Below are 53836 nucleotides of genomic sequence, written 5' to 3'. Positions count from 1 at the left end.
TCCCGTCCATGTTGCTGCAAAAGGTGGGTATTCATCCTTTCTGATGGAGGCATAATACTCCATAGTGTATATGGACCACATCTTCCTTATCCATTCGTCCGTTGAAGGGCATCTTGGTTCTTTCCACAGTTTGGCAACCGTGGCCATTGCTGCTATAAACATTGGGGTACAGATGGCCCTTCTTTTCACTACATCTGTATCTTTGGTGTAAATAGCCAGGTGTGCAATGGCAGGGTCATAAGGAAGTTCTATTTTTTAATTTCTTGAGGAATCTCCACACTGTTTTCCAAAGTGGCTGCACCAACTTGCATTCCCACCAACAGTGGAAGAGGGTTCCCCTTTCTCTACACCCCCTCCTACATGTATTGTTTCCTGTCTTGTTAATTTTGGCCATTCTAACTGGTGTAAGGTGATATCTCAATGTGGTTTTAATTTGAATCTCCCTGATGGCTAGTGATGATGAACATTTTTTCATGTGTCTGATAGCCATTTGTATGTCTTCATTGGAGAAGGGTTTGTTCATATCTTGTGCCCATTTCTTTATATGATTGTCTCTTGTGTGTGTTGAGTTTCAGGAGTTCTTTATAGATCCTGGATACCAACTTTTTGTCTGTACTGTCATTTGCAAATATCTTCTCCCATTCTTTGGGTTGCCTCTTGTTTTTTTGACTGTTTCCTTTGCTGTGTGGAAGCTTTTGATTTTGATGAAGTCCCAAAAGTTTATTTTCACTTTTGTTTCCTGGGAAAGCTGGGCAGCTATAAGTAGAAGAATGAAACTCGACCATTCTCTTACACCGTACACAAAGATATACTCAAAATGGATAAAAGAACTCAACGTGAGACAGGAATCCATCAGAATCCTAGAGGAGAACATAGGCAGTAATCTCTTCGATATCAGCCACAGCAACTTTTTTTACGATATGTCTCATTGTAGTTTTTATTTGCATTTCCCTGATGATATATGATAACGAGCATCTTTTCAAATGTGTGTGTTGACCATCTGTAAGTCTTCTTTGGCAAAATGTCTGTGTCTTCTGCATATTTTAAAACTGATTATTCATTTTGTGTGTGTTCAGCTTAGTAAGTTCTTTATAGATTTTGGATTCTAACCCTTTATTAGGTATGTCAACCCTTTATCAGGTGTGTTATTTATAAATTTCTCCTATTCTATAGTTTGCCATTTAGTTTTGTTGATTGTTTCTGTCACTGCACAGATGCTCTTTATTTTGATGTAGTTCCCATAGTTTATTTTTGCTTTTGTTTCCTTTGTTTCAGGGACCTATCTAGAAAAAAAGTTGCTATAGCCAATGCCAAAGGAATTATTGTCTTTGTTCTTTTCTATGATTTTTGTGGTTTCAGATCTCACATTTAGGTTTAATCCATTTTGAATTTGAATTTATTTTTGTGTATGTTGAAAGAAAGTAGTCTAATTTCATTCTTTTGCATGTCGCTGTCTGGTTTTGGACACCATTTGTTGAAAGGACTTTTACCCGTTGGTATTCTTTCCTGATTTGTCAGAGATAATTTAATTGGCCATATAATTGTGGGTTTATTTCTGTGTTTTCTACTCTGTTCAGTTGATCTCTGTGTCTATTTTTGTGCGAGTACCATATTGTTTGGATTACTACAGCTTTGTAATAAAACTTGCATTTCAGAATTGTGATGCCCCCAGATTTGCTTTTCTTTTTCAAGATTGCTTTAGCTATTTGAGGTCTTTTGTGATCCCATACAGATTTTAAACCTGTTTGTTCTGGTTCTGTGAAAAATACTATTGTTTTTTTGATAGGATTGTGTTAAATGTGTAAATTGTTTTGGGTATCAAAGGCATTTTAACAATATTTGTTCTTCCAATCCATGAGTGTGGGATGTCTTTCCATTTCTTTGTGTCATCTTCAGTTTTTTTCATCAGTTTTTTATAGTTTTCAGAGTATAGACCTTTCATCTCTTTGGTTTATTTCTAGGTATCTTCTTATTTTCGTTACAGTTGTAAATGGGATTGTTTCTTAAATTTCTCTTTCTGTTGCTTCATTTTTGGTGTATAGAAATACAACAGATTTTTGTGCATTAATTTTGTATCCTGCAAATTTACTGTATTTGTTTATCAGTGCTAGCAGTTTTGTGGGGAGTCTTTTCAGTTTTCTACATATAGTATCATGTCATCTCCAAATAGTGAGTGTTTTGCCTCTCCCTTACCAATTTGGAAACCTCTTATATATTTTTGTTGTCTCATTGCTGTGGATAGAACTTCCAGTAATATGTGGGATAAAGGTGGTGAGTGGACATCCTTGTCTTGTTTCATAGCTTGCTTTTGCTTTTGTTGTGGTTTTCTCTGCTGCATGGAGCTTTTTCTTGTTTAATTTTTTAGAAAAGATTTTATTTTTAAGTAATCTCTGTACCCAAAATGGGGCTCAAACCTCCAACCCCAAGATCAAGAGTTGCATGCTCTACTGGCCAAGCCAGCAAGGCATCCTTGCACAGAGTTCTTTAGTGTAATGCAGTCCCATACATATATTTTTCATTTGTTGCCTTTGTTTTTGGTATTAAAAAAAAAGTAATTGCCAAGATATTAAAGAGCTTACCTCTTATATTTTCTTCCAAGAATTTTGTTGTTTCAGGTCTTAACTTCAAGTCCTCAATACATTTTGTGTTGATTTTTGTGTATGATAAAATGATTCTAGTTTTGTTCTTTTGCATATGGATATCCAATTTTCCCAGTATCATTTATTGAAGAGACCATTTTCCCCTATTATATATTCTTGATGTTTTGTCTAAGTTAGTTGACTCTAAGTGTATGGGTTTATATCTGGGATTTCTTTTCTGTTCCATTTAAATGCCCGTTTTTATGACAATACTACACTGTGTGACTACTATAGCTCTATTACCACATATAGTTTAAAATCAGAAAGTATGATGTCTCCAGCTTTTTTCTTTCTCAGGATTGCTTTGGCTATTCATAATCTTTTCACCTCCTTAGTTAAGTATATTTCAAAGTATTTTACTGTGCTTGATGTTATTGTAAATGGGATTTTTAATTTCTTTTTCAGATAATTTGTTTTTATTGTATAGAAACACTACTGATATCAGTATGTTGATATTGTAACCTGCAACTTTCCTGAATTTGTTAATTACATCTAACAGATTTTGGTGGCATGTTTAGGATTTTCTATATACAAAATAATGTCATCTGCAAATAGACAGAACTTGCTTTTTCCTTTCTGATTCAGAAAGCTTTGATAGCTTTTGTTTCTTTTCTGATAGCCCTGAGTCAGTGTGGTGAGAGTGGGCATCCTTGTCTCGTTCCTGAGCTTGGAAGAAAAGATGTCAAGCTTTCTTCATTGAGTATGATATATGGGTGCTTGTCCCATATGGCTTTTATTATTATGTTGAGGTATGTTTCTTTATCTTATTTGTTGAGGGTGTTTATCATGAATGGATGTTGAATTCTGTCAATTGCTTTTTATGCACCTACTGAGATTATCATATGATTTTTATCTTTTATTCTATTAAAGATGTTATTTATTACCTATTCTTATTATTATGTTTTTTTATTGATTTGTATGTATTGAACCATCCCTGTATCACAAGGATGAATCCTGCCTGATCATAGTGTATGGTACTTTTATTGTGATTTGAATTTGGTTTGCTAATATTTATTGAGAATTTTTCATCTATGTTCATAGAGGATATTGGTCTGTGGTTTTTTGGTTTCTTTGTTTTTGTTTTTTTTTTTTCCTTATAGTGTCTTTATCTGGCTTTGGTATCAGAGCAATGCTGGGCATGTAAAATGAATTTGGGAGTGTTCCTTCCTTTTCAATTTTTTGGAAGAGTTTGATAAGGATTGTTGTTAATGCTTCTTTAATGTTTAGTATAATTCAACCTATATAATTATCTGGTCCTGGTCTTCTTGTCATAGAGAGGTTTTTGATTAATAATTCAATGTCTTTACTCATTGTTGGTCTGTTCATATTTTCTCTTCATGATTCAGTCTTTATAGGTTATATGTTTCTACAAATTTATATATTTCTTTTTGGTTTCCAGTTATTGCATGTAATGGTTCATAGTAATCTTTTATGAGTTCTAGCCAGAAGGCTTGAGATGACTTCAGAATGTCTCAGACCTGGCAGGACTGACATGAGCCATCAGGTAGGCAATAGGGATGAAGAGGCCTTCCCTAGCCCAAAGGCCAACTGCAAGAAGGCCTCAGAGACTCCTTCTGAGGCCCATAGTATGAACTGTATCCCCTCAACTGACCTTTGCTATGTGAGATGTGGACAGAGTCACCTCTGGGCTCCTGGGTGGCTCAGTCGGTTAAGTGTCTGTCTTTGGCTCAGGTCATGATTTCAGGGTCCTGGGATCAAGTCCCATATCCAGCTCCTTGTTAAGCAGGAAGCTGGCTTCTACTTCTGCCTGCTGCTCCCACTGCTGTGCTCTTTCTCTCTGACAAATAAATAAATAAAATCTTAAAAAAAATAAAAGAGTCACTTCCCAGGTTGCATTTCAGGGAAGCTCAGGCTGAAAGTCCCTGAGCAGCCTGGTGCCAGTGGGATTTCTGGCTCTGATATTTATTAGCCCTGGGCAAGTCACTATTTTGGGGGGGGGGTAGAAGGAGAAAGAGAATCATTAGTAGGATCCCATGCCCAGCACAGAGCCTGATGTGGGATTTGATCTCACGACCTGAACCAAAGTCAAGAGTCAGATGCTCAACCAGCCGAGCCACCCAGGCGCCCTGCAAGTCATGACTTCTTTGTGCCCCTCTTCCCTCTCCTGTGAAATGAGATTAATAAAAATACTCCATGGGCATTTTGTGAGGACTAAATGAGATCATGTATCTGTGAAAGTACTTTATACGTAATACAGCAGTAACCACTCAGTAATAAAGCTGATTTTTACTGGACATGTGCTCTGTGCCAGACATTGTTCTAAGTCTAAGTCTGAAGCTTTACATGCTTTCTCTCATTTAATCACACATACAAGTACAAGGTCATTGCTGGTCAACACTCCCCCAAAATAATCCCTCTATGTTTTATGCCCTAATATGTGGTGCAAAGACAAAGGGGTACAGGCTTAGAATAGGAGACTTGGATTTCAGTCTTGGTTCTGGCTTGGCTGGCTGTGTAACTTTAAGAGAGCTACCTGTTGGGGCCGATTCCACGTTAAGACCTGTTAAACCCCTAGGGCCTGCCTGGGCCTACTTAGCCATAGTGACTCCATGTTGCCTAGGTAGACATTTTGTTGTTTAATAAATGCCTCAGCAGTTACTGATATCAGTTCCAGGTAATTGTTGCTAAAAACATACCTAAAACAAGGCCATTTTTGTTGTTTAATAAACACTTCAGCAGTTACTAGTATCATTTCCGGGTAACCATTACTAAAACACACAGGTAGGAGACATCCAATCAGCCAAACCCACATACATAGAGGTCTGCGGTTGTGCTCTATAAAACTAGCCTGTAAGACCAAAGGGGGGTTGGCTCTCTTTGGAGGCGGCCCAGCTGGTCAGTCTGACTTCTAATGCTTGGCATAGAATAAAGCTTTACATAACTTTCACTTTGTTTCAGTCTCATTCCCCTGGCTGGTCAGTCTAACTTCCAGTGCTTGGCATAGAATAAGGCTTTGCATAACTTTCAGTTTGTCTCAGTCTCGTTCCTTTGATAATGGACCCGACAGTACCCACCCTCTCTGAGCCTCATTTGACACATCTGAAAAATCTTGCTTACCACTCACTGAGAAGCAAATAAAATAAATACCTGTGATTGCACTTCACATGTCCTATTTATCCTTATAATAACCTATGATGTGGGTTTGGTTATTATCTCCAATTTATAGTTGAGGAAACCAAGGCCCAGAGATATTTAAGAGCATTAAGCGAAATACAAGTGCTGGCTAGGATTATCATCGCTATTGTCATACAACAATAAGTCAACAATAAGGCAAAGGAGAGGTCGTATTTGCTTTATTTCCCTATAGGCTGATAGCCTGATGTATTTCCAGTCCTGGCAACAGTATACATAAGAAATATGTGTGAGCCAGGAGAACTTCTGTTCGCCTATGGGGCTTTGTTGCTGTTCGGCCCAGAGACAGAGAGCTAGATGAAACGATCCTGAATGCCTGGTCCAGGGGTTTAGAAGCCATCACATCTGGGCAGAAGCAACTGCCACTATTCCCCCCTACCCTCCCCTGCCTGTCTGGTGAACTGTCCAATTAAAGTGAGGTGTGACATCTGTGGACCTTCTGTGCTGATGGGAGAGGATTTCCCACCAGGGTCATGCAGCCTGTGGGCAGTGATCCTCAGTTCTTGTCAAATAGGTGGGGAAGAAGAGAGGTACCGACCGAATCCATACCCTGAACCAGAAAACCAAATGCCTTTCTGCTATTCCTGCAGGGAGCCATTGGCCATCAAAGGCATCATTAATATCCCTTCTGCTTCCATAAAATTGCCCTACAATTATGACCTTACAGATGTATATGTCATAGTTAGGGGGAAATGTAGAAATGGCTTTGTTCTACAATCGTTTTTGAACATTACATAGATGCATGTAGAAAAGTACACACACACACACACACACAGTATAACCAAGGCACCACCACGTCATTTTAAAAGAGAGACATCTGAGGCCCAGAGGGGTAAAGTGCCATTTTCTATGGCTGAATTCTTCCCTACAACTAAGTATAATTGCTCATTAATCTCTCTCCCCACCACCACACTTCTTTTATTAAACATATATTCTTTGAACATCCATTGTGCCCAAGGCCCTGGGATTAGTGTAGGTAGGTACATGGGGTGGGTGCTCAGATTTATAAGGCACTAACTTTCTTTAAATTTTATTTTATCTAAATGTAATTAATTAACATATAGCATATTATTCATTTCAGAGGGATATTAACTCTTCCTCTTCAGAGACTTCAGTGTAGGAGGAGAAAACACCTATATGGTAACTATGTAACAAAGAGAGTAGCGAATTCCAGGGAAAGATACATAGATAAGGTGCTTTGAGAATTTAAAGAAAGAAGGACAAATGGGAGATACTCATGGAATAAGTGGCATTTTTACTGAGCCCTGGTGGGACAGGATTTGGACATGTAGGGACTCAGGGTGAGAAAGCCACTTTAGCTGGAGTAGAAAGTACAAGAAAGATAGAGGAGTTTTGTTGGATTTCAGAAGGAGTAAATAGTCCAGTCTGGCTGGGACCTAACATTTATTAGGAGAAATGATGGGACCTAATGCTGGAAGACAGGCTAGAACGCAGTGGCAGAGGAAGAACAGCCTGAGCACTGGAGAGCAAACAGACGGCATGGTTTAGGGAAAGGTAAGCCCAAGCTTACTCTTAGGCTTGTCTTTTCCAGGGCTTCTCTCTTCTCACAACGTATGGGAGACGAGTCTATGTGTTAGGTTCTGAGGAGTAGAATTCCAGCTCCAGCTGTCCTATATACCAACAGTGTTATGGAATCACAACATTTTTGGGCCTCAAATTTTGTACCCTAGGAAGGGAATTATAATCCCACCCTTTCCTTCTTCAGACAGTAGATGTGAGAATTAAATGATATTGCATAGGAAGGGGACTTGCAAGCTGGAAAATGCCACACAAAAGTAAGGCATTACTTTTATTTCCCTCTGCCAGTTCTCCACATTTAGAATATATCAGAATTACCTGGGTGCTTATTAAAAATGTAGTTTTTTTGTCTTCTGGCCAATTTTTAAGGCCAGAAGCCAAAATTGGGACTGCACTTGCCCTCCTATATCAACAACTAGAAAATTGTTATATTCTAATATAAACATCTATTTAAATACCAATTTCCAGGGCTGCTGGGGTGGCTCAGTTGGTTAAACATCTGCCTTCAGCTCAGGTCATGATCCCAGCATCCTGGGATTGAGCCTGCATCAGGCTCCTTGCTTGGCAGCGTGCCTGCTTCTCCCTCTCCCTTTGCCTGCCACTCCCCCTAATTGTACTTTCTCCCTCTCTGTCAAGTAAATTAAAATATCTTTAAAAACAATACAAAATAATTTCTGGAATTGGAAAACTATCAGCACAATATTATGATTCTTGAGACAAGGAAAACAGACTAGGGAGTTCTACAATCACCTTGGCTCACTGCCTCGAGAAAGCTTCAAGATTCCAGGGCAGGAAGAGGGAGCCAAAGCAGAACATAATGGTCTCTCTGAGTTAAGGACACAGCAATTGGAGGAGGCTGAGGTGGCTGGATTTATAGGACAGAATATCAGAAAAGAAAGAGTTATATAAAGAAGCTCTAGGAATCTGCAGATAACCCTCCTTGAGTCTGTTGCTGAACACTAAGCCATATTTATAGAGAGAGAGTGAAATTCTACATGACCGAGTAAATAATGACTGTGGGGCTTTAAGATGAATAAGTTCAGGGCTCACACAGGCTGGAAAAGATTAGAGTTCTGACCCATCAGACTGCAAAGATCTTGATGACGTTCAATCAGATGACAAAATGATCTCGCCATACTAGTAAGGATAGATTAGACAAGAGTGGTAACTATTCTAGACTTGCCCTATAAAAAGCTTAAAACAAACCTTAAAAGCATCGATGGATCCACAAGTAACTTAACTACCTGCAAAAATACAGTTCCACACTGTTGAAGGCAAAACAAAAGTCAGCACTCAACAGACAGCACTCAAACTGTCTAGTATAAAATGAAAAAATTATTAGACATGTGAAGAAGGTGGGGGGGGGGAGTAAGACCCCAAACTAGAAGAAAACGTAAACATAATGAGGTGAGAAATGGAATATATAAAAGGAACTAAATGGAACTTCTAGAAGTGAAGCTATCTAAACTGAAGCATGGAGAGAAAAAAGACTGGGAAAAAAATCCTGATGCTCAGGAACATGTGGATTGATATTAATCAGGTTAGAGTTTCTGTTGCTGTATTGCTAAGCTTACCGATTTTTAATTCTGCACTGTATATATGCTGTCAGTCCCACCGTGTAAAACTTTCATTTTGGTTATTATATTTTTATCTCTGGAAGTTCCATTTAGTTTTTCCATATTTCCATTTCTCTCCCCATTGTATTCTTATATTTCTGTAAATCCTTACACATATTTATGACAGTTGTTTTAAAATCCTTGCTAACTTCACCTTTAATTTCATATCTTGTTTTACTGAATATTTTTCTTCTCATTTTGGGTTATAATAATGAGAAGAATGATCACAGAGTTCTTTCCAGAAAATGCAAGCCAGAAGATACTGGAATGATATCTTTTAGTGCCTAAAAGAAAGCAAAGTAAAATATTCTATATTCGTGAAAAGGAAATTTTTAACAATTGAGGAGATAGATATGGAGGTGCCTGGGTGGCTCAATCAGTTGAGCATTTGCCTTTGGCTCGGGTCATGATTCAGGGGTGTTGGGATCAAGCCCTACATCAGGCTCCCTGCTCAGTGGGAAAACTACTTCTTCTCCCCCTGACAATCCCCCTGCTTGTGTTCTCTCTCTCTCTCAAATAAATAAAATCTTGAAAAAAAAAATTGGGAAGACATACTTTGTCAGACAAAAAGAAAAAACCTGACAGAATTTGTTACCAACAGACCTGACTATAACAAATGTTAAAGAAAATTCTTCAGGTGGGAGGACAATGATACCAAATGGAAACCTGGATTTATATAGAAATGCAAGTGGCCAAAATGGTTTGTGTGTGTGTGTGTGTGTGTATGAAAATAAAAAAGATAATAAAATTTTAAAAAATTAAAAAAGATAATTGACTTTTTAAGGCAAACTGATAATGATGTATTGTGAAATTTACAATAAATATAAAGGTAAATCTATGATGATAATAGCACAGACGATGGGAGGAATGGAAATAAACTGCTATAATGTTTTTATATTATATATGAAATACAACTTTTGGACATAGACAATGAGAATTTAACAACAAATATTGGAAACCCAAAGCAACTGCTAAATAGATAAACAGGTGGTGTCAACAAGACACTAGTGGATGTGAGATGGACCAGAAAAGCTAAAAAAGCTATTCAAGCAAAAAGAAGGCAGGAAAAGGTGAAAAAGAACAGAAAACAAATGAAACAAATAATAAAACAGCAAGATGGCAAATTTAAATCCAAACATATTTATAAATAAATTAAATGTAAATAATCTAAGCACTCCAATTAAAAGAATGTCAGGCTGGATTCTTTTTTGTTTGGTGGGGGGAGGATGAGGGAGGGGTTGAGAGAGGATCTTAAGCAGGTTCCATGCCCTCACAACTATGCGATCATGACCTGAACCTAAATCACGAGTCGGATGCTCAACATGGTTGGAACTGGAGGGGATTATGCTAAGTGAAGTAGGTCAAGCAGAGAAAGACAATTATTATATGATTCTACTCATATGTGTAACATAAGCAATAGCATGGAGGATCATAGGAAAGGGAGGGATATCTGAAAGGGGAGAAATCAGAGAGAGAGTTGAACCATGAGAGACTATGGACCCTGGGAAAAAAAACTGAGGCTCTCAGGAGAGGGAGTGGGGGGAGGGGGTAGCAGGATGATGAGTATTAAGGAGGGCACATGTTGTGATGAGCACTGGGTGTTATACATAACTAATGAATCACTGGACACTACATCAAAAATTAATGATGCACTTACTATATAGTGGCTAACTGAACATTAAAAAAAAAAAAAAAGAGTTGGATGGTTAACCAACCAAACCACCCAGTTGCCTCTCAAGCTAGATTTTTAAAAAGTTAGATCCAACTAAATGTATTCTATAGGAAAAAAAAAACAAACTTTAAATTTAAAGACATACATAGATTAAAAGGAAAAGAATTAGGAAAAACGTAACATGTTGTATTGGTTTTCTGTGGCTGCCATAATGGATGATTACAAATGTAATGGCTTAAGCCATTCAAATTTATTATCTTACAGTTATGTGAGTTAGAAACTTAACATGGGTGTCACTAGGCTAAAGCGATGTGTCAGTAAGGCTGCCTTCCTTTCTGAAAACTCTAGGCAGGAATTGGTTACCTTACTTTTTCCATCTTCTAGAGACCACTCACATTCCTTGGCTCATGGTTCCTTCCTCTATCTTCAAAGCAAGCAAAGCAGGTCTAGTCCTTCTCACATCACACTACCCTGACCATTCCTTTGTAGTCCTACCTCCCTGTGACCACAGCCACAAATAGTTCTCTGCTTTTAAGGAATCATGTGGTTAGAATGGGCACAGGTGTGCTGAGGACAAAATCCAGGACAATCTCCCCAATCTCACTGTTCTTAATTTTAATGGCATCTGCAAAGTTTCTTTTGCTGTGTAGGGTAATACAATCACAGTTTACTCAGACAGTATATGGATGTTTTGGGGAGCCATTGTTCTGCCTACCACAAAAGCAAATATTAATAATGGGAAAGCTGGAATAGCTATCAGACAAGTGCACATAGAACATTCATCAAAATAGACCATAAATTAGACCCTATAAAAGTTCCAAAAATTTCAATTAATCTTACAAGATTGAACTCATATAGATATGTTCTCTGACCACAAAGGAATTAAATTAGAAATGAATAATAGAAAGATTTGCCAATACAAGGAGAAATTTAAAAATATTTTGCACTAAATAAATATGAGAAATTGGTATGCAGATAAAACAGTGCTTGGTGGGAACTTCAGAGCTTTAAGTACTTATACTAAACAAGGAGTAAGTTTCAAGGTCAATAGTGTAAGCTTCTATCTTAAGAAGCTAGTTTAAAAAAGCAAATGGAAACAAAAATAGAAGAAAAGAAAGATAAGAGAGCAAATCAATGAAATAGCAAATGGACAAACAATAGAGAAAAATCAATGACACTAAAAACTAGTTATATGAAAATATAAACATGGATAAATATTTAGCCAGACTGAGTTTTAAAAACACCCAAATTACCAATATCAGAAATGAAAGAGGAGACATCACTACATAGCCTACAGACATTAGAAGGCTAATAGGAACATATTATAAACAACTTCATGCCAAAAAGTTTGGCAACTCAGATGAAATGGATACATCATTAGATTACGACACACATACTGACTTGAAACAACACAATTCATTATCTTATAGTTCCACAAGCCAGAAGTCCAAAATGCATTTCACCTGGCTAAAATCAAGGTATTGGTGGGATTGCATTTCTTCTGGAGGCTCTGGAGGAGAATCTGTTTCCTTCCTTTTTCTATTTTTTATATGCCACCTGCATTTTCTGAATTTTGCATCCCAGATAGCAATTGCTTCATTCTGACCTCTGCTTCTGTTGTCACATCTCCATTCTGACATTCTCACATCCCCATTACAAAGACTTTTATAATTACATTGGACCCATTCAGATAATCCAGTATACTCTTTCTATTTCAAGATCCTTAAATTAGGGCACCTGGGTTGCTCATTTGGTTGGGCAACTGCCTTCAGCTCAGGTCATCGTCCTGGAGTCCTGGGATGGAGTCCTGCATCAGGCTCCCAGCTCCATGGGGAGTCTACTTCCCTCTCTGACCTTCCTCCCTCCCGTGCTCTCTCTCACTCCTCTCTATCTCTCTCAGACAAATAAATAAAATCTTAAAAAAAAGATCCTTAACTTGATCACATATTTAAAGTTACTTTTGCCACATAAGGATTCACAGGTTTTGGAGACTAAAACAGACTATAGCACATTCACAGGTTTGGGAGACTAAAACAGATATCTTGGGGTGATCATTCTGCCTACCAGAGACACAAATTACCAAAATGGATACACAAAGAAATAGAATGGATGAAAAACCCCCTATCTATTAAAGAACTTGAATTTGTAGTTAAATATCTTCTCACAAAGAAACCTCCAGGTTGGAATGGCTTCAGTGATGAATTCCGTCAAATGTTTAAGGAAAAAAATGAACTTCGACTCTTCATACCAAATACAAAAATTAACCTAAAATAGATCACAGATCTAAACATAAAAACAAAAATGGTAAAACTTCCAGAAGAAAACACAGGAGGACATGTTTTTGACTTTGATATAGGCAAGGAATTTTTAGATAGGACGCAAAAAGCATGAGCTAGGAAAAGAAAAAAATGATAAGCTTTTCTTTATCAAAATAAAAACATTTGCTATTCAAAAGACAATGGTAAGAAAGTAAAAAGGCAAGCCACTGACTAGAGAAAATATTTATAATATATGCATCTGACCAAGACTGCTTTCCAGAATATATAGAGAACTCTTACAATCAATAGATAAGAAAAACAATTCAATAGAATGAGTGGGCAGAGAAAACAGGTAAATGGCCAACAGCACCTGAGAAGAAACTCAACAGTGTTAGTCAACAGAAAAATATTTGGGAAATCCATATTAATATACTACTACCCACTCAGAGTGATAAAACTTAAAAAGCCTAAAAATACCAAGTGTTAGTGAGGATGTAAAAACACCTGAACCTCTCATACACTGCTGGTGAAGATAAAAAATAGTACAACCACTTTGGGAAGCAATTTGAGAGTTTCTTATTATGTTAAATATATATTTAGTATATGACTCAGCAACTCCAATTCCAGAGTTTCTCCCCGCCAAATAGGTCGACACTAAGACTTGTCCGTTATGCTCATCCACAACAACTTTTTTCAAAATAACCAATACCTAGAAACAACCAAAATGTCCACATTTAGGTGAATGGGTAAACTACGGTTTTTATCCATACCACACAAGACTACTCAGAAAAAAAAAAAAAGAACACACTATTGATATCATAATAGAATAGATGAATCTCAAAAGCATTATGCTGAGCAAAAAAAATACACAAAAGAGTACATATTTTATGATTGCCATTTATAAGAAATTCTAGAATAGGCAAAACTAATTTATCTTGACAAAAAATAGATCAATGGTGTACTGAGGCTGAGGCTAAAAGCAACTGACTGCAAGGGGCATGAGGTTACTTTTCTTTTCTTTTTTTTTTTTTTTTTTAGAGAGATACCACAAGCAGATGGAGAGGTAGGCAGAGAGAGAGAGAGAGAGTGAGGCAGGTTCCCTGCTGAGCAGAGAGCCCGATGCGGGACTCAATCCCAGGACCCTGAGATCATGACCTGAGCAGAAGGCAGCGGCTTAACCCACTGAGCCACCCAGGCGCCCTGAGGTTACTTTTTATAGTGATGGAAATTTGGATCACATGGGTATATGTATTTGGCAAAACTCTTTAAATCTTGCATTCAATGTGGATGCATATTATTACATTTAAGTTGTAACTCAATACAATTGATTTTTTTAATAAATAGGAAAAAAGCGCCAAAAAAAAAAAATGAAAGTACTTGGGCCCCATTCCTAGTGATTTCAACATAGCAGGACTAACATGGGTCCATGAAACCTGCATTTCAAACAAGTCCTATGGATAATTATGCTGCAGGTTATGTTATTTGTAGAAATAGTATTGTCTCTATGGGCACCCAACTCATGGAAAACAAACTGACTAGGCGAGCAAAGAAAATTCAGAAGAAAAGTGTTTGAATTTTTGTGTGCCCTCATTCCATCGCCCCATTCCATCCCCCAACCTTCATTTTTTAGTTGGAATACTGATCACTACCAAAGGATCCTCTCCCAACTGTTGGCTCAGCTATGGATAGGTTCTTTCACTCATTCTTTATAGAAGGAGGTATCCTCAGAAAATAAATGGGAGAAAAACAAAATAAAAACACACACTGGTACAGAGAAACCAATGTATTTGCAGAGCACATCTCCTTTCCCATAAGGGCATTATAGTCTGGCACCAGATGTACTTGGCTAACCCAGCTCGCTGGACACGTGGTATCCACAGATACACCTACCCTGGGGAAACAACAACCATGTGGAGAATAGAACAGGAGAATAACAGATAATGGTAAGAGCACTCACAGCCCAGAGGAAAAGGCCATTCTCCTGTCAAATTAGATTAAATCAAAGTTCTCTATTTCCATCCCTTAGTCTTGTCCTTCTGTCTGACATATCTTCTTCATCTTCTGCTCTCCTGTTCTGTCTACCTGGTGAAATTTTCCATCCTTCAGAACCTAGCTTGAGTAACACCTCTCCTGATCAGACCACCAGAGTCAAACAACTGCTCCCTCCCCTGAACTCTTATGAAACTTGGCTTGAAGAGCTCTAACAGAAATTCTGATTTGCATTTTAGCTATTTAGGTGCATGCCTATCTACTGTACTAGATTATAATCTCCTTGGTTATGGAAATCATAATTTATTATCTATGCTGGGTATAGCCTGCCTAGTTCCTAGTACATTACTTAGGAATTAGTGGGTGTTACACGTACATTTGTTGTAGTAATTAATGAATGATTCAGTCCATGCTGATTCATATCTCTGATCTTTTGCTCCTGCTGTTCCTCTTTCCAGGAAAATCCTTTCCACTTCAAGTGTTACTTTCCCCAAAAGGTCTTCCCAGATCCCAAGCTGCTGGGCCCCTGTAATACTCTGGGCATATTTCTATCTTATAACACACAACCAGAACCATATATCGAAGTTAAATATTTACTACCTGTTTCACCTACTTAATTGTAAGCTTCAAGAACCCAAAGATTCCATCCTAGTCATCTCGATCTTACCACCACCTAGCCCAGTGTTTGTAGGAGAATGCACTGCATAAATGTTGTGTGCTTTTTTTTTTTTTTTTTAAATAGAACGATTTCTTCAGAAGTTTCTGGAAGCCTGAGCCATGACTCACGGTGTAAGGTTTTACAGGCGAGATAAACACGACACCTGGCGAGGTAGGCACAAGGCAAGATTTATCAAAGGCGCTCTCCTGCGAAGTTTCAGGGCTCAAGAGAAGGGGAACCAGAAAAGTTGCATCCGGAGGAGGTGGGCACCCTCAGGGGAGACACCCCGACTCCAGAAGGAGGAGTGGGGAAGTCGCGCTGGGAGGGGGTCGAGTGGGTCTTTTATCTGGGTTAAGAGAGGGAATAGGTTCACAGCCATATAAGGTATGGTATTCGGGGGATTGGAGGGTTGTGGGCGTCCTGATGTTCCGGTTTCTTGCATAGGTATCCGGTTACTTGTGGAGACATGAACTGGGCATACATCCTTATGGCGGGAGAGTCAAGGGTTAAGAAAGGGGGGGCCTCGATAATGGTGGACCAGCGATCATTTCTATTGTTTCTCCTGCATTCCCAGAGCCGCCAACCCAACACACAGGACCTGAGTTTATTTAGTTAATGTTCATATTAGAGTGGCTGACACTGTCCTGAGGTCTCATTTCCTGAGAAAACCCAGCATAAACAGACTTCGCACTCTAAGTTCCCTCTTGGCTGAATAAAGAAGGACTAGATGTTCTCTAGGGTCCCTTATAATTCTGTGATCCTGTGTCCCAGGGAATTCCCTAGCAGAATAGGTTGTTGAGTACAAAAGAGGCAAGTGTGGCCTCTCTCAGAAGGCCTTTAAGATGACCCATAACCTCTGGGATGGTTGGACACAGGAAGAAGAATGCGACCTTTCAGAGTCCCATGACTTCCTCGTTTCAAATATATTTCTCTTCCCTTTGCCACCTTCTCTCTCTCTCTCTCGCCCCCCCCCTTCTCCTGGCCTCTTCCTCTTCTTTTCCTCTTTCCTTATCTGCTTTTCTTCTTCTACCCATCCCACAGTAGCGCTAAGTCCACCTCACCCGCTTTCTTTTCGTCTCCCGATTTATCTATCTCTGGTCCCCTTCGTTTATCCTGCTCCCCTATCCACTCCCTCGCTCATCTCCCTTCTCTGTCAGCCCTGCAGGACGCTGAGACTCCTCACGAAGCCTGGAGGTGGGAGGGTAGGTGGGTGGACCCTGGCGCGGCGGTCCCGCCCCTCGGTGCCTGTGTGAATGTGTGTGTGGCCGTGACGCAGCGCCGGCGGCGGCGGGGAGGGAGATTGGGCCAACTGGAGAGGGAGGCGAGCGGATTGCTGGGGCTGCTCGGCTCCTGCGCGCCCTCGCGCTCCCCGCCGCCCGCCGGGGTGCAGGCAGGGCGCAGGCGGCGGCGGGCGGCATGGAGAGCCTGCTGGAGAACCCGGTGCGTGCCGTGCTCTACCTCAAGGAGCTCACGGCCATCGTGCAGAACCAGCAGAGCCTCATCCACACCCAGCGCCCGCGCATCGACGAGCTGGAGCGGCGGCTGGACAAGCTAAGCGCCGAGAACCGCAGCCTGTGGGAGCACCAGCAGCTGCTGCAAGCCCAGCCTCCGCCCAGGCTCATCCCTCCGTCGCCAGCCCTGCCGCCTGCCACCCCGGCCACCGCTGCCGTCGCCGGGGCCCAGGAACCTCTCCAGAACCACGGACAGATCTCTCCCGCAGCGCCACAGCCCGCGCTGGAGCAGCCACCGCTTCAGCACCACGGACAGCTCCTGGCGCGGCCCCACCCGGACCCCAGCACCAGGGCTCATGCACCTCAGTCGCCCATCAGCACCCAGTGGCGCCTGGGGCCGTCGCCTACAAAGAGAAGGAGCAGCCCCCGAGTTGTTGCACTGCTTCTGGAACCCTCCTTCAGCATAAATCCCCCGCCGACCTCGGCAAGGGCGTCCTGAGCAGGAGACCCGAGTGAGTGGGGAAGAAGGGAGGCGGATTGTAGTGATAGAAAGAGAAGCAAATGGGTGTAAGGAGGAGATAAGGAGGAAATTGGGATCCCCTAAGAGTCTGAAGGACTAGGACAACCTGAAGTGAAGAGATGAGAAGATGTTTGGAGGTAGAAGTGTGTCAAGGAGATTTGGGGGGAAGGAGGGATTGATATCAGTGTTTGAGAGGTTTCAGGGGATGTTGGAGCAAAAGAGAGAATCCAGACCCTTACGGAGGGGCAAAGAAGGGAAGAAATGGGTTTTTAAGTGATTGGGGATATCAGAAACTGACAGATTTTAAAGGGGACAAGATCAGGAGGAAGTTGTGATGAAGATTACACTGAAAAAAAAAAAAAAAGAAGAGGTGATTTTTTTTTTTTTAAGTTAAGAGGAATTTGGAAGGGAGTTTAGGTAGTAAAATTATTTGAATGGAAAGAGACAGAGGCTTGGCAAAGATGCATGTTAAGGGCTTTAAAAGGACTAGGGTCCAGGAAGAGTAGAATTGGGGTCTGAGAAAATTTAGGAGGCAGGGGATAAGGCTGAAAAGAAGGAATGATGTGAGAAGGCAGGGGTGCTGGGGATAGAGAAAGGGTGGGAGAAAACATTTCCCAGGGGAATGAGTCTAGCTCTTTCACTGATGCAGTGGGATCAAAGCCAGGAGTGGCTCTTAGGGAAAGCTTACTCTGCTGACCTGAGTGGGCATCTTTCTTTTGAATCCCCACAGAACCAAAGGGGTGCAAAGACACAACGCACCAAGCCAATGGAGGACTCAGTTACAGCATGAGGACTCAATCTGGCTATAGCTCTTTCCCTCTGACTCAAGGAGGATTTCTTGAGTCAAGGATGGTTGGCAATTGTGGAAGGGGAACAATGATGAGAGAGAGAGTCGGCAAACGGAGTTGTTGGCATTTGGATGTTTAAGTCTCTCTCTGTTATGGCTGGTGACTGCATTCTTGTTTCCACTTGGTTATTTGGTGATATTAGGAATCTCCTGTTGGGTCCTGAGAGAAAGATACTCATTAGCCCCCAGTGAGGTACTCTAGGAGCTCAAGCTCTTTCTTTACTTTCAATGTCTATGAACCAGGGACTTGGGAAGAAGAGATGAAAGAGGACTGGAATGTTCTGTCCTCTGTATTGGGCAGGCTGTGACATATCAGCTTCCTTCCTCTGAGTATACAGGTGATGGGAGAACTGCATGGAAGAACAGCTCAGGGGAAATCAGTACCTAGTCAGCACCTGACACTGACAATGGTGATGTTACAGGAGGAGGTGGGTGGGGTGGCAGGGAGGAGAGCCAAGAATCTCATCTCATCTAGTCTCGGCATGTTTCAAGTCTGCGGATACTTGTGGGGATTTGGTCTATTCCTTCAAAACTCATTTTCTCCTCATATCTATGTAGTTCGAGAAGTTGGGGAAGGATATGTTAACTCCTAGAGAATAGACTTGACTGGAACCATGGTCTCCTAGGGGTGAAGACCCAGGATGATTTGACTTGGCAGACCTATAGCAATTGCGTTAAGCCCCCAAAAGGTGAAGCCTTTTTCCCCAGCTCCCCCAATGGCTCATCTGTCCTTCCTTCAGTTTCAGTTTTCTTTCCTTATCTGACATAAAAAGCAGAAAGTCAGGTTTCCCTCAGTGCCCAGGATTCAACAAGACAATGTTCTTACAAGGTGTTATGTGGCTTTCCCCTAAGTAGGGGGGAAAGACCTATTTCATTTGTTTTTCTGGGGGTTGATACAGCTTCCTGATAATTATGATTCTTCACCTGCTTCCTCTCCTCATGCCCTTTGGTATCTCCTTTCTCTTCCCCACATTCTCTGCATCTCTTCAGGGAACTAAGAGCAAAAAGGGTTGAGGAAAGATCATTTTTTCTGGGAAAAGGACTTTGTTGTGGCCCCCAAAGTAGCTTGAAGAGCCCCAATTCTTCTGCCCATAGCGTCTTCATCTTTCCTTCTCCTTTGTCCTGTTTTTGCTTCCCATAGAAGCAAAACAAAAATAAGAAATAATTAGAATGGCAGAGGGAGTGAAAGTTGTTAAAAATCTCTCACCTAGGAAGTTGTTAAAAATCTCTCACCTAGGAAGTTGTTAAAAATCTCTCACCTAGGAACCTAAGAGGTTAATACCCCAAGTAGCCCCCTCCTTCCTCCAGCTCCTCCAGTGTCTCCCCTTGCTCCCGGAGCCTGGACACTAAGAGACAGAGAGAGTGTCTTACCTCCTGTCTGCAACACTCTCTCCCCTTGGATGTGAAACCATGGACATCTTGGCTCGCTGAACACCTTTTGTGCCTTTTGTGCCACTCATTCCTCCACACTGTTTCGCTGAACTTCAATCCAAGTTTCCCTCACAGAACCTCAGTAATGACTCACTGTTGCTGATTACATTTGGTCCCATCTAGATTCTACCCCTGACCCCCATTTTGTATGGGTATTCTCCTCTGCCCATATCTCTCAGTGGTGCAGGGCTGGATGAAACCAGCAGGCAGAGATCTTTACGGGTAGAGTGGGGTGAGGAGAGGAAGAACAGAGCCAGCAGCCCTCTCCTTGATGTTTCTTCTGGGGAGCTCCCTGCTGAATCAGTTCTCTACTGGGCACGCTGAAGTAAGAAGAAGACATGGCAGATGAGGTCTTCTGATCATAATTTTACTGAAATCCTTTCTCATTCTTTTACTTGCCCTTCTCTGGCCTCATTATAGTAAAGATGGGGCCCTGGGGAGGTTGCTGAGGGTTGGGCGAGTGTTACATGGGGCCAGGCACTGTGTTAGACGCATTATCTTCCCACACAGTTTGTCTCTTGTACCCAGAGCTCCTCTTCCTGCCCAAATCCAGGAGAGGCAAGAGCCCCGGGGAACCTGGGCCCAGAGAACAATGCATCATTTAATTGTCATCAGATCTGCATTATTATGCAGCCTTGCTTCTCTCTCTTCTTCAGCTAAGGGCGATAGGAAGGTGGTGGCCTCAGAGGTCAGGCCAAGGAAGTGACGATGAAGGAGTGGATGATTGCAAAGATATCACTGAAGAAAGACGCTGGAGGGGTTAACGTTCTTTCTCTGCATGCTTCCTGGCTTTTGCTAAGCTCCAGCCGCCACTGCTTTTGCCTCTTAATGAAAGCAGCTATCTAGCTTCCTCCTCTTTATTTTTTCAATCAAGGCTCACAGCATCTACAGAATTGACTATCCCTTTCCTGGCTGGAGTCAGAGCCTCAGCCTGATCTGGCAAAGCCTACTTCGTGCCGTGGAAGCACATGATCCTACCAGAGGCTACTGGCTTCCCTGGGACCACCGCTTCTCTGTTTGAACACGTATGCCCACCTAGCCAGCCATGCATTTACAGCCCATGTTCTCCAGCCCCAGGCAGGGGATTACTGGAGGCTGGATAAGATTCTTGAATTATAATTCAAATTCTGCTCCTACTCCAAACCCCCCACCTCAGTAGCTCCTGTCCTCTCCTCTCTTCCTTTGTCCCTCATCTTCCTCTTCTACTTTCTCTTCCTCCCTACCTTCCCCCTTCTCTTTGTTCTTCCTTCTCTCTTTCACCTTTCTTCTCTCCCCTCAAACTCTTCTTCTCTCCCATATATCCTTCCTCCTATCTCTCCTTTGGTTCCACTTCCATAGCCCAGTGAAGTCTCCTTTTCTCTGCTCTCACCCTTTAAGCATAAAACAAATCTTGGGTCACTTTTTGAGCTCCACGGTGTCATGACTGCAGGCTGAAGGACAGACAATCATTAGATGCGCTTTTTAGCCTGTTGTCTAAAACTCTGATTGGAGCAGGTGTCTCTGTCCCCACTGAGTCCGGCTCGTCTGCCTAGAGATGGTGGCTCCTACGTGGCCCATTCTGAGAGCTACTAAGAGAGTGTGAAGGTCTGTCTGTCAGTGGAAAAACAGGAAAGAAGCAAGCAGTCTCTGTCAACATACCTGAAACATATATCTAGAAACATCCAAGCAAGTGTAAGCGGATTGCTGCTCAGTGGATCAGAAAAGAACAGGGGGACAAGGAGGAGCATACTGAGAGCCCAGAGAGGAGGTTTTCTTGGTTGGAGTCAAGGGTTTATGTCAGGAGGAGTAAGGGCCAAGGGCAGCTGGAAGGAGAATGGAGACCCAGAGATTCAACTCATGACCTGTGCTGCATATGCATATCGTTCCATCCTCGGACAGTACAGTACCTCCAACCCTAATCACTTCCCACCAGGCTAAACCCTATCAGCAGAGTAAGAAGGGCCTTAACACTCAGAGTCCTTGTCTACCTGGGGCTGGAAGGCCTGCTTGCTGCGGAAGCAACATGAAGGCCAGTGCTCACCAAACTGCCCGCCTACCCTCCGTTTCTCCTCTACCCCCAGCAAGGAGAGGAATTCCAGCTGGGAAGCTGGAAAATGGGGCCAGAAGGAAGGTTCACCGAGCGGAGGGTGTATGCATCTTGCTGCTCACCTAGAAGCTGGTCCAAAGTGGGCACTTGCAAAGATTTTCTGTTCCCTGCTTGCCCAAGAGCCCAGACCTTCCTCCCTTTCATCCAAAAAGAACACAGCTCAAGAGAAACGAGTCACCCCTGCCTCTGGAAAAACCTACTGTTCTCTGTCCTCCTCACCAGCTCCCAGTGCCTTGCTCCATTTGCGTTCTCCTTCCTCACTCCAAGGCCCTTCCTGAGCCCACATAGCAAACACCATAAGGGCCCCATGAGACCATCCTGGAACATTCTCCTGTTGGCTTGAAACCCAACAAGAAGAGCCGTAGTTGGCTCTGCTGATGCAGCATATATCTGTGTGGCCCGAATTTCAAAGGTCACTTACGAGACAAGGCAGATGGAGTCAGGTGTGGGGGGAGAGCCAACAAAAGCAAGAATGATCCTGAAGAAGAGGGGAGAGCTGGGTCCAACAGCTGGACCTGTGGTCTGGAAAGAGACTTGGATCCTGAATTTAAATCCCAGGTAAAGATTTTTAGACAGACTGACCTTGCTGGGGAGCCTCAACACTTCTCACTGGGGCCCAAACATACTCTCAGTGGCCCTGGACATTAGCTAAGCAGCAGCTTGGTGTTGGGGTTCTTAGTAAGAGGTCCTGGGGACACTCTCATTGCACCTGGCACACCCCCAAATGCAAGGCCATCTGGCAGGATTTCCAAGCCTTGGGCCACTGCAGCACCTTCTTCCTCTGCTCCTGGAAAATCACAAAGGGCAGGTTCTCACCCAGGCTGCAAAGGGTTTCTTGTTTTGAGGGAGGAGAGTTGTGGTCATCTCCATTTCAAGGAGTGAGGGCACTAACAAACAAAAAGGGTGAGGAGCAGCATGAGGGAGAAATTTTTAGACTTTTCAGGCTGAAGGGAACTTAAGGAACTAAATAATCACAGAATTTTCAAGATCTAGATAGTTAAGAACATGGGCTTTGGAGTCAGGCATCCCTGGGTGTGAGTCCTGCTCTATCCCCTACCAGCTGTGAGACTTTATAGTCATTATTTACCTTCTTTAAGCCTCTGGTTTTTTCATTTATAAAATAAAAAGTAACATATACTTTGAAGGGTTGCTGTAAAGCTTAAAAATTAAGTGGTATCATTTTAAAAATATTGTTCTGAAAACCCAATAAGTGCTCAAGACATTGTAGCATTTCTACAGATAAAGAACCCAGGGCTCATCCCCAGATAAAGAACCCAGGGTCGTTCACCACAGTGAAAGACCTGAAACCAAGTTCAAGATCCCTTTCCTGCTTCCAAGCCACCTTCCTACATGTGCCCTTTTGTCATCTGCCCCTCTCTCTTCAGTCAGTGCGCACCCAAGCTATTTCGTTTGCACGCTTGTAGAGCTTACCTTCGAATACAGCCAAGCAGGACAAATCCACCATCCCTTAGTGATCTGTGATGGGGCCTCACAACTTTATTGTTGAGAAATGCCTCCTTAAGCTCAACTGAAATTTCTTCTGTTGCATTTTAAGATGATTTGCACTTCTCCTAAGGACATCCAAGGGAGCACCCCATGCCCCGTGGTGATAAGAATGATCTTGCCTGTTTTCCAAATGGGGAAGCCACAGTCTCCTCTAGTATATGAACTTGTCGAGGATAAAAGTAAGAGGTGAGTGGAATGGAGTCTGGGCCAGGAGAATGTGTCCCAGTTCCCTGGAATGAAACCTACATCCATTTGTCCAAATTTTTCCATCCTGGGAATTTTGAAAGGGCAGCCCTGTTCTTTGCAGCTCTTTCTGAGGTCTGAAAGTTGAAAACAAAAACAAAAACAAAACACAAAGCCCAGCAGGGTTTGCCTGAGGAGAGAACAGCCTGATGTGTTGTGGGACTTGGGGTGGTGGGTTGAGGGGGAAGGCAGGGAGGTTACGGGAGGATTCTACTTTCTAGGGTCAAAAGATAAAAGAGTTTCTTCTCCGAAGACTTCCTGAGATGAAATGCCATCTAAGAAAAAACAAAAAAACAAAAACAGAACAGACAATGGGCTTCTGATATTCCCTCCCAGGGTGGTTGTGGCTATGAGGCCACAACAGGCATAGGCGGCCACGGGTGGCCCTGGGCACAGCAGAGGCACGGGCTGCTTTGCGGTGGCTCCTTGGAATATCCCATCTGGGAGGGTTATGTAACTCTGCAGGCCCCGCTGTATATGCTGAGGGGTACCATTTGTCCCCAGCAGGCAGGCAGGCGACTGTGGACGGAGGCCAAGCACGGCTGTCCGAGCGCCTCCCCATGCTCTGTGCCGGCACTGGGCCCTTCTCTCCAGGCCACAGCTGCAGGGGTGGGAGAGCTTTCGGAGCTGGGCTAAGGTCCTCCAGCCCCACTGGGAGGTCAAGCAAAGGTCAGAGCTGGAAAGGTACAAAAAGGGCCATGGCTCCAAACTTACTGTGGCACGTGAGGCAACTATGGCTGGAGAGAGAAGTGACTGGTGTTTCCAGATGAGTTAGTGGTAGAAAGAGACCTAGAACTCTTCCCCTGGTGCACTTGACATTATCCAGTGACAGGCCCCCGTAGCTGGTCAGGACTGTCCCGTGGATGTATGGGGCCAGACCTACAGCTAGTTATGGGAACTCAGGGGTCCCAGGGGGGTCTCTGCCATCCAGAATAGCTCGCCTCTGCCAGAAATTCCACAATTAGAGATTCCTTTCAATACTTCAAGGTTATCCCCCTTGTTAAAATGCAAATTCTCCTAGGACAGGAGAAAAACAACCCATTTAGCTCTATCAGCCTTTACACTTCAGCATGAAAGAGTTCTGATGTGAGAAGTGTCCGAGAAAGGATTTGATAAGGGAGGGGGGTGCCATGGTGTCACTGGTTGACTAAGAGACAGAGCAGGAGGCTCAGAAGGAGTGGAAAGGCTCACAGGGGAGGCTGTTGAAAGCCTAAATGATTTTTATCTCTGCCATATTTTGTAGGGATTTGGAATTGCTTGGCCTGGACCTGGCAAGCTGAGTGGCAGGGGGACCCAGGGCACTCCCACATTGGCTTGCCTCGGAAAAGTGATTATCTTGGCTGTAGAAGGGATACTTGCCCAATGAGCTTCTTGGCTAAAAATCATTCGGCAGGAATTTAAGGAGCATCCTGACACAGGGTAATCTCTTTTGATCCTTTCTAGGATCTTAGAATAATTCTCTAGATGGCAAAATTTCACATGATTCTATTGGGCTCTGCTGTGAGGTTGGGAAGAGGTGGGCGAGAGCGTTAACAGGTGGTAGAGGTTGGGGTTATGGGCCTGGAGAGATTGGGGGAAGAGGGGCTAACTCAACATCTAGTAGGAGCTTGATAAATACTGCTTGAAGAAACAATTTCTTAATATGTAGGTCCCAGTCAGGCTCAGCAATCATTGGGTGGAGGGAGGTAAGCACAAGGTGTCCAGGCTGAAGAAGATCTCAGCTGGAGGGAATCTCTACTGGGGGAGGAGGTTGTGCTTAGTTAGGCCCCAAAGCCTGAAGTCTGCAGCTGAGCACAAGAGAGAAGCTGGATGAGAGATTCAGCTCTTAAGGCCAGCTGGGGAGTAAGGGCCACATCAGGGCTTCTCCTACCCCAAACCTCTCCACGAGCCTGCAAAGGTCTCCTCTCCCTCTGCCGCCAGCCTCTAACCCCAGACCAGTGCAGTCCTTCGTGTGGGAAACCGTGTTAAGGATCAAGCATGAGAAAGCCCTTTGAGTATTTCATCTCAGTGACCCTGCCCCAGGCCCATGGCCTTGTCAGAAGCTTGAACCAGGAATAGGTAACTGGTCTATGATGATGGGAGGGAAAGGAAGCCCAAGATTTGGCCACGTCTCCAGGTGGAAAGAGAAGAGAGAGAGAACTGGATTCTGGCCTGAGGGATGAAACAGGAACCAGCCTCAGGCTCCAGGCCTCTTACTCCTATTTCCTGACCAGGCAGTGTCAGCTCTGTTCAGGGAAATGTTAGGACCCTGAAGGGAGGGTGAGCAGGTGTGTATAAGCATCAGATGTGTTCATGGTTACGGCTGTGCAGAGGTGAATGTGTTACTAGGGGTGGGGGAGAGGGATCACAGCACACACCATAAAAAGATGTGTGGACCTTATGGCAAAACTCAGCATAGATCTTCCTTCTGCTTCCCCATGACTCCGTGGTCTGGTTACACAGTCAAGACTCTGGGTTCTCTCTCCTTTCTCTGCATGACTCGTTTCGTCTCTCTTGGCTAGCCAGCTCCTTCTGGGTCTTCCCCTCTGTAAAATGGGGTGAGTCTACATGCTCCCACTCTCACCCCATTGCAGGAGTGACGGGGGCCAGGTTTCTGGAAGCTGCTAGCTCCTGGGAAGAAGGTTGCCTGAAGGGTGGGCAAGGGCAGGGAGTCAGGGATCAGAGACTCTCTATTAAGGTATTGTGTTTGGAAGCTCAGCCACCCAGCAGCAGGGTGATGCATGGAAAGCTGTGCTGTGATTTTCCCTGGACCAGAGTTGGCCTAGCTCTGGCCAGGGAGTGGCACCATATGACTTCTCTGGACTCTGGAGTTGTCAGGTCCTACCAGCTGTCTCCCTGCTATGAGGAATGCACTCCCACCCCAGGCAGAGAGGCAAGGGAATTCCACAATCTCTTCCTTGATAAATGATTCCAATGCACCACAATTTTCATTCAACACATGAATTCAACACAATGATTATTTTAAAATGGCAACAGCGACAAAAACTCTACAAAGCGGTTGGGAAGCTCTTGCTTGTGTGTAGTTTCAGTGTTTCCTGGCATAGTCTGGTCTTTACAGAGATGTCCCGGATGCTTCCAAATTGGCTAGGTTGGCATCTTTGACATTCTTGGGGCTATTTCCCTCTTATGAGCCAGTCATGGAAGGCTGAAGGGAATTCCAGAACTAGGCAGGTCCCTGACCCAGAAGCCAGGCCCCTCAGTCCTGATGCCTGTGCAATCCTCACAGACCCCAAATGTAAGCTTGGTACAAACCCCTCCCCTTCTCTGGGCCTTGGTCTCCCCCCAGATCAAGGGGGGGACCATCACTCTTTGCTCCACTCTTGGACTGTCTCCCCTAGACTCACTAAGTCCACGAGAGACAGAGCTGTTGAGAGGTTGCGGCAGCATCAAGGACCTGGCAAGAGAATCCCAGCTGTATCTCAGCCTTCCCATGGTTTATATTGTATTTTATAGAATCACTTAGCCTTAGAATTCTGGTGCAACCTATGATGAGGCATAATTGTTCCGAAAGTGGCACTGGGTTTGAACCCTCACTCGGTCACGTGCTCGCTGCCATAGTCAGCAGTGATAGTCTTGGTTTTCTTATCTGAAATGGGGATGCGCATACTCCTCATCTCGTAGGACTGCTGGGAAATGAAGAGGTCAGGCCAAGAAAGTGCCAGGCAAGGCGAGTGCCTGCGGGCAGTGAGCACTCAAGAAGGTATATTAGTTGCTGTTGTTTGGGGACCTTCGAGGCCAGAAAGTGCTTTTCGAAGGTAGAGGGCTCTCTTCCTTATCCCCCTGTGTCTTCCAGAGGGCTCAGAACAGAAAGACTTCTCATTGACAATCCCTCCAACCCACTTATTCCCATTGTCACCCCCCAGAAACCACCCCCCCAGAAAAGTTAACGAATTCTCATGCAACCTCCCAGGGTTATTCTATGTACCTTCAAGCAAACACACACACACACACACACACAAACACACACACACACACACATATATAGATATATATATATAGATATATATATATATATCTATATATATATATCTATATATGTGTGTGTGTGTGTTATCTTTTACACAAATAACAGTAAACTACATGCTGTTCTGCACCTTGCTTTTCCCCCCCAATAATCTGTCTTGGTGATCCTTCCATATGCAGTATAGAGAAAGCTGCCTCATTCTTTTTAATAGCTGTGAAGTATGCCATTGGCTGTGAATCTAGGTTCCTTCTTGCCTACTGAGAGTTTGGAAGGTGAGCTCTGGGTAACCCAGCCATGTAATCATTTGGAGGTGTTTCTCTGAGGGGTGGGTGGGTGGGCAGACATGACCTAGGAGTTCCATTTGAACTTGGCCCTCCAGTTGCTGAGGTGTGCTCCTGCAGCCTCCTCCAGACACCAGATCAGTTGCCGTAGAAAGAAGACTCCGGAAGCATGCCTTCCTCCCTGAAGAGTCTTTGCCACTCTTTTAGCTTGGCTCCCTTTGTTGCCTATAGACAACAAGGTTGGGGAGCTGCCAAGGTATATAGTCTCCTTCCCACCAGCCAAAGATGAGTCCGAGAACACCACCTCTTTCAGGAAGTCTTCCTGAACTGATCTGAGGAGGAAACGGAGTTTCCCATTACCTCTCCCCCTACTTCCCACCTCAGGCTGAGCCTAATCCAGGCCTGGCTAAGAATGAAGTCAATTCTTTATTCCTTGGTTTAAAAATGCTTATTTTCTTCTCTGTGTAAGTATATAGTCATGATATGTCTGTTCTTCCACCTAAATAATACTCGGTCGTCTACCATGAGCCCGTTCCTACTGTTCCAGGCACTGGGGTACAGTAGTGAACAAAAACAAACAAACAAAAAAAAACCCTCAACTCTCGTCAGGAAGCTGACAGGGAAAAAAAAATAGCAAGATTAAGAAAGAGAACATCAGTTACATCTGATGGGGTGAGTGTCGTGGAGAAAAATTAAACAGAGAAGGGGACCTGGGAGTAAAGGGGAACCACAGTTTCAAACAGGGAGTCCTGGGAAGTTCTCACTGAGAAGATAACACCTGGGCAAAGACCCAGAGCCTGGGGGTTGGGGTTTTGAGAAATCTGGGTGGGGGAGTGAGGCTGGCAGAGTCAAAGCCCCCTTGAGGGACTGAGGGAACAGCCTGGTTTTTGAAGTAAGACAGGAACAGAGGGAACCCATGGAGAATAGTCTGAGGCAAAATCAGAAATGTTGGTGGAGGGTTGCGAAGTGGTAGAGTGCAGGGGTGCAGAAAATCTTGTAATAGATGCTACAAATGGGATCCACTGGGCTGTGTTTGGAAATGTATGGGGATATGCTAGTTGCCACAATGGCTGGCTAGGTTGAGGGGGAGGTGTCGCTCCCCCAGCATTTGGGGGCAAAGGCTATGCCAAACAGCCAATAGAGCACAGGACAGCTCCTGCAGTGAACAATGTTCTTGTCCAAAATACCAGTGTTCTTTGTTGAGACACGCTGATAGGGTCTTGACGTCCATTGTGATGAGTTTGATTTTGATCTTAAGACAAACCGGGCTAGGGGGTGCCTAGATGGCTCAGTTGGTTAAGCATCTGACTTTGGTTCAGGTCGTGATCCCAGGGTCCAGGCTCCCTGCTCAGTGGGGAGTCCACTTCTCCCTCTGCCCCTCTCCCCACTCACGCGCTCTTTCTCACATAAATAAATAAAATCTTTTAAAAAAGAAAAAGAAAAATTAGTTTAAAAGGAACCTTGGCTGCTGGGTTGAGTTTCTGTTTAGAACAGCCGGAAGAGGAAGAAAGCTAGAAGCGAGGAGAGAAGACAGGACATTGTTGCAAAGTCCAGGCGAGGACCTGGGGTGGTAACAGTGAATGTGGCTATGAGTGGTCAGACCAAGGATTAGTGTGGCATGTAAGAGAAAGGGGGATTGGACGTGAGTTCAAGAGTTTGGGCGAAGGTTACTGGAAGGGGGAGATTGGGAGATCTGGGAGGGGGAGATTTCAGGAGGAGTTTCAGACATGTTAAGTTTGAAATACCTCTTACGGAATGCCTGTTGGACACTCAAGGTTGAGATGATTGGTAGGCATTTGGAATGGACTGGAGATATACATTTGGGGAGGCTTTGAAAGCCTTACTGGATATCATCACCAAGGAGTGAGAAGACTGAAGAGGACCAGGGGTGGAGACTTAGCGCACACCGGTGTCAAGAGAAAAGCTGGAGAAGCATGTGGTGTCCTAGCAAAGAGGGGTTTCAACTAGGAGGGCAGGGACAGAGAGATAATCCCTGGAGTAGAGCGAGGACCGGGAGAACTGCCCATCAGCCTTAGCAACGTGGAGGTAATCAATGACCTAGCTCTGATAACACAATCAGGGCAGAAGCCTGATTAGTGTGGGGTTAGGAGAGAAGGGAAAAGAGACAAACCAACCAAATGTGATGTGTGGACCTTGAGCAGGTCCTAATTCAGACCAACCAACTGTAAAAAGACATTTTTAAGGCAATCAGGGAAATTTGAGCACCAATATTGGAGAATTATTGTTAATTCATTTAGGCATAATAATGATCCTGTTATTATATCTTTTTAAAGTTCTTACCTGTTAGAGATACATTCGAGCTAAAATAATCTAAAATGGGGTATGTTTTAAAATTCCCCAGCAAAAAATATTGGGGCAGGAGATTAGTAAAATGCATGTTTGAAATTTCCCTAATAAGTGTAAGGACGAGAGAAGGAGAAGAACTGCAGACAATGAGTGCAGAAAACTCTTTGATGAATTTTCCTATAAGGAGGAGTAAAGGAGCGGGTTGATAACTGGAGGGGGGCCCTGAGTTCAAGAGAGAAGATTGTTCTGGAAGGTGGGAGGAATAGCACATGTGTTTCCATCAGCATGATGGGCAACTCCACCTGCAGACCGTCTGCCACAGAAAGTCCTATAGGGAAACTGAGGAAGGTGGCATCACTGACGAGAGAAAAGTCACAATAACTTAATGAAGCAAATATTTTATCATGAGCTTGCACTGGGCAAGGACTGTATTAAGTGATTTACAAGCTTCTCTTGATACGTGTTCTGATACCCACTACAGCTGCGGGGTGGGGCATGAGGAGATTAGGTGACTCGAGGTGGTGCCCACATTCAAGCCCTAGCAGGGTGATTGTGACAGTTGGTGTCTTCACCTCCACTCTCCACTGCCTTCCCCCAGATGATGTGGTAACATGCATCGGGCGGCCAAGAGAAGTTTTTCAAAATGCACTTGCTGTGGACTTCGCCTTGGAGACTGTCATTCACTTGGGAGTTAATGGAAGGAGGGCGACCAAGGGTATTTACATGAAGGGCTCAGAATGCTGCTCCCTGCCTAAGAACCATTAGTGTAGATCGGCCCAAGCTCTCTCATTTATCAACATGCACACACAAATATTCACATGAGTGCTGTGAATAATTAGACTAGCTGGGGGCTGGGAAAAATGAAAATATAATGAGCTATGCTGTACAGGAGCAAGGAAGTGGAGAGAGGGGAGCTCAGTACCTTATTGTTATTAAAGGATGGAAAATTTATTTAGGTTCCTCAAGGGCTCGAGTCCTATCTGTAGGTTCATTAGCCGGTAGTTATTGAGCACCTACTGTATGTCAGGCTCTGCTGTAGCTGCTGGGGATTCATGGCCAAAGACTCTATCATCGTGCAGCTCACGTTCAAGAGAAGACAGATATTAAACAAGACTAAATGTGCATATAAATTCATAATGGCTCTGAGCGAAAATAAGGGGATGACGGGGTGGGGGGAGGTGGTTTTGGTAGGCAAGACCTCACCTAGGAGGTGACATTTAAGCAGAGAGATTAAATAAAGCTAGGGACAGAGCCACATGAAGATCCGAAGGGAAAACATCCTGTGCAAAGGCCCTGGGGCTGGAAGAAATGGATGTGTTCAAATAATATAAGAAGGAAAGTGTGGCCAGAAGGCAAGGGAGTGGAGGAGGTGGGGTTGGAGGTTAAGATGGGCCTTCCAGAAGAATTTGTGGAGTGGGAGGCTAATAGGAAGTCATAGGGGCAAAACTTTAGACAGGGCAGTGATGCAATGCCCTACTTTGGAAACCAGAGTGGAAGGTTCAAAAGGCAGAAGAGGGAGGGGATTTCAGCAGAGAGAGCCTTAGAGTGCCGTTCACAATCATCTGCTATTCACCCTTTCATTCTGTCTCTCAACGTAAGGATCATTCCTTCCCCCACAGCTGCTGGGACGGTGTAAAGACGGAGCGGGTTCAGTGTAAACCAGCTTCTTTCCAGTTGCTTAAGCCACTGGTCCGGGAACTAGATGACTGATAATGATGATCCTTAACACTGATATATAGGAGGGACCATGAGTCAGGCACTTTTCTGAGAACTTTAACTAACTCAAATCTTCCAACATCCCTATGAGGTAGGTACTATCATTGTGCCCATTTTATAGATGGGCAAACAGGTACAATGAGGTCAAATAGCCTATTGAGGTTCGCACAGCTGATAAGTCAGAGTCCAGGTCCCAGCCCAGGTGATCTGCTCTTCCCCACTGTGCCACACTGCTTCTAAGCACTGCTGCTTCTTCCCTCTTCCTGGGCTACCCTTCTCAAATATAGGTTCTCTCTCCTTGCTCACAGCTCTCCCCTGCCAAGGCAGCCCCTCCCTAGAGGCGATGGCAGGAGGCACCCCCACGAGTCCCCACCACCAGAAAGGCCCATCAGTGCCCCAAAGGCCAGGCCGGAGTGCCCAGTCTCTCTCCTCACCCTCGCACCCACATGCACCCTGTCCCACTTTCCCCCAACCGAGCACCATTGCCTTTTGTTCACAGCGATGGCTCCTGCACCCAGGCCGGTGGGGGCATGGAGGACTCCATGGTGGCAGCGGCGGCGGTGGCAGCCGGCAGACACAGTGCCCATGCCCTGAAGGCTCAAGCCCAGGAGCTGCAGCATGAGGAGGAGCGGCCGGGGACAGGGGAGTGCCTCCCCAAGGGATGGCTCCTACTGTGTGGCCTCCCCTGGCCGGCAGCAGCCTGCTCCCATGACCCTAACGCCTCTGATTACGAGCTCTCCCTTGACCTAAAGAATAAACAGGTACCCAGGGCCTCTGATGGGGGCGGGAAGGGTGATGAGGGGGTCCTGCCTTCGGGGGCTATCCAGGGTACCAGGGATCTCCCCACTTGGGCCCACCTCTGCTGTAGGCACACTTCTTTCGCCATGACTTCTCCCAGATGGAGCTGTCTTCAGCCCTTCCTTGGAGCCCAGTTTGTCAGGAACCAGCCTCTCCATGGCAGGGGTCACACCTTTGCAATGCCAGTCCCCTCGGTACTGTGTTCAGGACCCTGTTCCTCTCGACGTGAGCCAGAAGCTTAAACTGCCCCACCCCCAGACCCTGAGCCAGGTGGCCCACTGTTCTCTGGGAATGAAGAGAGAGCCTCGCTTACGTGTCCATGCAAAGGACAAGCTCTGTGTGTAGGCACACACAGGTTAAAATGAGGTGCCAAGAGAATGGTCTCCTCCAAGCAGATTGAGGATTCCCTGGATTAACCAAAGCTCCCCTCCTGGAGAACAAATCCCGTGTGTGTGTGTGTGTGTGTGTGTGTGTGTGTGTACTTATGTGCATATACTTAGAGAAAAACATCATGACTAGAGATTGGGTTTTTTTTTTTTTAAGATTTTGTTTATTTATTTGGCAGGGAGAGAGACCACAAGTAGGCAGAGAGGCAGGCAGAGAGAGAAGGGGAAGCAGGCTCCCCGCTGAGCAGAGAGTCCGATGCAGGGCTCCATCCCAGGACAGAGGCTTAACCCACTGAGCCACCCAGGTCTCCTGTGACTAGATATTGTTAAGAAAGAGCATTGAACTTGGAGCCAGAGACATAGGATCCAATCCTTGGTATTGCTCTAGTTAACTCTGTGACTTTGGGAATGCCAGTTATGCACTCTGGGCAATGATTTCTTCATCAGCAAAATTGGGCATTAGACCTTGAATCATCTCCAAGGTCCCTTCTAGCTCTACAGTGTGTAGGTTCTAAAGAAGCATTATTTAACTCAATGGGCAAAGTCAGTCTTGGGAAGGAAAGCTAGTGGGAAGATCACTAAGACTGAGTCAGGCCATACTAACCTCACTTCTTTCCTTCTGCATCAAGGTCAGCTGTAGGTGGAACATCTGGCTGTCAGCAAAGTATTTAAAAAATCCTCCATGATTGATATGTGGGCAAGAGAGGAAGCAGAGTAGATGACAATATAGTCAAGCGGGTTCTTTTCAAACAGAATTCTTAAAAAAAAAAAAAAAAGTTGGTTTATCCATCAAGGCCAATTCCTGGGGGAGGTGAAGCCCCCTGGATAAGGAAGCAGCTGGCTAGAGCCCCACACTGGTTCCTGGTCAGAGCCTATCTGGAGTCCGTCCTTGATTCTTGGGGCTGTGTTTAAGAAGCAGGTAAGAACGCCGAGGATTCCAAGGTTCTCCCAAGAAGGAAAAGAGGATTGACTGGATCCATATGGAGAAATTGTAGACACGAAAGCAAGTTTTAAATATGGAAGAGCTGGAATGTGAAAAAGGGATTAGATATATTTTCTATCACTCCAGACAAAAATAGTGATACTAACGTAAGAAAGCTACAGGAAAGGAAGCTTTTAGCTCAACTAACAATCAGAGCTCTTAAAAATATAGAAGGCCTTGCTTGTGAGGTAGTGAGTTTGTGTTCCTGGGAATGCCCAGGCAGGGGTTGGCAGACAGTCCATCTGGAACACTACAGTATGATGTGGCTGGTCAGTTGGCCCAGAGAAGACATCTTACCAGTTCCACAAGACTGTGCTCCTTGAGGACAGAGACCATCTACCGTCCATCTTCGTACCATTCCCCCAGCACCTAGCAAAGGGTCTTGGACATAGGAAGAGCTCATTGAGTGAATAATATTTGGATAACTATGGTGTGAAAAGCAACAAGAGAGTGAGGTAACAAGAAGAAAATGGTCCCCACTGACCCCCAAAGAGAGTGTAGTTCATTTTAAGGATTATCGGGCCAATAAAACTGAGAGAAATCTGTGCTTCAACTAGGGCGGGAGAATTAGTTTAATTCTGAGCCACGATGGCAGATGGAGAGTTGCTCTGATCGGTATCATGGACCTTTTTATAGTGCACATCATTCTGATAGACGGTTCTGCATGTCGGACCAACAGGAGTGGGGTGGGAAAGGTGCGGGAGGGTTGGCAGAGGGTGTGACAGGAGCCTTTGTGTTGAGTGAACCCAGCCTCGGGGAACAGCCCACTCCCCTGGATTGAGTATCTGGGTCAAGCATAGACCCAGATTGGATTGACTGGATCCATATGGAGAAATTGTAGACACGAAAGCAAGTTTTAAATATGGAAGGAGGGAGGTAGGAAGAGGGCAAAAAGTGAGGGGCTAGAGAAAAGTGATTAAAAATGCGGCACACATTCATAAGAGACTGAACTCAACTTCTGTCTCTTCTGCAAATGAACTGTGTGACCTCCGGCAAGCTGCTTAACTTCTCTGGCCTCCATTGCCTCCTATCTCTTTGGGGCTTTGTACATGCTGTTCCCTCTGCCTCTACTGCTAACTTTCATGCTCCCCTCCTCACTTGGCACTTGGCCTCAATTACTCTTTATTTTACTTTGAGACAGAATGGTGGTTCTCTTTCCTCCTCCTGGCAGCTTTCCCTGCCCTCCCAAGCCTGTGTTGGATGTCCCTTCTCTGTGACCCTCCCACACCCAGCCGTTCCCAGTCATAGCCCTTCAGTCCTATATCCTCATTCCCTGTTGATTTGACCACTCCTTGAAGGCAGGACGCATGACTTATTATTCATCATTATATCCCCAGCGCCTGACACAGTTCCTGGCATGAAGAAGATGCTCAGGGATGAAAAGGGGAAAATACTAAGGGAGCTGAAGAGGGAGAGGGGCATAAGACCTGGGGCCAGGACCTGGCTCAAGACCTGGGGCCAGGACCTGGCTCTGCTTTGGGTTTCCTTGAGACCTAGGATATGGTATTCTGATTCTGTCAGTCCCAACAGTTGCACAAATACTGTCGCACTTGGACTGGAAGGATCTTGGACAGTCATTATCTCCCTAGTCCACCAACTGCTAGTCTTGCTCCATCAGCCAGTCCAGAATCCTAGGCAGTTTCTGTGGCTTCTTGCTCCTCCACATCTGCTACAACCCAACCTCCACTGCTGCTACATCTTAACTATTTCTCCAATTCCCACCCCCTCCTGCCACCCCCACTACTCCCACCCCAGGGTAGGCCACCATCCTCTCCTGCCTGAGCCCCTGGGCGGGGGAGGCCACACATTCCCCTACTTGGAGCTGTGCTTCCTCCAAACTGATCTCCACGCTGCCACTGAGCCCTCTTGGAGAGCACATCTGATCACGGTATCTGTCTGAAAGCCTTGCATGGCTCCTCTCTGTGTGCAGGACAAAGACTTCTCCAAGGTCTCCTACCACCAGACACAACTCCATCTCCTGCCCCGCTCCCAAGTGGGTTTCCAGCCATTCCCACTTGCCTTGCTCCAGACCTCTGTGCTGTCGTTTGCCTCTGGGCCTTGGCAGATTTTATTTCCTTTGCTGGGAATACTCCCCACTTGTCCCTCCAGCACATGTCACTGGGGAGATCTCTGCTCATACTCCGCATCTCAGCTCAGTATCCCTGAGCCTGGCTGTGTGCTTTCACGGAGTGCCCCTCTGATGACTCTGTGCCTCCTGAGAGCTGTCCCACCCATAAAGGCAGGGGCTATGTCGTCCTCAGGGCTGTCACGGAGTCGAGCAGACTGTGCACAGAACACCTTTGTAGTCTCTGTGGGGACTGAGCACTGCTCAGAGCTGTGTGTTAGATGATATACAGCTCTTGCCCACCTTTGCTTCCCAGCACCCCGCACAGTCCCTGGTGCCTAAGACATGCTTCACACTGGAGGAACACAGGAGTGAAAGAACAAACAAATGAATGAATGAAAGAACGAACGAACGAAAGAATGAATGAGTCCGCCTTCCAGACATCCCTGCTTCCCAGCCCCCAAGGCCTCTCCTCATACTCACACAGTGGGGAGGTCCTCCAGTCTGGCTTCTCCTGTCCTCCATTCTCTCCGCCCTCAGCTCTGTCACTTTATCTCACAGTGGTCCTTGAGGTTACAACCTCCCAGGACAAAGAACATGCAGGTCCTATTGGGGGGTCCTTTAGGAAAGTGGTGTGGGGAGGATGCATAGGGCAGCTGAGTGAGTTCCACATTCATCCTTGCTCTCAAGGGAGTTCGGATCCTGTTGTGTGCCACTGCTGAGGAGGACCCTGTTGGAGCCTGTGTGGGATGTCCAAATGGCATGGTCTCTGTGCCATCCAAGCCAGGGGACCATGTGGCGGTGGTCCGTAGCAGCCAGTACTTGACCCCACGTCAGGTCCTGGGTGGAAGTCATGTTTTCTTTTTTGGACAGCAGTCCTTTCTACAAGTGATCTCCCCTACCCGAGCCTTGGGGTCCAGCCTCATCCGTGAGGTGATCACCCTCTTAAGGGGAGAGGTGGTTGATTATGTTTCCAACATTCCAGTTTCCTCATTGAAGAAACAAGAGATTATTCTGGAATATCTAAGACTTGTTCTTCCTCTGAAGGTGAGAGTCCCACCATGGCCCTGGATGGCATCAGGGGCCAGCCTTCAGATGATGGTGAAGGCAATGCCAGTCAAGGGTTGTCCTTCTGTCCACCTGCATCCAATTCAGCGAGCACTACCGCACAGCTGCTATATGCAAGGCCTGGGCCACCGCGCTACAAAAGATGAAGTTCCAGGCCTCAAGGAGCTCGCTCCAGAGGTGGGCACTGACATGTAGCGGGTACTAAGTAGCACTAACAGCCCTAATCTGGGCCAGATGAGGTTCTAAGCATTTCTTATGCATTATCTTCCCAGATCTGCAGGATATCTCGGTGAGCTAGGGACTACTGCTACCCCCATTTGAGGAATGAGGGGACTGAGGCTTAGCCGTAACAAGTAACTCACCCAAGGACACGTCCCTAAGTGTATGTCTGCAGTCCAGCCAAGACTGGGACTCACAGTCTTTGATTTTATCCCAAGTCTTTCACAAGGGCAGCAAAGGGGTAGGTTCCAAGGAAGCGGTGGACGGCGTGCTGTGGGGGCACTGGTGACAGCGAGGAGCCCAATCTGGGGTTCAAAGCAGGCTCCCCATAGCAGTAGCTCTCCCTGAGGCAGTCTCTGTGACTGAGGAGGAGCAGAGTCATTAGTAGCCCCCAACCCTAGCTGGCTGGGGCCCAGAGAGTTTTCCAAGAGCATCCTTACTCCTAGGCAGGCCTCAGTACCCTGTTGTGTCGAGCACTTTCTGTGTTTTGGACAGCAGACAGGGAGGTGGGAACACAGGGAAGACGCAGGGGTCCCATCCCGACAGGTGCCAGGCGCAGGCCAGCTTCCCCTGGGGGCCGCCATTAGCATCTCCGAGCTTCTCCCAGCTCCCACCCCTACTGTCTGCCCCTAAGCCTCCTGGAAGCCTTCCCTTGCCAAGTTCTGCAGGCTCATTCCACGTAATGTTTAAACATTCTCAGCTGGGAAATCTTGGATCAGAGGAAATCCTCGCTCACGTGTGAAAGCCACCCCCCACCTCGGGCTGGCTCCCTCCTTCCCCAGCACTGCCGCCCCTCCCACCCCCCAGCTAGCTGCTCTTCCTCTCCCAGCCTGACTTGGCGGCCCTCTCTCTGCTGCCTTCCTCGGGCCTGGCTGCGGCAGCAACCTGAAAAGAGGGAGCGTGTTCTAATTAACACTGAGAGGCTCATTAGACAGACAGAGCCCCCCAAGCTCCCCTCCACCCCTTCTCCTGGCAGAAGCTGAGAGATTGCTCTCTTGGGAGGAGGCGAGGCTACAATTACCCATGATTCATGGAGTTTAGAGAGAAGTGAGCTGAGCTGCTCTTAGGCCGGTGGGCCCAGAGACCTTCCCTCCCTGGGCCCACCCCCCACTTTCCCCCACCCCCGTGTCCATCTCTTTTAGCTCTAATCTGGCACCGGTTAAAAAAAAGAAAAGTGTTAGGGCGCTTGGGAGGACCTGGCTGGGTAGACAGAGCTGATCTGGGACCCTGCCAAGTTCCCGAGCCCTGGTTGGGGGCGAGATAGTGGAGGGAAAGGAGAGAATGCAGCATTTGACTCCAAGCCCAGATCCGGAAGAGAGCCTAGATTTTTATTTTCCCTGGGATATAGGAGAGAGTTCAGTTGAGTTCCTGTCTGCAAACATTTATCAAGCCCCAGCCATGGCTCCGGCTTGATGCTGGGCCCCAGGAATAGAGAGACATAATACCGTCCTGTCTGTAAGGTACAGTTTGTGGGGCAACAGAGCGTGGGCCATAAAGGTCGGGAAAGAAACAGTGGGGGACAGTGCAGGCTGGGGTTGCAGCAGGCACAAGGCTGGAATAAATGGGAGATGGTTGTGTTAAATGCGCTGGAACAAATGGAGAAGATCCAACAATTGAATTCAAATACCACAATGAGCAGTTGCTCCTTGCCAGGCTCTGTGCTGGGTGCTGGGCATGGATCAGAGGGCTCGAATTACTTCTGCTCTGTTTGAGTTGGGGTCAGTGAGGTGGAGAGAAGGGTGGGTTAGATAAATATCCCAAAGGTGAGTGGAGAGAACTGAGTGTCGGAGAGAAGTAAGAAACAACGTTCTCCATGGGCACCTGAAATGAGGAGCCCCCCGTCGGGTTGGGGGACTGAGAAGGCTTCACAGAGGAAGCACATTGGAGGCAGGTCTCGAAGAAAGGGAAGAATGTTGCAGACTGAGTGACAAGGCTGAGCCAATGCTCAGGGCAGGAAAGCCTAGCGTGGGCTGGGGGAAGCGCAGGAGTCCAGCCAGTGTGTATGCAGGCTTGGCGTAGGAGTAGACGATGGGAGGGAGGCTGAGGCCAGGTTGATCAGGGTCGGAAGGCCAGCAGGAAACACTTCTACTTATTCTGGGTGATGCTCTCAAGCAACACAAGGCCAACAGGAAACACTTCTACTTATTCTGGGTGATGCTCTCAAGCAACACAAAGCATCACATCGGCTCTTCAAGACCCTTGATCACGGTCATGTAGGGTGGATGGTAGGTGTGAACAAGAAGCAGGAAGGCAGTGGGGAGGTTGCCAGAGGGTCCAAGTGGGGAGCCAAAGACAGCCTCACATGGCAACAGTCGGGTCAGGTTGATGCAAAAGGTATTGGGGTGGGGGGGTGTGGAATAAAGGCTTTGAGGCTGACAAATGCAGAGGCAAGGGTGAAGGAGAACCCATGGTCAAATGCAAGTTTCCCAGCCTGGAGAATGTAACAGCCAAGGCTCTGTATGCAAAAAAAGAAGCCCTAGAGCTGGTTAAGGGAGGTGGGGGAAGACAGGGGCTTTGTATAGGAGTACAGGGGGATCTGTGGGTTGTTGGAAATCCAAGTCTCGGATCAAGCCTAGGAACGGAAATTTGAGAGTCATTCCCATCATCATCATTGTCATCAAGTTACCACTTACTGTATACCTATTATGTGCCAAGCACTATACGAACAGTTCAAATCTCATAACAAGGTACAGGATAAGCAGGATTAGTTTCATTTAACAGATAAGAAAGTGGAGAATCAGAGATGTTAGGAAACTTGCTCAAGGTCAACCAGCCAGGAAGAAGCAGATCTGGGCCTGAGTATCTCTCCTAAGGCTTGTTCATCGGTCCATTAAAGTAGAGTGAAGTTATGATAGGAAACAAGGTTCTCACATAAGAGGTGAGAAGACATTAGCCTGTAGATGTTGCCACAAAGGCTCTGCCTGAGGCAGCTTCCCTCTTAATTGGTGCCTAATTATCAGTTACCAGAGGCTGCTCTGACAATGTCCAACACGGCAGTTATGGAATGTCCGGAAGGGCTCAGATGTGTCTGCAGAGTGGAAGATGGCCCACGTGGGACTCGTAACTGACATGCGTAGGGGTTTCGCGGTCAGAATGTAGGATGAAAGGGCTATGGAAGCAGGCAGACCAAGGTAGACTGGGTGGTGAGAGCTGAGGACAGAGTCTCAAGGTGATAAACACACCAAGAACTGTGGAAAAGGGGCAGAGGGAGAGTGAAGGACGGACCATCAGGTTTCATGATTAAAGGTCTCTGGTGACCTTCCTGAGAGTCACTTTAGAAGACTGGTGGGAGCAGGAGGCAGACCCTGAGGAGTCGGCGCACACAGGGTTGGGTTGGCTGTTTGGCACTTGTTCACGGAAGGAGGCGGAGGGTATAGACTAGTTTTCCAAGAGGTCTGGTGGCAAACAGAGAAAAAGAGCCTGGGCCAGTGCCCCAGAGCAGTGAAGTTAAGAGGAGTTATGTTTTAGCCTGGGGAGATCTGGGAGGGTCTGTAGGCAGGTGGAAAGGAGCCAGTGACACAGTAGAGTTCGGAAATGCAAGTGAAATACATCAGTTCCAGGAGAAGAAAGTTATGGGTTAGGTTGGGGGGGGCGGTTTGAGAGTCACAAAGATAACTTTGCAATTAATTCTTTAATGTATTCAGTAAATATCCACTGTAGTCCTACTGTGTGCTGGGTGCTCTCTAAGCACTGGGGATAAAGGAGTGAACATGGCAGAGTCTGTGCATTCGTGGGGCTTACAGTCTAGTGGAGAACTTGATGGGAACAGATTAAAGATATTCAAAATCTGGTTTTCTTCTCTGCTTGGGACACTAGGACACAGGCTGGTAGAAGTCTCCTAGGCTTAGCTCAGCCTTCTCTCTCCAGGAAGGATGATACTGTGCTAGGGAAATGGACATCTTTCCCATTCTGGAAGCATTTCAGGCAATGGGGTTTCATAACTTCCCTCTGTTGCCAATAGCATCTCATAACCTGAAGAGAATGCTCTTGGGCCTAGTGTTTCCCTCAAAGCGTGAGTAGGCCAGGTTAGAAAGAAGTAAGAATCTCTGCCTGGTGTCTGTTTCTCCTGGTCCTCCAGACAGAAATGGACAGAAGGAGGCAATTAAGTGGTCACCTCCCCTCAGTTTGCACCTTGGAGGGCTCTCCTGCCTCGTTAAGGCCAATTGGCCATTCCAGACCTCAGGGAGCCTGCCAGAGTTCTGCGGGGACACTGAGCTGAGCCACAGTGATCTCTCCCCTCTGATGTGATTTCTGTGAAAGCAACAATGAAATGCCTCTGAGATATCAGGAGTTTCTCTTTCTCTGGAGATCCTGGGTACATGATGAAACCTGTAGGCAACTGTCTGAACGTTCCAGGAGGCAGAACTCAGACAGCCCGAGATTCCCGCCCCCCTAGTGCACACATCCGTATAATTCCCTTCCATGGGAAGTGCTGTGGGACTAGAGGGCATAATAAGGAATCCCTCCTGTGATTAGGTTACCACTCAGTTGACCTTAAGTGAATCAAAGGAAAATCACCCCAGGCGGCTTGACCTAATCAGGTGAACCCTTTAAAAGAAGGTGAAGTATCAGAGTCACTCTCCTCTTGGCCTCAAAGGGCCAAACTATCATATGGCAGAGAACATTAGGTAGCTGTGACTAAGGGCCTCAGCTTGGAATGTCAAGCAGCTGAACTTAGGATACCTACTGGCCACTCAAATCTTAGTGAGATTCAGCTTCCCCCCTATTTTCAGAGAGGACAGCCAGACTGAGGAAGATAGAAAGCATAAGGCCACTAGGTCTGGGGATGGGGAAGGGCCCTGAATGGTGAGACAGAAGAACCGAAGATAGGATTGATGTCATGCCATTTTACCCGGGATCGTCCCTGGGGGTTGGGGTTGTGCCTGTCAGTTTTCCTGGGCTAGAAGGATGCCTCTGTTGGTCCGGGGATAGGGGGGCACCCATGGGGAGGGAACCCAGCGGATCGCTGAGGTCGTGAGAGGCAGTCACTCCACCTGCAGTGGCTGGTGAGCCAATGTGGCTAAAGGTTATTGTGTTGTTGGGAACAGAGGTGGCCCAAATTATGGGGCACCCATAATATGGGGCGCCCAAATTATGGTAGCCTGGAGGGACTCCCACTCTTAAAATATCCGTCCACCCACTCCTCTGTCCTCCATCTATGAAATTCACATTTATTGAGCATCTACTATGTGCCAGCCCTTGGGCTGGGTATCAGGAACACGTTGATCAATCCCCAGTCATCCCCTTATGATGATCCCAGGGTTGGGAATTTCCGCAATTCAGTGATGAGGAAGAAAGGTGAACGGGAGGAGCAGCATTATTTTTTACACATTCCTGTTTAATTTTTAATTTGTTATTGTTTTAAATGTGCACACAAGTAGAAAGAATAGTGTAGTAAACTTTCAGATAACCACCCCCCAGTTCTAACAATTTTCGTTAATATTGTTTCCTCTAATGGTTCCAGTTTTTTGATGGAGTATTTTAATACAAACTCAAGATCCCCTGTATTTCACCCATAAGGACTTACATACAGATCTCTGATATGAACGCTTTGGAACAAACAGCTATCTGATCCCCAAATGCAACGCCCTGACCTCTACCAGCTCCACCCCCCGCCCCCCGGAAATCGCCAACCGCTGGGAAGCCAGTCCTATATCCTACACATCTAGGAGTCTTGACAAGGATCTGGTATCCCAGGCCGTGACATGCAGGAGTTTCAGACTTTGGCTCTTTAGTCCCCCCGCACCCCCTCCCTTCCCCCGCCCCAGGCCTCACCGCGCTCTTTCTCCTACCTGTTCTTGCCACAGATGGAAATGCTAGAACACAAGTACGGGGGCCACCTCGTGTCCCGGCGCGCCGCTTGCACCATCCAAACCGCCTTCCGCCAGTACCAGCTCAACAAGAACGTCAAGAAGATCCGCAACTCGCTCCTGGAGAGCCGCCTGCCGCGACGGATCTCCCTGCGCAAAGTCCGCGCGCCCACTGCCGAGAGCCTGGTGGCCGAGAAGGCGCTCATGGAGGGCTACGGCCTCATGGGGCTGCCACTGGTGCGCTCGCCCTCCCTGCCGCCCACCTTCGCGGGCACGCTCACCGCGCTGGAGGACTCCTTCACTGAGCAGGTGCAGTCCCTGGCCAAGTCCATACACGACGCGCTCAGAACCTGGAACCTCAAGACCATGTGCTCCCCGCAGGAGAGCAGCGCCTACCAGCTCCACCAGGCCCTGCACGCGGGCGCCGGGCCGCCGGGCCTAGAGGCCGAGATGCCGGAGCTCGGCAGTGCCCGCCCCGCGCCCGCGCCCGCTCCGGGGTAAGAGGCCGCCAAGGCCGCCGGCCTGCCCCAGGGCCACGGCAGTACCTTCATGATGGCTTTCCGGGACATCACCGTGCAAATCGCCAACCAGAACATCTCTGTCTTCTCCGCCACGGCTCTGTCAGTGGCCAACTGTCTGGGCACGCAGACCGCCCAGGCCCCGGCGGAGCCCACGGTGGGCAAAGCCGAGCAGGGAGAGGCCCCGGGGCAGGAGGCCTCGGTGGCCACAACCGCGGCTCAGGGGGACGGGCCCGCCGAAAACACTGGCGCAGAGGCTGGAGCCAGCGGGTCCCCGAGCACCCACCCTCCTGGGGCTGCTGTGGAGGCGCTGGTGGAGGGGGCCACGGTGGCGGCGGAGGCAGAGGTGGCGGAGGAGGGGACTGGGGAGGTGGGGAAAGGGACTGAGGCTGAGGCTGCGACAACTCGGAGCCGCTGAGCAGCAGCAGCACGTCCACCAAGTCGGCCAAGTCAGGCTCGGAAGCATCAGCCTCAGCCTCCAAGGAGGCCCTGCAAGCCATGATTCTGAGCCTGCCGCGCTCCCACTGAGAGAACCCCGCCAGCGGCAAGTCGCCCACACTCTCAACGGACATCCTGCGCAAACGGTTCTACCGCATCGGCCTCAACCTTTCCAACATGTGAGTGAGCACCGACTCCGGAGCTCTGGGGAGACCCAGGAATCTCTTGGTCGGCGGGGAGGGGGCAGGGGCTACAATGGCATCATCCCAGCGCCCTGCCTGGTGACATTTGTGCCGCACCTGCTCCTGGAGGTGCTGGGTAGGGATGCACGTTTTCTTTTTAATGGTTCACAAATTTATGTTCAGGATTAGGGACAAAACAACACATCAAGCCCATGCTTTCAGCACTATTCCTGCTTACTAGGGCTTGAAAAGTGAGGGAATTGAAAAGAAAATGCAGTATTAAGTAATAGTCCAGGTCGTATGAGGATTGAGACGAAATCCTTCAGGCAGACCCGAGGCCAAGGAATCAGCATCGTCTCAGGGGGATGACGTCAAGGAGGGAGCACGGAGGAAGACGAGGAAAGGCAAGGGAGGGTCCGGGTGGGTGAGAAGGAAGAGAAGGAGCACAAGGAATCCAGGTGAAAGGCAGGAGAGGGGCGGGGATCAAAGGGGGCGGCGACAAGGACACAGAGGTGGCACAGAAGTGAACAGGAGAAGGAAAGCAGGAAAATGAACAAGGGTTTTGGTTCAGAGTCCCCAGCCAGAGCCCCAGCCAGAACTGTCCTTGCAACTAGAATGTAGAGAGCCGGGGGCCAGCAGTGTACACGCACCCCTCCCGTGGAAATCCCATCTCCACCCTGCGTTCACCCCTTCCTTCAGAGCCCCGAGCCAGGAGATTGAACATCTCTCCCAGCCACGTGTCCGTTCACTTATTCACTCAACTGTCACTTATTGAATGCAGGGCGCGTTGACCATGGAGATGAGGAGGACACATGCCCTGGTCTCCAGAAACCTCTATTCCAGGGAGGAACAGCTACTGTTCCCGGCTCACCTTGCATAAAACGTCTGCAAACTTCCTAACAATATCTAGAGATGGCCTTATTATGCCGTTTTACAGAAAAGAAGCAGGCTCACACAAGTAAGGGGAGTTGTGAGCTCACACTCACGCAGACCCTGGGATCCCTCAAGACAGTGGTTCTCAAACTCTCTGTAGTAAAGGACCAGTCTGGGTTTTCACGGACTAAGTGGTGGCTGATACTTTTGTGAAATGCAATAAAAATGAGTTGCTAGAAAAACAATCACATGCTTGGTTATCCCAAAAATGTCAGAGGGCTATAAAAGGTTCTAAACGCTTGCCCTCTGGTTCTGTACTTAGCTTCTCCTGAACCAGTCAGATACAGTTCAGGGAACAGCATGGATTTGCAGGCCATACTGTGAGCACATTTCCTAAAAACACAGTACCTACATCCACACGTAGAGACTAGAGCTTGAGAAAGTGAATGATGGAGAGCAGGATTCTTGTGTCCCTGTGGCCAGTGCGGTAGGAGAGCTCCCCTCTGCTCCCCAGAGCTCTGCTTCTGGGGCGAGTACTGCATACAGACGACAGAACACAGACAGGGTGGAAGGGCCTTCGTGGCAAGCCTCCAGGCCTTTCAGGGAAGACGAAAAGAAACCTCTCCACTTGCTCTGGAATTCTCTTCGTCTGCCAGACCTCTCTAACCCCTTCTCTCCCCATGCTATCTTCACTCCTGTGTGTGTATTGGGGTGGGTGGTGGGGGTGTTCAGGAAGACAAGGTTCCTAGGTGAAGCCCCTGGGACAAGGAGCCCGTCTGCAGCAGAAGAAATCCTGGCTTTTAGATGGAATTCTTCCCAGAAACTTCCAGGCACTTCTGTAGCTTCCCTGGGTTGGAAGAAAGGGAGGAAGGAAGTCGTGGACAGCCTTGGCTCACTCTCTACTTCTTCTTCCCACCTCCACTCCCACCCCCAGGAACCCAGACAAAGGCATCCAGTTCCTGATCTCCGGAGGCTTCATCCCCGACACCCCCATCGGAGTGGCCCACTTCCTGCTCCAGCGCAAGGGCCTCAGCCGGCAGATGATCGGGGAGTTCCTAGGCAACAGCAAGAAGCAGTTCAACCACGATGTGCTGGACTGAGTGCCCCTCTCCCCACGCATGGCCCAGGGTCCCACAGGACACAGGGGAGGGAACAGGACCCCTGGAGTCTAGGCCCGTTGCTGTATCTTGACCAGCCTCTGTTTCCCCCTCCTGGGGTCCTGCATTTACTGAGCGGGCTCCAGGCTGGGTCCCACTGAAGGCACCAGGGGTATAGAAATGGTCGAAGGAGACGAAAAGGCCTCCTCCCTGCTACCCTGTGGGGCCAGAGAGGAGGACTGGGTCTACACGGGGACTGTCTCTGCCTGGTGAACAGACCCTCAGCCCACCCCTTGCTGCCGTCTGCCGAGCCCCTGAGCCCCCACTGGCCGGCTTGCTCCCCATGTGGGTTCAGTTTCATATTGGTGGAGGCAAACACAAGTCAGGAAAAGGGAGTTAGATGGAAGGGTTTCAGAGCAAGAAAATACAGTGATTCCACAAACATACGTTTACCACCAAGATCAACAGATGTGGGCAGGATGTGGGCTTGGCTTCACTAGTGCTCTTGGCTCTGTTCCCGTGGAGGCGTGGGCAGGTGAGAGCCCCCGGGTCTGGGGTGGCATCCTTGGGGCCTCGAAGCCACCTTGCCCCTGGCAGAGAGAGAGGGTGAGGTCCCATAAAGTCTGCTCCAGACCCCCTTCTTGAAGGTCACCATGCTGTCGGAAGCCTCTCCCTGGGAAGTCAGCAGACGTGTTTCTCGGGGGTTCTGAAACAATCTCTCCCTTTCGTCTTGCTCTTGGAGCAGTAAGGGGCTGCTGTAGGAGGGACAGGGGTCTCCTGCCCGAGGGTTTGGGAGTAGCCTGACTGGCAAGATTGTCACTGTGCCCGGAGCGGGAGCTCGGAGACCTGGCTTCTGTTTACGCAGTAGTCTTGGTGCTGTGTCTTTGGACAAGTCCCTGCCCTGGGGCCTGCGGTTCTCTGCCCGTGGACAGGAGGGGGCTGGATTATGAGGGGTCATCCCGTTGTCCTCTGGAATCCCTGTCACGCTCCTGAATCCACTCAGTCTAACTGAGTACAGTCCGAAGAGCAGGGGCTTGGACATATGTGAGGGACCTTGAAATCCCAGGATGCCCCGTAGTTGACGGAACTCAGTCCCCCCCCCCCCCGTTTGGACAACCAGACCCTCCCCCACTAGTGCTTGAGCTGCTCTGAGGGAGGGTCTTGCAGAGGACACTGAAAGGATAAGTGTGCTTCCTCCCTCCTCCTCTCTTCTCCCTCTCCCTCGCCCCCCCTTTCTCCTCAGCATCAGCCCTGCTGGGTAGGGTGCCCTGAAGGGAGACCCTGAGGAAATGATAGAAAGAGGAGAAAGATCAAGTTTTCTCTGTCTCCTTTCACACAGGCTTTCCCTCCATCTAGCTCATCTCTCCGGCCTTTTCATCTGCTTTTGTCCCCATTCCACTCCCGCCCCCCCACCCCCCACCGCCCTGTTTCCGTGGGAGGGTGAGTGGGGGTGTGCTCTCCTCAGTGCTTCATTCTCCTGGCTCCCCCTGCCCCTGGGGGACCCTGCTTTGTCTCTCTGCTCTGGGGCTTCCTGCTTCACTCCCGGCCCTGACTGACTGTGTCTCCTCTGCCCTCCCCAGTCGCCCTGTGGCCTGGCCCTGAAATTCTCACCTGCGAGGTCCACAGTGACCTGGCACACTGGGAACGCGCAGTTTTCCGGCAGCCCCAGTGGTGCGGGCGCCCTGCAGCACGATGCTAACTAATTGCCATCCTCCCTGGGAGACCCAGTGTGTGGGCTGGAGACAGGCAGCCCCCGTGGGGAGGGGCGCCGCTGGGAGCCTGGGACCAGGCTGGCCGCTGAGGTGGGGAGCAGGCTAGGGATGAGGGGGCAGTGTGGTGGCAAGAGAGAACTGCTCCTGACAGGGCCTGCTCTGAAGCCTGGCTCTGCTCCTCTCCTGCTGGGAGGCCTCCTCTGGGCCTCGGCTTTTCCTTACCGGGAAAGCGAGCGAGACGGTCGGGCCGTGCGATCTCCAAGATCCCTTCAACTCCGGTGACTCTGAGATCTTACGTATTCCTCAGTGTCACTGTCTCACACGGGGATGGTTGCAGAATCATTTGCCCTAAAGGTCAAGGCCATGCTTTGTCAGGCCACCAGGCCATCCCAGAGCAGCCCGCAGGCTCCAGAGCCGGGAGCTCACAGTTCCTGCCACAAACACGCAGTGCCTGCTCCGGGCTGGGAATGAGGCTGTGCTGGGCATCCCTGGGAGTACAGGATGGGGGCAGGGAGGAGCAGGCGTGGCCGTGGCCTCAGGGGAACTCACACACCTGGTGTCAGTGGGAGAGATGAGCAGAGGAGGGTGGACAGGGAGACAGGGAACTTCCGCAGGCCTAGGGGTGTCAGGAGAGTGGAGTGTAGAGCTGAGCCCCCTCCGCCCCAGTGGGTGCCTCGGACCCTTGTGCTTTATTCGCCGGCACACCCAGCCTCTGTGCGGAAACAGCACCAAAAGGGAACCTCTTCACCCAAGTCCGAGTTGCCGCCTGCCTGGCTTGTCTCCTGTAGGGTGTCCGTGGGAGATGGGAGGGAGGAAGGGGGCAGGCACTCACAGGGGAGCCAGATGCTGGGGTTCGGGGGGGTTCCCTGCCACTCAGGCCAGCTCTCCCACCACCTCTGGGCATCTGCTGCCTCTTCCTTATGCCCACCAGAGAACACACACAATAATAACAAAGTCACCGGTGCCATTTTGTCCAGGCCGAAAAGGCTTTATTGGGATTCTGCACAGCGTCTCTGCTCCCACCTGGTGACATTCAGCATGTCTCGTCCATTCTGTACAAAGCTGCTTGCTGAATAAAAGGACATAAATCACCCATCCCGTTGGAGACTGAGACAGCCCCGGCCACTGCACTCTCCGAGATGTAGCTGGGCAGGAAGGGGAGAGGGTGGAAGCTTCTAGGAGGGGATGGGGCGAGACCCTGACCCCTACCATCTACAGGCCTGTGGAGAAAAGGAAGATAGAAGGGGCCAAGCAGAATCCACCTCAGCTGCTGGCCTACGTCTGAGCGCCATGGATTCCGTGACGTCGCCTCCGGAATCGGGCCCTTGCTGCTCTAGGAAGCTGATCTCTTCGACCCTTAATGCCCTGATTCCTTAGCAGATCCGTTACAAGAAGAAATGTGTTGAATCAGGGTGTATTGAATTAGTAGGAGGCATCCTGAGCTCAAGAGGCCATGTCCATTCCACTGTTTACCTGGGAAGTGTTTGGTTTTTTTTATAAAGGAGAAAAGGGCCTGTGGCCTCGCTTGTCAAATGGGGACAATAGAACCCACGTCATGCAAATTACAGTTTTAAAATGCATGTAAAGTGCTTATGTCAGTGACTGAGGCTAAGTCAGTTCTTTACGAATATTAGCTATTTCCATTATTATCTTTCTCACTTGAAAGCACAGGTCGGTAGATGCCTCCCCAGCCTGGCCCTGGCCCGGTGGGGGGATCCCTCAGATGCCTCAGGTCTGGTTGGAGATCAGGTCCACTCCCCAGACAGCAAGAACTTGCTGGGGCTTGCTAGGGAGGGCGGGGAGCTCATTTGGGGGCCATCCTGCACTCTGAGGAAATCTTCTCTGGTGCTGAGATGAGAGGGGCCCTGGCAGCCTGGCCTGAGGAGCCAGACATCAGCTGGGGTAGGATCCAGGGGTGCTGGAAGCTTCTCCCTCTCAGTTTTCACATGGTTGGGGAATCTGGCTCTGCTCTATTTCCCTTCTGAAATGTTCACCTCAGCAGTTTGAAGGCCAGTGAAGGGGGGGTGGGCTGGGTTATCTTTTCTGAGGGGAATCACAGACGCAGGGTGGGTGTGGGTATCTGTCATTTCCGTGGAAGTGCACGGAATGCAGCTTTTGGGCTGAATTGCCAGAAGGGTTTCCTGGATGTTCCTTCTCTCGCTGCGTCTACTCCGTTTCTTGTTCAATATTAGAATTTGACATTTTACGACATATCAGATAAAGGACTAGTGTCCAGAATCTATAAAGAACTTAGCAAACTCAACACCCAAAGAACAAATAATCCAATCAAGAAATGGGCAGAGGACATGAACAGACCTTTCTGCAAAGAAGACATCCAGATGGCCAACAGACACATGAAAAAGTGCTCCATATCACTCGGCATCAGGGAAATACAAGTCAAAGCCACAGTGAGATATCACCTCACACCAGTCAGAATGGCTAAAATAAACAAGTCAGGAAATGACAGATGCTGGCGAGGATGCGGAGAAAGGGGAACCCTCCTACACTGTTGGTGGGAATGCAAGCTGGTGCAGCCACTCTGGAAAACAGCATGGAGGTTCCTCAAAATGTTGAAAATAGAACTGCCCTATGACCCAGCAATTGCACTACTGGGTATTTACCCTAAAGATACAAACGTAGTGATCCAAAGGGGCACGTGCACCCGAATGTTTATTGCAGCAATGTCCACAATAGCCAAACTATGGAAAGAACCTAGATGTCCATCAACAGATGAATGGATCAAGAAGATGTGGTATATATACACAATGGAATACTATGCCCCCATCAAAAGAAATGAAATATTGCCATTTGGGACAACATGGATGGAACTGGAGCATATCATGCTTAGCGAAATAAGTCAAGCAGAGAAAGACAACTATCATATGATCTCCCTGATATGAGGAAGTGGTGATGCAACATGGGGGCTTAAGTGGGTAGGAGAAGAATAAATGAAACAAGATGGGATTGGGAGGGAGACAAACCATAAGTGACTCTTAATCTCACAAAACAAACTGAGGGTTGCTGGGGGGCGGGGTTTGGGAGAAGGGGGTGGGATTATGGACATTGGGGAGGGTATGTGCTTCGGTGAGTGCTGTGAAGTGTGTAAACCTGGTGATTCACAGACCTGTACCCCTGGGAATAAAAATATATGTTTATAAAAAATAAAAAATTAAAAAAAAGAGAATTTGACATTTTAGTCAGATCACATTATTTCATTTCCTTGGAAATGTGTTGGCCAGAGTGTAACAGATTTGTTCTTATGAGGGGACATTCAGAAATGAAGACAGATTGCCTATCCAACTCAACAGGCTGGGAGGTGCTAGCCTTTCGTGGTTAGGAAGAAATTATTTGAGAATGTCTTGCCTACTCTGCCATGGGTAACCTCAGAATGGTTACTCTGTTTCTGGGGAATTCCACCAGGAAGGAGAGCGCAGGCTGGGGCCCAGGCTGGCCCTTATCAGTCTGCAGGAGGGTGGAAAGAGGCCCAGGGCAGGCCGGGATAGACTCTGTGTTTATTTCCACTGCTTTAAAAACTCGACACTGCCACCACCCAGCAGGTTAGAAGGACAGGGTCTCTTCTTTTTTCTTTTAATTTAATTGTATTTTATTTAAATTAAGTGAATTAACATATGGTGTATTATTTGTTTTGGAGATAGAGCTCAGCGATTCATCAGTCACATATGACGCCCAGTGCTCACTACATCATGTGCCCTCCTTACTGCCCATCACCCAATTACCCCATCCCCCCACCCAGCACCCCTCCAGCAGCCCTCAGTTTGTTTCCTGAGATTAAGAGTCTCTTATGGTTTTTCTCCCTTCTGATTTCCTCGTTTTATTTTTTCTTCCCTTCCTCCGTGAACTGTTTTGTTTCTTAGATTCCACATATGAATGAAATCATATTATTGTCTTTCTCTGATTGACTTATTTCACTTAGCATAATACCCTCTAGTTCCATCCACATCATTGCAAATGATGAGATTTCATTTTTTTGATAGATGAGTAATATTCCATTGTCTCTCTGTGTGTGTGTGTATTTATTTATTTATTTATACCACATCTTTATCTGTTCATCTGTCGGTGGACATCTGAGCTCTTTACACACTTTGGCTGTTGTTGACATTGCTGCTATAAACACTGGGGTGCAGGTGCCTTTTTGGGTCACTACATTTGTATCTTTGGGTAGTAGTACAATTGCTGGGTCATAGGGTAGCTCTATTTTTAACTTTTAGAGGAACCTCCACACTGTTTTCCAGAGCAGCTGCACCAGCTTGCATTCCTGCCAACAGTGTAAGAGGGTTCCCCTTTCTCCACAATCTCGCCAACATCTGTCATTTCCTGACTTGTTAACATGAACCATTCTGACCGGTGTGAGGTGACATCTCATTGTGGTTTTGATTTCTATTTCCCTGGTGTCACATGATGTTGAGCATTTTTTCATGTGTCTGTTGGCCATTTGTATGTCTTCTTTGGAGAAATGTCTGTTCATGTCCTCTGCCCATTTCTTGATTGGATTATTTTTCTTTGGGTGTTGAGTTTGCTAAGTTCTTTATAGATTTCGGATGCTATCCCTTTATCTGTTAAGACATTTGCGAATATCTTCTCCCATTCTTTCGATTATCTTTTGGTTTCGTTGACTGTTTCCTTTGCTGTGCAAAAGCTTTTTACCTTGATGAAGTCCCAATAGTTCATTTTTGCTTTTGTTTCCCTTGCCTTTGGAGATAGGTCTATCAAGAAGTTGCTGTGGCTGAGGTCAAAGTGGTTGCTGCTTGTGTTCTCCTTTGGATTTTGATGGATTCTTGACTCACGTTTAGGTCTTTCATCCATTTTTAGTCTATTTTTCTGTGTGGTGTAAGGAAATGGTCCAGTTTCATCCTTTGCATGTGGCTGTCCAATTTTCCCAACACCCTGTGTTGAAGAGACTGTCTTTTTTCCATTGGATATTCTTTCCCACTTTCTCAAATATTAGTTGACCATAGAGTTGAGGGTCCCTTTCTGGGCTCTCTGTTCTGTTCCACTGATGTATTGTCTGTTTTTGTGCCAGTACCATACTGTCTTGATGATAACAGCTTTGTAATAGAGCTTGAAGTCTGCCATTGTGATGCCCCCAGCTTTGGTTTTCTTTTTCAACATTCTTTTGGCTATTTGGGATCTTTTCTGGTTCCATAAATTTTAGGATTATTTGTTCCAGCTCTGTGGAAGAGGGTTTCTTCTAAAAGATAAGGCGTTAGGTTTATGGCCTTGACCCCTCACCTCTCCAGTGCCCGTTCCCCTGTTGTCTCCCCAACCATTACACACGTACACACACAGACAAGAGATTTTCCTTAACAATAAAGAGTAATGAACATTTTAGACCCACTTGCTCCTGTGTGTAGAGATCTCTGGACTTTAAGTGTGGGGCAAACAAGTCCAATGTTAAGATTCCCTTTGGCTTGGTCACATTAGCGTATAAGTTGGACTTTCACACAAAGATCTACCACCCAGTACCTTCATGATATTTTGGGCCCTAGCTCTGGAATGTTCTCTCAGTCCCTGTGTGACATTCAGGTGTGCCTTCACCTGGCCACTCTTTTAAGTGGGATTTCTAGGGAGTAGGATTCTAGGAAAGGGGCCTCCTAGGAATACAGTACTCTGGGGCTTGTAGGAGGGTCAGCTGTGAGTGAGTAGGCTGTGAGATGTAACAGTGACAGCTCACATATATCATGCATTCACTGTGTGCCAGCTGGCACTGGGCCAAGACCCATACGTGCAAAATCTCATCCCATCCTCTCAGCAGCTCTGTTAGGTGAGTGCTATTAATCTGTGCCAAATGAAG

The 53836-nt window shown here is 47.0% G+C and overlaps 1 protein-coding gene across 1 annotated transcript; it reads left to right on the top strand.

Moving 5' to 3' along the window:
* The first annotated feature begins 15612 nt into the window (after nt 1-15612).
* LOC123393999 (IQ motif and SEC7 domain-containing protein 3-like) lies at nt 15613-50288 on the top strand. The gene is given in 8 exon segments (XM_045087402.1): nt 15613-17343; nt 17346-17487; nt 32376-32637; nt 36798-37366; nt 42959-43082; nt 43202-44122; nt 44125-44339; nt 46150-50288. Coding segments are annotated over 8 exon segments (2802 nt in total). The 5' UTR covers nt 15613-16940; the 3' UTR covers nt 46316-50288.
* The last annotated feature ends 3548 nt before the right edge of the window (nt 50289-53836 follow it).

Source organism: Mustela putorius, unplaced genomic scaffold (genome assembly GCF_011764305.1).
Source record: "Mustela putorius furo isolate JIRA1106 unplaced genomic scaffold, ASM1176430v1.1 tig00001130_pilon_pilon_pilon, whole genome shotgun sequence".
Classification (NCBI taxonomy): Eukaryota; Metazoa; Chordata; class Mammalia; order Carnivora; family Mustelidae; genus Mustela; species Mustela putorius.
The sequence above is the reverse complement of the archived record's forward strand: the minus strand, read 5'-3'. Positions and strand labels throughout refer to the sequence as shown.